General features: G+C 37.5%; 2 protein-coding genes across 7 annotated transcripts; one reads left to right on the forward strand and one right to left on the reverse strand.

Moving 5' to 3' along the window:
- Nucleotides 1-2,956: 2,956 nt before the first annotated feature.
- Nucleotides 2,957-53,883, reverse strand: LOC127444126 (calcium uptake protein 3, mitochondrial-like). 6 transcript variants are annotated; one of them, XM_051703338.1, is made up of 15 exons: nucleotides 53,608-53,883; nucleotides 50,788-50,935; nucleotides 48,462-48,493; nucleotides 48,226-48,304; nucleotides 37,539-37,586; nucleotides 34,519-34,601; nucleotides 34,368-34,439; nucleotides 24,367-24,462; nucleotides 21,751-21,765; nucleotides 14,789-14,883; nucleotides 13,466-13,637; nucleotides 6,090-6,198; nucleotides 4,919-5,076; nucleotides 4,033-4,097; nucleotides 2,957-3,098 (listed from the first exon to the last, which is right to left on the reverse strand). In XM_051703338.1, exons 1-15 carry the CDS (start codon nucleotides 53,872-53,874, stop codon nucleotides 3,092-3,094), a joined length of 1,446 nt encoding a protein of 481 aa, XP_051559298.1. In that variant the 5' UTR covers nucleotides 53,875-53,883; the 3' UTR covers nucleotides 2,957-3,091. The 6 variants fall into 6 exon arrangements, with proteins under 6 accessions (XP_051559298.1, XP_051559296.1, XP_051559299.1 ...); XM_051703336.1 differs by lacking the exon at nucleotides 21,751-21,765 and adding an exon at nucleotides 26,915-26,956; XM_051703335.1 differs by lacking the exon at nucleotides 2,957-3,098 and adding an exon at nucleotides 26,915-26,956 and having other exon boundaries at nucleotides 4,029-4,097.
- Nucleotides 53,884-55,538: 1,655 nt separating this feature from the next.
- LOC127444135 (fibroblast growth factor 20-like) lies at nucleotides 55,539-58,813 on the forward strand. Its single transcript, XM_051703349.1, has 3 exons — nucleotides 55,539-56,716; nucleotides 57,106-57,209; nucleotides 57,482-58,813. Exons 1-3 carry the CDS (start codon nucleotides 56,440-56,442, stop codon nucleotides 57,725-57,727), a joined length of 627 nt encoding a protein of 208 aa, XP_051559309.1. The 5' UTR covers nucleotides 55,539-56,439; the 3' UTR covers nucleotides 57,728-58,813.
- The last annotated feature ends 13,276 nt before the right edge of the window (nucleotides 58,814-72,089 follow it).

Below are 72,089 nucleotides of genomic sequence, written 5' to 3' on the forward strand. Positions count from 1 at the left end.
AACACTTACTTAGATTACTAACTTTAAACCATGACTTGTTCTACACATAAATAACTAATATTGGCATTATATTCATGCTTTTTAGCCAGAGGGAAACTGGCCCCCACAGTGTGCCTGGTTTCCCCAAAGCTATTTTTCTCCATTAACACACATCTTATGGAGTTTTGTGTTGCTTGCCACAGTCGCCTTTAGCTTGCTCACTGGGGGTCTAATTAAACATTATTTATTTATTTATTTATAGGCACAATTTATGATCACATTTTTATCAAACCGCAAAATGATAACTCTAAAGTCCCACACACATGTAGCAACCTTATCACTTGATGTCGCTAGTCTCTGTACTATGAAGTTGCCAGAGGGCGTTTCTACTGCTGTCACTCTAACGTTATTGGTGGACAGCACGTCTGGCCATGTCTTTTGAAAATATGATCACAGATGAGATGTACTGTCGGCAAAACTACAGTTTGTTTCTAATTTGACAATGAATTAGTTTTCTTGTCCCAAAAATGCACATTCTGCAGGGGAGAATGTTTTATATGAACTGAACCAGTGCTCACTGCATTGTATCATTAATACAAGATGAATGATCTATTAATGTACGAATCAAACTCACTCAGACTGCCAACAGTTTCTTTCCCATGCTTCATTTTTTATTATATCCATGTATGTTGTTACAAACAAATCATAGAACAGTAAAATCTCTCACAGAAACATCACAATGCTGCTCTGTCTAGTCTGCACTCAATGCCATTATTTCAAAGGAGATGTATGACATTACCTCCACTGAACTCCCTCTTCCCTCCTATTGGTTGTCGCTCATCATTGGCATAAAGTCGTCTGCTCTCACTGAAAATTAATGAGAGGAGGTCTCTTTGTCGTGTGTACGGGGCTTAAGACATTACAGATATTACAGCTTCATTTTCTATTAAAGCATAATTTTTTGTAAAGCTGCTTTGAAAAGATGTGTGTTGTGAAAAGCGCTATACGAATAAAATGACTTGACTATGACATCAATGAGCACAACATTTTTTCTACATTTCTCCCTTTGTGTTAAGAAAAATAAATAAAGTCATATGGGGTTATAACAACAGGTGTGGGTAAACAATGACTGAATTGACTGAACTGTCTTTTTTAAACCACTTAACTGCACAAATGTTTGATGGAGTTTCAAGTCTTTATTTTTCAAGACCTTAAGGTTAAGTTATAATGTTATTCTCTCAAGATTAAGTTATATAACACAGTGTGCCTAAACTGTGCTGATATATGCCATAGATTGCACAAATCTTGTTTGTTCATTTTTGCACAAAGACATCTCATAGGTGAACCAAAATAAATTATGTGTGAGATAAATAATACCATATTAAGATTAAAGTTAAAGAACATGATTACACTGAGCACTTTATTAGGAGCACCATACTAATACTGGGTATGGCCTCCCTTTGCTCTCAAATCAGTTCTTCATGGCATGGATTCCACAAGATGTTGGAAACATTCCTTTAAGATTCTGGTCCATGTTGACATGATTGCAACACACGATTTCTGCAGATTTGTCAGCTGCATATTCATGCTGCGAATCTCCCATTCTACCACATCCCAAAGGTGTTCTATTGGATTCAGAACCGGTGACTGGAAAGGCCACTGAAGAACAGTGAACTCATTGTCATGTTCATGAAACCAGTTTGAGATAATATTTGCTTTGTGACATGGTGCATTATCATGCAGAAAGTAGCCATTATAAGATGGATAAATTGTGGCCACGAAGGGATGCAAATGGTCAGCAAAAATACTCAATTTCCCACACCAGCATTCCCCACATCATAACACCACCGCCACCAACCTGGACTGTTGACACAAGGCAGGTAGGGTCCATGGATTCATGATGTTGGTGCCAAATTCTGACCCTACGATCTGTGTGCCTCAGCAGAAATTGAGATTCATCAGTCCAGGCTGCGTTTTTCCAGTCTTCAACTGTCCAGTTTTGGTGAGCCTGTGCCCACTGCAGCCTCAGCTTTCTGTTCTTGGCTGACAGAAGCAGAACCCAACATAGTCTTCTGCTGTTGTAGCCCATCCACCTCAAGGTTGGACGTGTTGTGTATTCTGAGATTCTATTGTGCTCACTACAATTGTACAGAATTACCATAGCCTTTCTGTCAGCTTGAATCAGTCTGGCCATTCTCCATTGACCTCTCTCATCAACAAGGTGTTTCCGTCCGCTCACTGGATGTTTTTTGTTTTTGGCACCATTCAAAGTAAACTTTACTGAGACTATTGTGCATGACAATCCCATTAGATCAGTAGTTACAGAAAAACACAAACCAGCCTGTCTGCCACCAACAATCATGCCACGGTCGAAATCACTAAGATAAAATTTTTTCCCTATTCTGATGGTTGCTGTGAACATTAACTGAAGCTCCGGACCCATATCTGCATGATTTTATGCATTGCATTGCTGCCAGACGATTAGCTGATTAGATAATCGCATGAATAAGTAGGTGTACAGGTGTTCCTAATAAAGTGATAAATGAGCTTATATTACACATAGCTCTCAAACAAACCCAAACACCATCAAGTATCTCCATTTATACACAGTATAATTCAGTACATTTAAATATTGGTAAGTAACAAAGTCAAAATTATGATTCTTTGTGTTTAGTAATGGAAATATAATGATTAAAAGAGTGTTAGTAATAAGTAACTTAACTTATATATTTATCTACAAAAATGCATGAACTCTACCCTTTCTGGGCATCTACAGTATGTGTGACTTTAAAACACAAAATGTATGAACTTGAACTAGATATTCCAATTCAGTTACAAGGCAGAGGTTACTCCAGGCACATGCAAACAAGATTATATGAGATTACAGAAGCACTACAGTTCAAAGAGTTCAACCAAGCAGGGCTATGCTGGTACAGAACATGCAATGCATAGCGCTGATTGCAGGGACACAGTTTCACCAGGTTTCAAGATCAGAAGAGGATGAGAAGAGGAAGAGGAAGAGGTAGATCAATGGAATCTCTAGCAAAATGCCTTCTCTCTACGTTTCCAGCAGACAAATCTGTTTCTTTGTGAGAAAATCCAGGTCCTTCATTCACCTGGTGCAAAGGGAAATAGAGTGGAGCTAATTATAACCTTCTTTCCAAGTATTATATTCACTCACTGAGTATTACATGAGTGGCGCCTGCAGCACGGCTGTACGCACTGTGCATTCCATGAGCGCTCCGACTAATCTGAGAAACCGTTAATTACGTGAGACCCATATTTCTGTTGGCTGTTTAAAAATCAGAACTAATGATGCCCGCTTTGTGAATGAATCATTCTTTTAACTCGGTTCTTTTCAATGAATTGGCTAAACGTGCTTGCAAAACGGTCTGCATCAATTCACGATTCAGTCCGATTCATTCGGACCGCTCTCTCACTGAACAATTTGGAGTGGCTGCTCACAGTAAAACAGCATCAGGATACTTAAGAACAGTTATGCAATGCTTCTCTCAGAGTCACCAGAATTGAGTGCTTTGCTGTTATTTTTGCAATAATAATAATAATAATAATAATAATTAAAAAACAAATTCTACCCCTTGAGAAAATATATTAAGGGAATACTTAATATAGGGTAAACCTAAGGTATATTTCTTAGTCAGATTTCCGTTGCGTACCCTCAGATGAAATCCTGCAGGCACCCATAAATAAAACCATTGAAAAATAAAACAGATATGATACAAAATATTTACAAGATTTTCCATTACAAACATAGACAGTGTCATATATTGGATTAAATTGTTGAAATTTTTAAATTTAAATCTCTCTCAATTACAAATGATTAAATTTAAGAAGTCTAAGTTCTATAATGCAAGTTCTATTTCAATCACTGATCAACTACAATTTATATCTTGTAAACTTGAAAAACAGTATATGTCCATGATTAGGGTTGCAGTAGGAGTTTATTATATGGAAGGTATGTGTAGCTATAGCACATTACTCCATTGGATCTAGAGGGAGAGACACAGAGAGAGGGAGCCCATGGTTACTTATCTGCCAGCCAGTTCCTTCTTCAGACATGACCTAAAGGAAGTAAAACGCTCTACAGCCTTGTAGCCCTGCATGTAGTGAGAAAGGGAGAGAGAAAGAGAGAGAATGGATTTGTGCACGAAAAGAACAATGAAAGGGTATACTGAGCAGTGTACTCATAACTATATAAAAAAAATAATAATTTCATGCTACAGAAGAAAATTCCTGCTTTGCAGTGCAACATCACAACTCTTCAAAGAGTATCTTACATACATTTAACAATGGATTTCATATTTGACCTGATTATGATGATGACAAACCTTCAGGGAGCTAATAGATTACTGAGACATACTCAGCACTAGGTGGCACTGGAGTTGCAGTGATATTGTCTTGACACTGCCCAGTACCTGTTGCACTCAATGAAATCATTTCATGAGCACAGTTTTTTTTTTTTTTTTTTTTTTTTAACTAAGTTGACCTATTTCATATTGAAATAGTCAAATTTAAGGGCTTGTGCCTTTTTTTAAAGGCCAATAGGCTTTACTTTACGTCACAGTCATGAACTTTGATTTGCTAACAGTACTTACTAGTCAGTTGCTTTTGATACTAGGGAGAGGGACATTCTCATTCTAGTGAGCCTTTAATTGGACAAAAACGGTATAGTGCAAGATTAGTAATCAATATTTTGGGTCTCTTTTCCTGGAAGATAAAAAGACTGTGAGTTCTAAATGTGTATATCTGCTAAAAGTGAAATTTGCCATCTTTTAGGAATACACTAGCATACATATTACCTAACAACAGAAAACTGCCTTTTTTTAATGGGGTCTTTAATAATTACAGTATGTAGCAGAGAACCTTCTTTGTGTATTTAAGAAATTAAGACCAAATATTGTCTCTGTTTTTTTCTCACCCTGCCTCCACGGTGAAGCCGGTCCTTCATGATACCGATGAACTCTTTGTAACTAAGCTGATCATCATGATCCACGTCAAAGATCTTAAAGATGGTGTTAACCAGGTGACGGGTCAGCTTTAGGCCTGTGGCGACATACACCGCCCGTGCAAACTCATCTGAAAAAGTGGGAAAAATAGACTGATATGTTCGGAGGATAATTAATTGTACTCATTATAAAATAATTTAAAGTTCAACAAAACCACAAATCAATGTGCTAAGGAAAATCTTAACCAAAGATCATATGGCTAATCTAATCTGATTAGCAAATCTTTAGTGTTATTTATAGTATATTTTGAGCATTTTATACATGTACACCGATGTGCCAAAACATTATGACCACTTACAGGTGAAGCGAATAATGTTGATCATCTCCTAACATGGCCACATGTCAAGGTTTGGGTAGATTAGATGGTGAGTAAACAATCTCATAGTCAATGTGTTGAATGCAGGAGAAATGGGCAGGATTAAAGATCTGAGCAACTTTGACAAGGGCCAAATTGTAATGGCCAGATGACTGGGTCAGAGCATCTCTGAAATGGCAAGGCTTCTGGGGTGCTCCCAGTCAGCAGTGATGAGCACCTATTCACAGTGGTCAGAGGATTGACAAACCACAAACCGGCTAAAGGGTGTTGGGTGCCCAAGGCTAATCGATGCACGATTCATGTGGATGTCAATTTGACACATGCCACCACCTAAACATCGTTGCAGACCAGGTACACCCCTTCATGGCAATGGTATTCCCTGATGGCAGTGGCCTCTTTCAGCAGGATAATGCGCCCTGCCATACTACACACATTGTTTGGGAATGGTTTGTGGAACATAATGAGGAGTTCAAGGTGTTGCCCTGGCCTCCAAATCTCAATCCAATTGAGCATCTGTGGGATGTGCTGGACCAACAAGTCCGATCCACGGCGGCTCCACCTAGCAACTTACAGGACTTGAAGGACCTGCTGCTAATGTCTTGGTGCCAGATACCACAGGGCACCTTCAGGGGTCTTGTAGAGCCCATGCTTCGGTGGGTCAGCATGAGTGGTGGCATGCAGAGGACCAACAGCATATTAGGCATAATGTTCATATAATGGTCATAATGTTTTGGCTCATCAGTGTATTAGAGTAATAAATATCTCACCTTGTCCAATGGAACGGCAAGCAAAGTTGTACATCTGCATGGCAATGGCAAAGTCTTCAAGGTTATTGAGAAATTGAAAGAAAGACCTAAACTCATCAAAGGTGATGCCCTGTTCATTGAAAGGAAACATAAGCAAAAAAACAGAAATTAATTTATCTGAGACATCCAGTCTAACAAACAGTGTTGCCATTAAATATTACTGGTAGTACATTGCATTCCATTTCTAAGAAGATCTGTGAAAAATGGTATAATAAAAAATAAACGGACGGAATTCCACAAACATAATACCCAATTTCCTTCTATTTAATTTCACACTCAAATATACTATATATTAAACAGGCAAATGCATAAAATAGTCAAATCAAAATGTTGATATATGCAAAATGAAAACAGTCAGACGCTGTGCAACTCATGCTCGTTAGCTGATGCACGTTTAGCTGTTCGTGCTCTGCCAAACAGATATGGTCACTTCATTGCATTCAATGACACATGCAATGATGAAAGGCATGAGTCACTGTAAAGCACAGTCTCATAAACTTGTAAGCCTGTCTGAATGTGGAGAGGTGAAAACAAACAGCATGAGATCATAGATAGAAATCAGAGACATAACAGCAGGAACTCATGGTTTAACTCACAAAAGAACTCCACCAACTTCTTAAGAACTATTAGAACTAGATATTTTCCCTTCTTATTACATACTTGATTATGATTGGTCAATTGCTGCACTGCAGTCAAACCAATTTCCTACATAGCTATGCAGTCTCTGTATCTTCTCACATTATACAATATTTCACATCCATTTATTAATTTATTTAGTAAGTGGTGGTGTAATCTGCTTGTGTCAGGGTTTATTTTGCAATAATGAAAGGCTGACTGTACATTATTCCTTACATTGTCTTCACAATACAACAATGAGTCCAATAAGTGCTGACATACCATAATTAGACTATGCTGTACAACTATTTTTAAAAGAAAATTGGTAGCATTTTACATGAATGTTCCTTTTGTAACAAAATTCATAAAAAGGGTGACTTTCATGCAATACCTGCCAAATAGGGAGTAATTTTACCAAATTTTACATGCCAAATGAACCCCTTTATAAACCCTTAACAAAGGGGACATCAGTGTAAAGTGTTACCCCAAAAAAATATGATTAGATCTCAAAACAAGATCATCTGGTCTCAGGTCAGATTTTAAACCCTTTTACTGAGTGGGATAGATGTATTAACATATGGATAATGAGGCAGAAAATACCTCAACCAAACACAGGAAAAGAGGTTGCTGCGATTGTAATAGCTATGGTTATCTCTGTAAACCATTAGATTATTGCAATATACATTTATATTTATTACAGAAAACATCTTGTTGCAAATATGTATCTTTAACTACATCTTGGCATAAGGAAAATTAGTCAGTCAGTTTGTGAGTCTTTTTGAACAAATGATTAAAAGAACCAGTTGGTAAGAGTCATTTATGACTACACTGGATGCGCTGTCTGTTTTGATTCACTAAAAAGAACCGGTTCATGAATCGGACTACACTGGGTGGACATACTCAATAGAAAGACGTGTTTCCTTGCCATTATTTTGTGGTACATGGTCTTATAATTTCACCAACATTCAATTCAGACTGCAAATGACATTCACAACTTGGGAAAATATGTTTTCTTTTGCCATGGGATTGTAGATTCTGCAAGGAACTGATGTCGAAAAGTAAGTGCAGCAGCTTCTGTTTCATGATGTTTACAAACCTGTGCTTGAGCATAAAATCATCCATCTGCAGCACTGGTGCACTTTGGTCAGAGTGGAAGAAATGAGATTAAAGCATTTACATGCCTGTATGAAGCGATTAAAATAGGAGTACTCCGCATATCTTACCCCGCACATATCATTACTCTGATTATTAGCTTAATCGCAATAAAATAATCTCAGTATTACGTTTACATGAGCTTGATTTTAATTGCAGTATTGCCTTAATCACATTATAATTCCATAATGAGGGTGCTTGTAAAAACATGGCCATTGTTCTAGTTACACATTAGGCTTAGCTGGGGGTTAGTTAGGGTTAGGTTTAAGTTTAGGATTGATGTGGTGTATGTTTAAGACTGGATTTTGTTTGATTGAGTTCAGGACTTGGCACTTAAGGTGGAAAACAATAAAACACCATAAATTAGAGTTTAGGGTCTATTCTGTGGGAATTCCAGAGGAGGGTAAAGTCATTCTAGCCAAATGTGCAAACTGTGTCTAAGGGGCCCAAAACCTGATACCTTCAACATAAACAGATCTTGGAAAGAAGACGGAGATAAAGGAGAGCAGTCAGGCATGGAGAAACCTACATCAGGTGACCCTCTAAGACTGCATGACAATCTGTATTCAAATACTAACTTGGCCCCAAGCATATACACATGCATATACACACTTATCCTAGATGCCCATAAACCCACACAAATGCATTAATACAAATAATTAAGCTACTTGAAAATGTATGAATATCATACTATAGATAACAAAATATCAAACCATCTGCAAACAAATGATGCAGATCTTTTATCAGAACTAAGTTCATTTTGCAATTATTGCCATTTTTTTTGCAATTATTTTTGCCCTATTCGTTCCGAGGTCATTTTAGTGGATGTTTGAAGTCGGTCCCCCACAAGTTCACAGAGGTTTCCTAGCAGCATAACCACATAGTTCATCACAATTAACTGGACATGTTCCACTAAGTTTGACAACCAGAATGTGTCAAAATCCAATTTGTCTTAATTTTTAACAGTATGGGTCTGTTCCAAAATCTAGTGAGCTGCCTTGCTATCTCCTGCCTAAATAGGCAGCTGCCTTCTATGGCATCATCCAAACTGAAATTAAGTCTCACAAGAGACCGAATTGGAATACCCCTCATAGGCAGCAACTCTGTGCGTCATTCAAATAGCGCTTCTCATGTGCAGCGCATGGAAGACTCGGCTCACAAGTGATTTAATTTCTTGGAAAGTGTTTTTGTAGCTTTCTTTTATATATTTATTGATATTCCACTTGATTTGTAATTTTGTTATCTAATGCAATGACATTCATACATTTTTAAGTGTGGCTTATGTGTTCAAACGCTTTTCGGGCCACTATATATATGTAATGAACTATATGAATGAAAACTCTACAGTTTATCACTGTAATCTGCTCTCACAACAAGGTAATCTTGGCAAGCTGAAAGTAAATGGGAATTTACTTTCTTAAGCATATGTAAAAAGAGAAGGAAAAGAAAAAAATTGGAAATAAAAAGAATGTCAGATCACTCTGGCAGGGACAAACCTCTGGTTTCTTCCAGTGTGTGATTAAAAAGGGATGACAGAGAGCACACAAGAGCTGTTTGAACACTGCAGTGGAACATGAACCTAAAGAACTTGCCCTGTATCTCATGTGCACTTAATGAACATTATCAATACCCCTGTTAAAATTTGAGGTAAAATCAACATTAACAAATAGCCAAGAAGTTGATGTATTTTATACCACAGTAAAATTATTGTTAAACTAACTACAGTAGTTTACATATTGAATAATGACTTACAGTATCTGCTGTACTGTAAAATTAATTATGGTTGTTGTTTGTATGCCATATTAAAATACAGTATATAAGCCATACAGTAAAATTAATTACAGTAGTTGTTTACATGCTGTATATTAATTTACAGTGTGCATGCAATACTGTAGACTAACCACAGTAAGCACAGTTGTTTGTCATCAAAATTACTGTTAGTAAAGATATTAATCTCTATTAGTAGCAATCATGCCATAATGCAGAACAATTCTGTTATTATATATAAGTGGAATGAGACATCTACATGAACAAACACAATAAACTTTATGTATAAGTTTTCATGCTTTTCCCTATGTTTTAGACTCCGTTTACACCTGGTATTAAGATGCATTTCGGGTGATCCGATCACAAGTGGTCAGCATGAAATACAGGTGTAAACTGGGTGCATAGCGTTTTGTGATCGTATAAAAAAACAACACATACGGAGGTAGTCAAAAACCACATTTGACCACATCGCATTTGAGGTGTAAATGTTAATCCTGAATGTGCCCTGGACAGCAGTGAAGCACCACTCTTTATCTGTCATTCAACTGCAGTGCTGAAATAAGAGTCCAAATTAGCCGGATACGAGCGGCTTTAAAAGAAAATAACCATCAGATCTAAAAATGTGAAAAAACGCATACATACACAAGCTTGAGAACTTCACGGATCTTCAGTCTGTCTGATATTAACATGCAGGGACACAGATGAAAAGCATACACATCTGAAGCTCGTGTTAATACAGGTACTCCACTAAAACAATGGATAATTCTGCTCGAAATGTTGCATTTGTGCTTAGATTGAATTTGAAGTGCATCTAGGAGAAACACTGTGCCCGTTTCATTCGCATTTTCTTAGTCTTTTATGACAGTAACACACTGACATAGTGATTAATGTATGTCGCCATGATTTTAGAGACCCTCCCCTCGAAATCCGAACACAAGTGGTAAAAGGAGGTGCATTTAAGTGACCAGGTGTAAACAGCGATGTGTCACATGTGACCACATGTGATCGGATCACCTGATACGCATCTTCATACCAGATGTAAATGGGGTCTTAGTCGTCAGATACTAGGTTACAACAAGCTAAACAATTAAAGACCAGACAAAATAGCAACAGGCAAAAAAGATCCACAAAATAACATAATATTTGCCCCCAGATAATAGAATCAACTCAGTGACAGCCTGGGAGCAGCAGTTCTTTACTATACAAAGTGTGACTTTGACACTTGCTTCTTATATAAACATGATACTATTAAGAAGGAAGGCTGTTTGCAGGATGTAAACATTTACTGGTATTAGTTTGGAAGAGGTGAGACCAGAGAGACTAAAAGATTAAACTGCAGTTTACATGCAAGTGTCACACACAGGGCCGGCCTGAATTTTGTGAAGCCCTATAGGCGAAATCATGAAAATGGGACCCACCGGTTTGAAATTCATCATAACTTTAAAGCATCCATAGAACCATAGAACAGTAGAACATAGAACAGTAATAAAAAAAAAAAAAAAAAAAAAAAAGAGAAAGCACTAAAAAAATAAGCACTCTATAGAAGAAAAATAATGTGTCCAAGAACTTTTGTCCCAACATAAAGATGTTAGGGTAAAATGTATATGAATGTATAAGGGAAAGTGTGTATTTAAGGTGCTGTGATAGGTCAGCAAGCAACTTTACCCCGTTATGGCACAAGTGGCGCAAAGCACCTTTCAGCTGGTCTGCCCTTCACCCATCTCGAATGAGAAGAAGAACTTGACAAGTTCAATAGTAAACAACCATGAAATAACAATACGAATGACAAGCAAGAGAGGTCAATAGTGAGCAGATCAATAAAATAAAATGCGTCTCTCTACAAGCTGCAGCAGTGATGACAAGTGTGTTGTTGATTTGCTGAATGAGAAAATAAATATTCAAGATACTTTTACAAACTATTGCAATTCATCCGCTTGTATCTGATTGTATCAATTATCATACTCACCGTAAAAAAACGGTCTTTGTCAGTGCATGTATATTCCGTCCAGGTGTGAATTGGCTTCATAGGAATCCATTGTTTCTATTAAAAATGTTAATCGCGCTGAAAATTCACGTTTGGTGTAAAAAGCCTTAACACTTTACAAAAAAAGTTGTATTTGTTAACATAAGCAAATCCATTAGGTATCACAAACTAACAATAAACAATATAATTTTACAGCATTTATTAATCTTGGTTATTGTTAGGCCTAATTATAAAAATACAATTGTTTATTGTTTGTTCATTTTGGTTCATATTGCATTAACTAATGTTAACATATACAACTTTTTATAATAAAAATGTATTAGTATGTGTAGGAATTAACATTAACCAAGATTAATAAGTGCTGTAAAAGTACTGTTCATTGTTAGTTCATGTTGACTAACATAATGATCTAATGTTGACAAATACAACCGTATTGTACATTATACAAATTAAGAAAATGCTATTTAAAATAGTTTTAGATAAATAAAGTATGTCACAAAACTGCTGATAATGGTTGAAATCAATAAAAACAAAAGGTTGGCTAGAATATGCATGTGAAAAAGTTAAAATCGTCAATGTGGAAAAAAAATATTGTATAAATAAAATTACATATTTTAAATAGGGCCTACAAACACAACACTTAATAATAAATAAATAAAAAAAAAAAAAAAAAAAAAATAAAAATATATATATATATATATATATATATATATATATATATATATATATATATATATATATATATATATATATATAAACAAATAGAAATATATGTAAAGTATAAACATACCTCTTAGAGGGCAGATTTTGCAGATAGGATAGTTTGGATATTTTGCAGATGAATTGCTCATTTTTTTACTCAGTGTGAGTTTTTTGCGTCTTTATGTCGGCAGTGTCTGAATTCCTTTTCTAGTTTATTCTTGACAAAATGTGACAAGTTTCTGCCAACCTTTAACCTACGTAAGCCTCAAAGACTCAAATACCTGTAGCCACAATGAAATATTTTTCATGACTTATTTTCTGCATTTCTGTCAGATGTGAGCATTATTCAGCAAAGGATGCCATCTGTGTCTAATAATAGTGTGATAAGAAGTGCTTCCAGGCATTGCATTGCTGTATGAATAAATTATGCAAATGACTGTGTACTGCTTATAGCTTTAGTGTTAGCCGATTTTATATACCCTGCTGTTATTGTAATTGTTGTAACTTTCAGTTATTTTTCATTTGGTGATTATTCAGAGCTCATCTTATTCTTAACATGTTGTTTTTGGTTATTACTGTCATTGTGATTTGTTTGTTAAATGATAAGGTCTACACACGGTGATTATGCTGGAGTGTATAAATATGGAATTTCAAAATAATAAATGTGCACTTTTTTGACATCAGGGCCCTGGGTGGTCCCCTTTTTTTGCCTATAGGACAGGCCAGCCCTGGCCACACTCTATATAATTACAGTCTGCTGATGGGTTAGAGGAGCAATCAAGGGTGAATGACCACTCAAGGAGTGGGAATTTGTGTGTTCTCGAATTTTAGATAGAAGGGGTACATGTGTTAGGGAACAGAAGTTGTCTTTTTAACTGAATAACCCACATCAACTTTTAAACGCTTTGAGAGCTTTCTCATGGGCACAAAAGAAATGTCCCCTGAGCTTTGAACAAATAACCTTCTAAAGCTGATGGGAGGATGGCCAGATTGAGGGATGAAGTAAACGTGGGTAAGTTAGAGGAGTGAAACTGTAAGTGGGGGGAGGTGGTCATCACAGTAGTCCTACACCTACCCTTTCAAATAAGTTTTGCGGCTAGATGGGGTTACTCTTTACCTTTTCATCAGGTATGCACTGACGCACATTCTCCAGATAGCTGCGGATATCCTCTACATTAGTGTATCGCAACAAGATTCGGGCGAAGTCCTCCTCACTGATGGTGGTCATGCCTTTAGAATAGGTCAGGAACTCAATCTCCAACATCTCAGTCTGCAGATTATCCATGAATCTGAAAAAGGGCAACAATAACTGTGTGCATGCCCATTAATATGCTGTTATTAATCAGAAATTGGTCATATTCCAATTATGTATGCGTCATGGAAACATATTAACCTTATTACCAAAACCTGATTAATCCTATATTACGGTTTCTAGAAATGTATACAAAACAGTAGGCATGTGCCATGTATCAATCTGAATTTTTGTTCATATAAATACTTTATCCAGAATATCCACCATAACAGAACATTCATTTATACCTGCACATGTCCAAACAAAGGTAATCTTAATGATATTAGAGACAGACAGTTGCGGAAAGTCAAGCTTTTGAAGAAACACATTTTGGAAGTGAGGAAGAGACTCTGTCTCTCTCTCTCTCTCTCTCTCTTTCTCTCTTTAACTTACATTAATAAATCATAACCTACATTTTGCTTGTAAGTTACTGACCAAAATTAATTCAGCTTTAATTGGCAAGAGCAAGAATCTACAGTAGTTTCAGAGGAGAATAGCATGAAAAAACGTACATGGCAAGTTCTTTCAAAGTATGCTGATTACATGTGGTATATTCCAAAAGCTGTATTATTAAAAGCTATATTACTATATTACTAAAAGCTGTAAAAATTATAATCAGATTACAGTTACTGACTTTTAATAAAAGTAATTACTTTTAAGTACATTACTCTGATTACAAATATTTCTATAAAATATTATTTATGTGTAATACAATTAAAATGTGAATTCATATGTTCATACGTATGTCTGTATGTGTTTCTGTGACAGCTGATGGGTGTGCGAACAAGGAGAAAATATACATTATTTTGAATCTGATGAGCGAATAAAAACAAAAACAATTTGTGACAAGTGTTTTAGAAAGTAACTTAAAATTAAAGTAATCAGTAATGTGATTACTTTTCCAATGACGTAATCAGTAGTAAACTAATTAGTCTTTTTTTGGTTATTTGAGTGGCCCGTCCAGCCCAACACAGCTACATTGACACGACAAATGGTGTGAGTTCAGGGCAGGTGTATCTGTTTGTACAACAATGGAAAATAGGGAAGTTTTCTGGAGCCTGTTTGAAAACAGTGATTATTTTTGCAAAAAAAAAAAAACAAACAAAAAAAACAATTACACACTTCAACTTTAAATCCAAGCCTTCATACCTGTAAAAGTCATCAAATGTTAGCTCCGCCTTTCCCTTCTTGCCAAAGAAGTGCACAAGCAGAGTGGTGTCAATCATCATGTTTTCATCGGCACGCTGCCATTGGTGATGAGTGGCAGTAAAGAGGGCAAGACAAGAAAAGAAAACAATATTAAAAATCCTGCAGATCTTAGAATAAGAAAGCAGTCTGTCATAGGCGAGATATTTAGGGTAGCAGTCATCCAGCACCTGAAAAAGTGCATACATCTTGCTTTTTTCCTCAGAGTTCACAGTTCTGAGCAGACGTGCAGATCTTTATACCATCAGTGTGCAAGAACAGCACAAGTTAACTATTTTTATAAGGTTCATCAGGTATAAAGATCGTCTCGGTAATGTGAAGCGTAACCCTGGTTCCCTAAGTGGGAACGAGATGCTGCGTAATCACATTGGGACACACCTTAAGTGTCATGTGGTCTGAAGCCCTTATATAATCACGGCAATTTATTGGATGATGGCGCTTAAGCGATGCCCCTAGGGAGCTACGTCACAGGCTCCATAGAGGCGCTCGCTTCGTGCCATCGAGTCAGATTTCTGCATGAAGGCACAAGCCTAAGCAGCTGCTAAACAGTATTGCCAGCTTATGCAGCATCTCGTTTCCACTCAGGGAACCAGGGTTATGCTTCATGTAACCGAGACGTTCCCTTTCGTAGAAACTCAAGCTGCGTAATCACATTGGGATCGATATACATTCACACCATGCAAACAGTAGCAAACTGTCTATGCCTGTGCGGCAAGCATATAGCAGCGCACAAGCAAGCTAAAGCATCTGAATGAAACAGAAGGAATTATGAGTTTATTCCTGTTCCAACAGAGAGAACCTGCTAAGCAGGAGTCAAACCCTCGTCCAGATTATAAAATCTAACAAATGTATGTGGAGAGGACCATCTTGCCGCCACACAAATGTCCTCCAAGGACACACCTCTAGTCAAAGCCCATGAGGATGCCATGCTCCTCGTAGAATGAGCTCGAATACCCGAAGGCAAGGTAAACCGCGTGCTTCATAAGCACTTGAAATTGCATCAACTAGCCAATGAGAATTTTTCTTTGCTTGGACACCGAAATGCTCCTGTTGCGGCCATCAAAGCACAAAAACAACTGCTCTGACTTACGCCACTGGCTAGTACGGTCAACATAAACTAGCAGCGCTTGAACTGGGCAAAGCATATGCAATCTTTCATGCTCCTCCGACTCAAACGGGGGAGGATAGAAAGCCTAAAAATTAATAGTCTGCAAGCAAAATGATGTAGAAACGACCTTGGGCAAATAGCCCAAGCGAGGTCTTAACACCACCCTTGAATACCCTGGTGCAAAATCCATACATAAGAGATTAATCGACAGGGCATGCAAATCACTAACCCTTTAAAACGATGCCAATACCACCAGCAGGGCCTTTTAAGAGTCAGAAACTTATCAGCGACTGTTGCCATGGGCTTAAATGAGAGTGCCTCTAAAACAGATAAATTCCATAAAGGAACGGAGACGGAATGAAAATGTCTAAGCCTGTGTACCCCGTGCATAAAATGGAAAACAAGAGAATGTCTACCGACAGAGACTTAATTGATCAGCGCATGCTCAGCCACTATAGTGGCAACATAGACTTTAAGCATTGCTGGGGCAACCCCGGCCCCAAAACGCTCTTGCAAAGAATCCAGCAATGCACCAACAGGGCAGTGAATTGGATCTTCACCTCGCGCTGTACACCAAGAAGCAAAAATATGCCACTTGAACGTATAAAGCTCCCTAGTTGATGGAGCTCTAGCATTCAGAATGGTATCAACCACGGCAGGGGATAACCCATCATTCAAAAGAGAACCCCTTGATGGGCCATACCCATAACTTCCACAAGTCTGGCTGGGGGTGCCAAATACTGCCCCGAGCCTGAGACAACATGTCTGTTCTGACAGGAATCTCCCAAGGGACTTTCTCCAGGAGAGAGACCAGAGTCGAAAACCATACTTGCCACTAACAGAAGCCGAACCCGATCTTCCCGAACTCTCTGCAGAACTGCGTGTAGGAGACTGATAAGTGGAAATGCATAAAGATGCATTGTCAGCCACTGATGCACCAACGCATCAATGCCCAGAGGTCACTTGAAGCGAACAGATCCAGTTCCACTCTGCCGAACCTTCTCCAGATTTGTTCCATAATCTGAGGATGTAGTGTCCACTCTCCGGGTATCAAGCCCCATCTGGACAGGAGATCTGTCCCCAAATTCAACCAGCCCGGAACATGCATGGCTCGTAGAGACCGCAGTTTGACCCGTGCCCACAGAAGAATGCAATATGCCAGCCTCAGCATGGCATGAGAACACACTCCTCCCTGGCGATTGAAGTAGGACACCACTGTTCTGTTGTCCGACCAGATAAGGACATGGCTGCCCTGAATCTCCAGGTGGAAAAATTTTAATGGCAGCAGCACCTTGAACATCTCCAGACAGTTTATGTGCCAATATTGCCGCTGGCCTGTCCAAACCCCGTAGGCTAGACGATCCTCATATACAGTAGCCCAACCCGTGGAAGAGGCGTATGTCATTATAACTTTGCGGCAACACACCTGTCCCAACGGATTGCCTGACAACAGAAGGCGGGTCCGTTTCCATATTAACAGAATTCGGTAGCACCCACGCATCACTTTGAAGAGACAGAATGCATGCGTCAGTGGTTGAAGTCCCTTTGTGGAGTTCATCCAGCACTGACAAGGTCTCGCATGCAACATGCCCAGGGGAATGACTGTGAAATGTTGTCGCAGGGAGAACACGTCCCTAACTGAACATTGCTAGACACTCTTGTCTAGGTTTACACACAGCCCTAGATTGCTCATATGGCTGAGAATGACATCTCAATGCTGGGCAGCCAAAGTCTCTGAGTGAGCTAGCACCAATCAATCATCAAGATAATTCAAAATGCAGATGCCCTGAAGCCTCAAGCGTGTCAAAGTCACATCTATGCATTTTGTGAAAGTGCATGGTACCAGAGCAAGTCCGAATGGAAGGATGCAAAATTGATACGCTATTCTCCCGAAAGCGAATCTGAGAAAGCACCTGTGCTTCGGTGCAATCTGAATATGGAAATAAGCATCCTTCAAATCTATTGTCAAAAACCAGTCCCCCGGCTACACTTGTTACATTATTTGCTTCTTCGTCAGCATTCTGAATTGACATTTCATTAGTTTGGAATTCAAACATCTCAAATCCAGAATGGATGGTAAGCTGCCTTCTTTTTTCGGGACCATAAAATAACGGCTGTAAAAGCTGTACTCTCTCTGAGAAGGGGGAATCTCCTCTATTGCCCATTTTTCTAAGAGAGAATACATTTCCAGAATCAAAAAGCAGCTCACGAACAGAAACGTCTGTAGGAACAACCCAGTTGAACACCGATGGTGTTGAATTGAATTGAACTACATAACCATGCTTTATCGTTCGAAGTACCCAGTTTGAAATGCCCTTTAGCTGCTGCCAAGCCGACAGACGGGCAGAGAGAGGGATTAATGCATGGCTTTTGCCTACAACCACTAGATGGCATGCTTGACTTACTTTTGGCGACTGCCCCCTGAACTAGTGGCACAGTGAAGGGAAGCCTTCATTCCTCTACTACTGAGGCTGGTTGAAGGAAATTTGATTAAGGTTTATGCCTTTATTGTATTCAGGCATAAAATATGAGTGGCCTGAGATGCCTTTGCAGCAGGGACGCTGACAGAATAAACCTTTTCCCTGGTATTTTGAATGGGGAAAACTTTAATGGCCCCAGCATTCTTTATGGGGGACAATGTGCGGTGCTTATGTTTACTGTGTGTTTTGTGTACACTTGTGTTTGATGAACATTGAATTCCGTTATGCATGTCTCCAGACCCTTGGTCATGGAGACAGAGGCTGAATTCGGAATGTGAGTTTTTAATGTTTGCTCCCAGCGCAAGCTGTGGGGGGGGACTGAACTATATTCTGCCTATCGGGTGTTCGAAGCGTGAACAACGGCGAACTCAACCCGATACCCGATAACGACACGGATACATTTGTACGGTCTGGATTCGTTCACCGAATTGGGGCTTACCCTTCGTTTCACTGCAAGTCCGTCAGGCTCGCTTCTGGTGTCCTGCCAGCCATTTAAAAGGGGCTGGTCCAACATCCAAATGCCTACAAGGACATACCTGTGATAGCGGGAATGAATGAGGATCCCAATCCTTCTGACGGGGTGCAAAACTCGTGTCTGGTGCCTTATGCAGCTCTCTGGTGGGACGTTGCGAAGATACCAAACGTGAAAGCACCAGTGCTGCGGTGGACTTTTCTCTCTCTCTGTGAGGAAGCATCTGCTGGAATGCAGCAGTGTGCTGTTTCACAGCATGGAATATTTCCACCACCGATTGGACTGCATCACTGAACAGTCCGGATTGTGACACAGGGGTGTTCATTAGAAATGCCTTGTCCTTGTCACGAATATCTTTGAGCGTAAGCCACAGATTGCATTCCACTGCCACAAGGCCCGCCATGTTCTGACCAACAGCACGAGCAATATGGTAGCTCTTAGCACCAAATAAGAAGCTTGGCGCAGTTCCTTGATGGCCTCAGCATTCAGTCCAGCTCCATCGTCTAAATCCCTCATAAAATGGGCCTGGTAGGCTTGCAAAACTGCCAGCATGTGCAAAGCCGAAACTGCCTGGCCGAAGCCTGATAGGCCTTGCTCAACAAGGACAATGTAACTTTGAGGGAAGCTTAGGCCTCGATTTCCATGTGGTCACCGAAACAGGAGAGAAATGGGCAGCCAGTGTCTCTTCCATCGCCAGGACCGGAGTATATCCATGGTCGGAAGCTCGACACACATTAGAAAACTCTGAGGCCGATTGATTCATAATCCTGGCCGAATAAGGTTGATCCCCGGACTTTGAAAAATTGCGATGGAGGTCCAGGGAAAAAAGGAGCAGCCTACAAGGCATAGCTGCATGCTGTCCCACTAAAAACAGTCCAAATCGATTTCTGATCCTCAGACTGCGCTTAATCTGGCCAATCCAGGTGCAATTTTTCCACTGTACGTGTAATAAACTCCAGAAATTCCATGTAAGTTGCCAAAGGTCTGGAAATCCGACCGCTAGGAGGCAAGGCTTCAGCCTGGCTGCTGGTGAGATCCTCGGAATCCGATGATGCCATAGATATGGCGTCCTCATCCTCAGAACTGAAGGAAACTGCAGTACGGGCCTCAGGGCTAGGATGCAAATGCCCACGTGTAAACTCCACGGGAGAACGTTTAGCCGAATCCGGGGAGAGTGACAGAGAGAACCGTAGGTCAGCCTGCTGCTCAACTCCCATCTCCTCACCGTCTGTGCCAGCCTCCTATGAGTCAAACGGCTGCATGGCGCTGGCAGACACGCGGTCTGCACCAGCACGTGGCTTGACCGAATTTCCAAAGGAGACGAGCCTTTCACGGAGTGTCCTGACGTTCATTAAATCACACTATGGGCAATAGAACCCTCCACTGTGGCTCAACCCAGACAGGCAATACACATGTCGTGGGAATCTTCAACAATGATGAACCACATGCACAGAGGTAAGCACTTCCTAAATTCCATCCTGTGTTGCCACTCAAAAGAGAGAATAATAATGATCCTAGCTTCGATGTGAGTCATTGGTACAACAAGGGCCAGACGAGATCGTACACTGAAGAACAGAATATCTGACTCGATGGCACAGAGCGAGCGCCTTTATGGAGCCCTTGACGCAGCTCCCTAGGGGCGTCGCTTAAGTGCCATCAGCCAATAAATTGGTGTGATTATATAAGGGCTTCAGACCACGTGACACTCAGGGCATGTCCCAATGTGATTACGCAGCTTGAGTTCCTACGAAAGGGAACATCTATTAGACTTAAACTGAAACACAAACAATCAAAGAGCAATGATACACAGAAATACACACACACATGCCAGTTGTGTACACATACAAAAACAAGACAAAACAAAAGCAAAGACACACAAAGCATCCACATTGCATGCATTTCTGTAGCAAACTTCCAAACATAGTATCTGCAGCGTGTAACGTGAATAAAATGCACAGATGTGAGCAGATTCCACCTTTTTTTTTTTTTTTTTTTGAGGACAGAATCTTTTGCATGTTTATAACTCTTAAGATTAATTTGAGCAATTATGAGCCACGAAAGTGTTAAAATAAAAATAAAACAGCCTTCCCTTTTCAATAGAGCTTAGAAAAAGGTGTTCATGTTGTTCATTCAACAATAAAAAAGCTTTTGCCAGTGGCATGGCATCCAAGAAACTGAAAGAAGGGAACTGAAATGTGACAAGCCAGGTTAGGTTGTTTTTTCTGTATCCATGCTTCACTCCCCATCTGCAACAGGATCCTATCATGCTGAAACTTGGTGACAGTGTTGGGGAGTAACTAACCAATAGTTTTCAGTAGCATGATAGTTGCTCTGCTTTTTTCAAAAAAGATTTTCCAGTAACACGCAACTGCTTCTAACGAGTTGTGGTGTGTAGCTTGACAAAATGTTAAATCACTAGTTTTGTCACATTTAATTACATCGGAAGCAAGCTAAGGCAATAATCCAACATGTTCTTTTAAATGTCCACTGTCTTTGTCTGACAAGTAGCATTGGGAAGGCAGAATCATTTTAGTGAGTCGGTTAGTTTGGGTTAAAATAAATCAATTTAAAAAAAAAATAAAAAAAATTCACGATTCATTCGAGCTTGATAAACAAGATAAAATCACAATATTTCTTACAATAATATTACAATTTTACAATGCTTTTTGCCTCAGTTATTTTAAATTCTTTAAAATAGTTAGCTTAACTGTAGTCATAGTAGTTTTTCAAAGTAGCTTCCCCAACACTGCTTCATGATAACAGGCATAAACTCCAAACATATTTTGTTCCTGGTTATTGGCATCAATCAAGCGAACCAGAATGCAAGTCCATGCCACTGCTGTACCTCTAGCTTAAAATCCTATCGATGGTGATACAATCAGAGGAACGTTATAGAGAGAGAAAGAATGGTTCTATTTCACAAGTCAGATCCTCAACTCATACACATATTGCAGATGTTTGCTGTGTTATCCACAGAGAAAAGTGTCAAAAATTACATAAAAAAGGAGAAAAGTGAATGTCTATGAAACCCATTTAACGCTAAGGTTAGGTTATATAACTGCTCTAAGATCTGCCTGTTGAAATGCTGTTGAGTACCTCAGTCAATAATTTTGACATGAACATAAACCGTCTTTACAGTAATGCACTTACAATGGACGTCTATGGTGAAAGGCATTCCAGTGGGATAAAGGAATATTCCGTGTTGAATTCAGGTTAGATAACAGCACAGAATTTGTGGCATAATATTGATTACCACAAAAATTAACTTAGACTTGTCCATCCTTTTCTTAAAAAAAAAAGAAAAAGAAAATCTGGGTTACGGTGAGGCACTTGCAATGGAAGTGAATGTTGCCAATCCATAAACGTTAAAATACTCACTGTTTCAAAAGTAAAGCCATAACACATAAACAATATGCATGTTAACATGATGGTAATGTGACAAAATCACTTACTAACTTTTTCTGTGTAAAGTTATATCCAATTTTACAACTATGTTTCCATGATGAACGCCATAAACCATAAAACGACGGTAAAATTTACAGCACACACTATACAAGTTTTAACAGAGTAATTCATCTGTGCTTTTATAAAATTATGACTTTGAACCGTCCACATTCACTTCCATTGTAAGAGCCTCACTGTAACCTCGATTTTTGTTTTTTATTTTTTAAAGAAAAGGAGGGACGAGTATAAAATATTTTTTTCTTGCTTAAAATGGGCAGCATTGTTAAAGCACTTATATTAATTCTTCCACATCATTATTTGTTTAAGCTGTAAAGTCATCATCCTTTTAGCCTTATGGGTTTTTCTCTTGGTAAAATAGTCTCTTTCTGGTATCATTGCGTTTGTGGCGGTTACCAATTTGTAAATGACTAGATATAACTTTAACAGACAAGGTTAATAAGCAATTTCATTAAACTAGTCTCATGTTAACACATATAATGTTTAAGCCTTGCAGCTATAAATTCAATAAAATGTGAATTTTAATATCTATCTCAGTAAAATGCCTTGCCCCCTAGATTTCTTTTGTAAGAGCATTACTATACACACAGTTTTTGCTTGTTCTTCATTGAAAGACCAGCTCAGTTTATTTCTGTTGTAAGTCATGTCTTCCTTCCTATAGATATACAGTATGCTTATTTTTTCTTCTTCTGAAACATATATAGCTGTTTTCCCACTTCATTGCATCATCAGTCTCCTGGAAGTGTGACATCACAACACCATGGTTACAGGAAACCATTAATGTGAGGTCATCATTACATCATCATTACACCACAGCCATACCCACTTGACTTAGACATCCCTTGAGGCATTTTACTCTTTGATCAAAAAACAGATGTAAAAACAGTGATTACTGCTGTAGAATTCTAAGATGAGTTACCCGAATCACACTTACACACATGCTAGCATGCATGCGCTACACACAAACATCCTTTACCCATCAAAGTCTGGGACCGTGCAGTTGTCAACTCAGACAAACAGCCCTGTCTAACTGCTGTGTCATCTGAGGAAGCCGAACTGAAATTACCCTCTCATTGTGAATAACAGACAAAGTAAATACAGGGCATCTGCACACAATCATTAAACTACTGCTTCCTAAACGCCCTCTATTAGCCATCAGAACGCAAACACACTGGCAGGTTGAATAGACGTATTCCGAACTGGTGGACAAACAAAGGTCTAATGTGCCTTTCTAAGTGTGGGTTTGGTTTAGAGATCAATAACAAGCAGTTGTGAGCAGTTTAAATTATATGCTGTTATTAGTCACAGCTGAACCAATTCAAATATAGCACAAAAAGTACAAACAAATAAAAAATAAACATTAAAATATATAGATTAACATTACCGAAACGATTAAAAGAATAATTCACTCTGTTCTGTTATGTTTAAATCACCCTCATGTCATTTAAAACCCCTGTGACTTTTCTTAAAAAAGGAGATATTTTGCAGAATGTTAATGCTGCTCTTTTCCATAAAATGAAATCAGACAGTGACAAGGAGCTGTAAAGACAAAAAGTACAGGAAAAAATAACATACAGTAAAAGCATTCTATACAACTTGGATGCTACTATTCCGAATCTTCTTAAGCCCTACATTAGCTTTGTGTGAGGAGAAGACTAAAATTTCAGTCATTATATTTAAAAAAATCGCTTCATGCTATTATCTGGAAGCATCTGGAAGCATCAGCAATCAATTTTCTAACAGTTCAACAGTTAATGTCCAATAGATGGATAAAAAGAGGAATGAAACTGATTTTAAAGACAATAACAAAAGGATTTATCTAGGTCCTTAAATTACAATGACCATGAGATGATGTTAAGAGGGATGCAGGGTTGAGAATCTAAAATCTATTTTGTTCTATTTTTTTTTTTCCAGGTCAGATAAGCATTGTGTTAGGGATGGATAGGGGTGAATAAATAAAATGGGATGAGGACAGGAGGACAGAGGACTATGGCTGTACCTCTGCCAGGTCAGAAAAGAGGGCTTGGCTCGCGCCACGTCTCAGCATGTCCCAGTAGCTCCTGGGCACAAACTCCTGACTGTCTTTTTTTAGCACCTGCAGAGGGGTTAGCATGAGATGGAAAGCTGTTATCATGTAAGCCTCTATAGTGTCTTGTAGCTTCTTAGTCCTCTCAGTCCATGAAGAAAATATTGCAACTATATAAACTAAAACCAATCAAATATATGAAGATTGGGGGACTGTAATCTTTCTCTCATATGTAGCATTGGGAAACCAAAATCATTTAAGTTAATTGGTCCTTTTGGACAGTTTATGTAAATGAACCAGTTAAAAGAAACAATTCACTTATATTTAGCATTGGGCACTCCAATTCAGTCAGTTCAATTGAGTGGTTCATGTAAACACATGATTCACTAATTCACAAAGTCTCTGTGCAGCATTATAGGGACTTTGTCAGAAGTCACTTTCTTAATTTTTTAAGCAAAGTGTTTAGTTAATTGCTGCATGTTAACAATGCAGTATATTTTGAATCAGTTACATAAAATACAACCTAGTCTCATAGAATGAACGTTACTATAACTTTTTACTGTTTACGTTTTACTTATTAAAACCTCCATCTAATATTCACCTTAAAAAACGTGTCTTATTACGACACCATTTCACTTTTGGTGCCCCCCGCTGGACATTTCACTGGGAAACTGCAGCCAAACGTCTAATAAGGCACATTATTTCGTTTGGCAAAAATGTTGCCACAGTCAAGTAATTTTCATGAGACCAGGCTGATAAAATAGGGTGTTTTCTACAGTTTTATTAGTTTAGATTAATCATGTATAGAAGTAAAAAAAAAGTCTCACCCTAATTAAATATATATATCCAATGTAATAGACATGTGATTGTTATATAAAACTATTTTTTTTTTAATTTTTTTTTTTATATAGCTTCAATGTATTTAGCTACTTTTTGTCAGTAACTTGTAGTATAGCTAACTGCTTTTTTAAAAGAGCAGGTTGTAGGTTGGGAAGCAACAATTTCAAAGCTTTCCCAACATGGATAGTTCAGATGTGTTCACTATTGCAGAATCAAATAAAAATGTAAAACAATTTATACCACAGCATTGTTGAATCTTTGATTCTGATTGGTTGACACATGTCCAAGGATCTACAGTATTACTGTATGGCTATGCAGTAGTTCTAGGGTAGTGTAATGACAGGTATGGCTATTTAAAAATTAAGGAATTAATACATCCTTGGATATGTAACTTGATTAACCATACATACACACACACACATATAAAATATATATGAAATGTATTTTTCTCATCAGTCTTCATCAGCTGTGAGGAATCAGTCAAATGGACACAGGCACTTCTTTCTACTTTCTAGGACACAAATTTCTCTCTGTAACACTCCCTGTCTGAGACACAGCTATACAGATTTGTCCAAACATCACAGAACCACCAGCTCAGGAATATGAGTGAATGTGTGTATGTGTGGGCAGGTTCGGGTGGTTTACGAGGACATTTTTTTAGGTTACAAACTGGTAATTACAAGGGTATTATGCTATAAATGTGGTTTATGAGGACATTTCTAGTGTCTCCATAATTAAAATCGCTTAAAAAACATACTAAAATATGTTTTTTTGAAAATATAAAAATGCAGAAAGTTTTTTTTTGTGAGGGTTAGGTTTAGGTGCAGGGTTAGGGTTAGGGGTTAGAATCAATAGATCATACAGTATAAAAATTATTATGTCTATGGAGTGTCCTCATATGGATAGCTGCACCAACGTGTGTGTGTGTGTGTGTGTGTGTGTGTGTGTGTGTGTGCGCGCACATGTGCAGGTGAATCGCAAGAAAATACTGTATGTCAAGGTCGTATTTTAAATAAATAAATAAATAAAATGTTGCACTGAAAGTACTACCATGTACTACCTTGATGTAAAATGCTTTTAAATAAAATTTAAGTAACATATTATTTTTTTGCAATACAATAGAGTAAGGTTTATAGTAATGACAGTAGGATGAATGTTCTTAATTTTTGTGAAAACAATGCCAAAAATAAATAAAAAAATACATCTTAATGGTCATAAAAATATGCTTATTTTTCATTACAGTTCTAAGTTCTTATTCCTTTATATTACTTAATATTTTGTAGTGAAATATGACCAAGACATGTTCTTGACAGGTTCATGAGATTCAGAGAGAGTGATGGAGGAAATATCCATTTAATGTAAGTACATTTTCAGTGCCAGCTCAATAGAAAACACATTTGCACCAACAACTCCACCCACTCTTAACCAGACCTAAACCATGCCTGCTCTTTATAGTCCACTGATGATGTTTTAACTGATATGGTGTGTTTAAAGAACAAATCAATAAGAATCAAATCACACTGATTGTGGCGAAACTCCCACATGCTCTCTGACCTCTGAGGTCCACTCCAGCACCCTCAACATTTCATTCAGTCATCTGTAGATCTCTCTCATTCTCCCATCATTGCAAAATTCACACAGAGGTTATAGTTCAGGTCAGAGGCCCAGAGGCGATACATACGCTGTTCACTGGGGCAACCTGATATCCATAGAGCTGCATACTCTACACAGAGACAAGAGGAGAGGTCACAGCATGTGGAAGAGGGGATAAGAAGGACAGGAAGGAGAAAGTGAGATAAGAAGTGATGGACAAGACAGGTTAAACATGCAAAGAGAAGAAAGTGGTTTAAAGGGATTGTTCACCCAATATTCTGTCCTGTTTACTCACCCTCTCTTAAACACAAAAGGAGATGTTTATCAGAATACAGTATCAGTCACCATTCAGTTTTCGATCTTTTGTCCATTCGCTGAAAGTGAATGGTGGCTGAGACTGAACATTCTGCATTTTGTGTTCCAGAAAGTAAGGTATATGGGTTTGGAACAACATGAGGGTGAGTTAATGATGACATATTTTCTATTTTTGGGTGAACTATCCCTTTAATAAATATGACAGCAGGCACACTTTCACAAGGTTTCAAGAGGGGTAGCAAGATTGGTTTCCTCTCAGACAGCCCTTGATAAACTGGACAAATGAATGAGATAAGAAGATTTATGCATTGAAGAAAACAAATCCAGACATAAGTCTAGAGAAGGTGCACAGTGGTTGGCCAATTAAATTAACTGTTTTTATGATATATATGGGACTTTAAATATTGAATATATAACTATTTTTACATTTTCTAAAGAAAATGTCAGTGGTGCTTGCCTGTGCAAAGCTTTCTGCCTCAATGCTAGGGTGTTTTGGTGGTTGCCAGTGACTGCTTTTTGGCCCAAGTCGAAAGCCTCTATTATATTCTAATTCCTATTTTGCATCCCTCCTTCAATGTAAATTTATGGGATTTTTTTTTTTTTTACTCATTTTATTTTCTGCCTGGCAAATGTTCAATTACTTAGAAAAATAATAGTATCATTCATGTCTGTAGCACAAATAGTGCAGGACTGATGTAAACACAGAAGTTTGTGCTTAGAGTTAGGTGCAGGGTTGGGAAGGTGACTTTTAAAAAGTATTCCTCCACAGATTACAGAATACATGCTGTAAAATGTAATTTGTAACATTCCGTTCGATTACTCAAGGTCAGTAACGTAATCTAAATACTTTGGATTATTTTTTCAGTACTGGCACATTTTTTTCACTTGTTTTGACTATAAACAAGTAAATAAAGTAAGAAAATACACTTCACTGTAAAAATACATTCTCAGAAAAAAAAAGCCTAAATATCTTATGCAGTTTTGCTCCCCAAATGTATATCTTATTTTAAGTTTTTTAAAAAATATATTTTTACAGGAAAAATAATATTTAAATTCTCATTAAGAACAAAATTTTTGCAGTTCATCTTTGCCCTTATATCAAAGGTCTTACTAGAGAAAATAAGAAAATTATGCTCTAACATGAATTTTATTCATAGAATTCATTATAAAATATAATCGTGCCTGGTAACAGATGTACATAAAGGCAAGAAATAGAATTTTAGCTTAGCATAAAGCTAAATGTTTACATGACAATTTACACATATTTTTGCTGCTCAGTAGTTCAAAACCCCACACAAAGTATACACAACGACACCCTTTTCTAATCGGATGTGAATTCTGTTCATAGAATGAGGCAAACAATATATTATTTGTAGATTTCTATTCGATGTTAAAGGCTAGATTGGTTAGCATTTATTGTAAAAATACCCATAAAAAACATTGACAAGGCAAGTAATCGCGTATTTATTGGATTTATGTTTCATCTGTCAAAGCGTTTCTAACTGTTTGTTAGGCTGTAGAAACACGATGTAGCTACTCTATTAAGCTCCCAAGGGAAAGTTCCTCAATGACGTCATATCCACCTTTTCACTTACAACAGTTTGAAAGCACTCGTATTACTGAAGCAAATAATAAGAAAGTGTTTCACCGCTGTTTAAAAGCATATCGCATCATTTACACTGGTAGCCAAATGTTTGGAATAATGTACAGATTTTGCTCTTATGGAAAGAAATTGGTACATTTATTCAACAAAGTGGCATTCAACTGATCACTATAGTTACTGTATAGGACATTCACGTGAAAAGTTACTATTACAATTTGATTTTTTTTTTTCAGAACTTCTTAAACTACTTCAGAGTTCTCATCAAAAAATCCTCCATTTGCAGCAATGATAGCTTTGCAGATCCTTGGCATTCTAGCTGTCAGTTTGTCCAGATACTCAGGTGACATTTCACCCCACGCTTCCTGTAGCACTTGCCATAGATGTGGCTGTCTTGTCGGGCACTTCTCATGCACCTTACAGTCTAGCTGATCCCACAAAAGCTCAACGGGGTTAAGATCCATAACACTCTTTTCCAATTATCTGTTGTCCAATGTCTGAGTTTCTTTGTCCACTCTAACCTTTTCTTTTTGATTTCTGTTTCAAAAGTGGCTTTTTCTTTGCAATTCTTCCCATAAGGCCTGCACCCCTGAGTCTTCTCTTTACTGTTGTACATGAAACTGGTGTTGAGGGGGTAGAATTCAATAAAGCTGTCAGCTGAGGACATGTGAGGTGTCTATTTCTCAAACTAGAGACTCTGATGTACTTATCCTCTTTGTTTAGTTGTACATCTGGGCCTTCCACATCTCTTTCTGTCCTTGTTAGAGCCAGTTGTCCTTTGTCTTTGAAGACTGTAGTGTACACCTTTGTATGAAATCTTCAGTTTTTTGGCAATTTCAAGCATTGTATAGCTCAAAACTCACCTCAAAACAGTTACTGACTGATGAGTTTCTAGAGAAAGCTGTTTCTTTTTTGCCATTTTTGACCTAATATTGACCTTAAGACATGCCAGTCTATTGCATACTGTGGCAACTCAACAACAAACACAAAGACAATGTTAAGCTTCATTTAACGAACCAAATAGCTTTCAGCTGTGTTTGATATAATGGCAAGTGATTATCTAGTACCAAATTAGCAATTTAGCATGATTGCTTAAATGTTGGAGTGATGGCTGCTGGAAATGGTTCCTGTCTAGATTATATAAAAAATGACTTTTTTCAAATAGAGATGGTGCTGGTTTTTTAACATCAGTAATGTCCTGACTAAACTTTGTGATCAGTTGAATACCACTTTGGTGAATTAAAGTACCAATTTCCTTCTGAAACAACAAAATCTGTAGATTATTCCAAACTTTTGGCTGCCAGTGTATATGGATAAATATTTTCCAACTGAATAGACTATGTATTAAATGAAACAAATTTCAATAAAAGGCAAAGTAATCTCTTTAGTAATCAAAATACTTTTTGAATGTATCTGTTTTCTGATTACCAATTATTTAAATTGTAACTGTGGTGGAATACAGTTACTAATATTTAGTATCTTAAATACATAATCCGTTACTCCTCAACCCTGGTTAGGAGACTGTTCAGATCACTAACTCTAAGTGTGAGCAATTGGAATACTTGGTAAACGAGCCTTAGCAAGCACCACTATACAGGTTATCACCAACTTACATCAAGTGCTTTCATGGAGCTTTGAATTCACTGAGTGTGAATGGATGTCACTATGTCACTCCTTCCTTTCAGAATAGTAGCCCAGATTTTTTAATATCTCTCAAGAACACCGTAAATGGCTACAAAATAATTATCCATGCTGTTAATTACATTTATGCATATAGACAAAATTACTTGTGCTCCCTGGGAATGTGCTACCTGGGAATCAAACCCATGACCTTATGGGTTCAATAGGGAGATATAATAATCAGAGAATTATTTAGGATGGCTCCTCATAGTGAAGTAGATACTGGAAGTGACACCACTTCCGTGACATCATTTTGAGTGAGATGGTGTTATAAAACGTATACAAAGGTGCAAGACAAATGTAATTTGAGTGCAATACCTTTTAAAGCTAGTTGTGAAGGAGACATTTCATTTACAGCTTTATAATTCAGTAATTAATTCTTGAAAGATTTTTACACAATCTATGACCCTTTTACAATATCCCTAAATCTATTTTTATAACCTGGCACAATTTGCGGAGAATACAGAGTTACTTGTATCCTGTGGTCATTTGACAAACAATCACCATAATTAGATTAGATTTATTTGCAACAAAACACATTGCTTATAATCTAAATAGCAGTTCTCCTAATTAGTAAATTATACCTCCAACACTGAATCTGACATTTGTAACAATTTACAATGTAATTGTCTACACAACAAGTAAATTTGTCATGTTAATATTCTCTTCCTAGAAAGAAGTTCTTCTTAGAAATGGCTGCTTGCACAACTCTACCTCAGGTCAGACACACTAATCAATGACTTTAAACTCCTTAATAAGATAAAAAAAAACAAAAAAAAAACACTTGTGGCATTCTGGAAAAAGCATGTCCACAGGCTTGATTAATACATCTAGTGTGTATGTTGGCTGTGTTCAAAAATATTCTGCACCATGTAAAATTATGTTTGCATTGATACTGGTTACCATGGGACAAAAACATAAGCAGTATTATCATGTCATGGTAAAATATCTGTCTATGTTTATATGGAAGAATAACAAAACAGATATTTTACATAAGAATCTGCAGTGACATATCCCTCAGAAAGAGAGACAGATAAAGTAAGTAGTGAAAGACAGAGCCTGCATACGCAAGGGGTAGATTTGGGGGGGGGGGGGGGTTGTACTTGTAAATGCAGCATGAAGCATTTACACGTTTCCATTGATCATGGTATAAATATTGGGGGGTGTTGTACTTGCTTGTTCTGATTATTTGAGGGTTACCCCCCCCCCCCCCAGATTCTACACCCCTGTGCATACGGATACAGTAATGCCATAGATAACTTTTAAAGCTCATTTTGCCCTCTGCAGCAATAGCTTGGGAGATGTGGAAGATGTTATCAATCCCAAACTCACTACAAGTGTTTGGTTTTGAATCACAGCCTTCCCTAATCCTCACCTTGTATCAGCTTCAAATACAGTAAAAAAAACTATTTTGATAATACTGGCCATAACTGATTTTCCATAACAAACTAAAAGCTTTACAAAGCCATATACAGAAAAAGAAATCAATATCCATATACACCAATAATGGAACTGCATACATCTCACAGCTTAAAAGAACCTAAAGCTGTTGTTTAAAGAATAGTTCACCCAAAATAAAAAAATTCTGTCATTGTGTGCATTTAAACTCAAGATGCGTTGTGCCAAATTGTGAAAGCACGTATAAGATTTGAGAGCTTCGGCAGAGGGGAAGATCAGTGAAAAATGAGCTATCGTATGGCTTCAGAAGACTTGTAATACAGTGCACAAATCATATGAACTACTTTTGTAGTATCTTTAGAGTGCTTTTTTGGTTCTTTTTGGAGCATGACAGCCCCTGGTTACTGCACTGTATGCTTTCAATGAATGGAAAAGAGCAGAATTAACCTTTTTATGAGTAGGGTCTAAATTTCCCTGTAGTGCCCCCTTGAGTGAGTTATTTTTGCACGTGACACCGCACAGAGTGTAGACGAGTATTTATTTATATTTTTTTTTATTTCTTGTCATAAAAAAAAAAAATGCTGTATATAATATAGTAAACGTGAACAAATGGATTATGTCTGCTGTACTGTATTTGTTTTATTTATTTCATTTTTATAGCTGTAAAAAACAAATGAACAAATAATATCAGCAGTCCAGTTTGCCTATATGCACTGTTTGACTTCTCAGGCATTTTGTGTGTGTGTGTGTGTGTGTGTGAGACAAGCGCTAATGTAAACAGACTTTACGTGCATCGGATAATCATGCTCGATCAGCATGTTTTCACTGTGAGTATATGAGTTTTAAACTTGGTGCTTTTGTGATAGTTTGGCTGTCTGTTTCAGAAAACAAATGTATTATATGCCTGAAAAGACTGTTTGAGTTGCTGTTAATGTGAATGAAAACCGCATCTGTGCCTAATAAGTAGATGTGGCTGCGTGCATGGGAAGATCGCGTTTAGATATAATGGCTGTGCATATACAAGCTGTGAACATTTATCGTGGTACTTTGGTGACAATTAGGCTATTTTTTTACATAAAATAAACATATTATGTGCTTGAAAAGACTCTTTGAGTAGCTGTTTGTTTGACAAATGACTGCTACTAATGTAAACAAATGGCAGCACTCATTAGAGGAAGATCAAGTTTGATGTATTGACTGTGCATATATGAGCTGTAAACTTTTTTATTGTGGAACTTTGGTGATGAGTTGGATGTATGTATATAAAATAAACTTATTCTGTGGTTTAAAAGACTGTATGAGTAACCGCTTGAGCAAATATAAACTACAGACCCTTGACCAGCGCAGCCTGTGTCGATCTGAATCTGGCAGCTTGTAACGTAATTGGCTGTTGCAGAAACATATATGTGTGATGCTACTCTGCGTCTACATGTAATGGGATAATTGTGTGTATTTTTTAAAAAAAATATATATAAATAACTGTATTCCACTACAGTTACAATTTAAATCATTGGTAATTAGAATACAGTTACATTCTAAATGTATTTTGATTACTGAAGAGATTACTTTGCATTTTATTGTCATTTGTTTCATTTAATATTTAGTCCTTTCAGATGGAAAACATTTATACATATAAATGATGCGATCCAAAGTGCATTTGAACAGCGGTGAAACACTTTCTTATGATGTGTTACGAGCAGACAGAAAAGTAATTTTGAAGTAAGTTTGGAGCAGAAGAAATAAACCTTGTGTAAATTGTCAGCTTTACGTTAAGCTAAAACGCTATTTCTAGCCATTTTACATGCACATGTTACCAGGCATGATCATATTTTTTTATCAAGAAAATTCACGTTGGATCATAAGTTTTTCTTTTCTAGTAAGACCTTTGATATTAGGGCAAAAATCGTATTCTTGAAAATAATTTTTGTATTGTTTTCCTGTAAAAATATCTGAAAATCCTTAAAACAAGATCAATTTGATTTATCTTGTTTTAGAAACAACACTGCATAAGATATTTAGGTTTTTCAGAGAATGTATTTTTAACGTGTATTTTGTCTTACTGTACAGGAAGAATTTTTATAGTCAAAACAAGTGAAAAAAATCTACCAGTGCTGAAGAAGTAATCTAAAGTATTTATAATACGTTACTGACCTTGAGTAATCTAACAGAATACATTACAAATGACATTTTAAAGCATGTATTCTGTAATCTGTAGTGGAATACATTTCAAAAGTAAGCCTCCCAACCCTGTCTGCAGGGCCCAGTAATTAACCGTCACATATGTATGATGGTACATATGAAAGGGTTAACACTGTTTAAAATTTCTCTTTTTGTATTCCAAAAAGGAAAGAAGTCATGCATAATTTTTGGGTGAACTATTTCTTTAAAAGTCATTATGAGTGCTTCACCTACATCACGTAGCAAGTTCATGACATAATTAACTATCAAAAAACATCTGTAGTTAACTCTTAGTCACCAGTTGTTTAAAAAATCTGATTATAAAACAATGACACCAATTTCAATTTTTCAAACAGTGCTTCTTTCTTACCAGTTGAGCGGTTTTCTCTGCATCCCCTTTCCTTCCTTTCTTCTCATTTTTCTTGCGGAAGATTTCCTGAAGCTGTGTGAAGAATAAGTGAATAAATAATCCAAAACAAATAATGGCAAGTAATTAACACTTTAAATTATTTTCCACTCACCACAAGAAACTCCCGTTTATCCACCATCTGGTTACCGTCAGCATCGAACATGTTAAAGGCAATCTTAAATCCTGCATGAGGTTCTGAAGGAAGAATGTAAAAAGAAGGTATTTGTTGTCCTTTCTTATTATTATACGTTATATAATGCATATCAATTAATAAAAGAACAGGGATTTGCTTACAGAGCACTTCAAATTCTGTAGTCTAATCTTGTAAACTGTCATTATGCTTTCTACAACTAGGTGGCTAAATCAGAGATCAGATCAGAGGTCAGGCCCACATTTGTAAGAACCTGCTATCACCCCAAGCACTTTCAATGCACTTTTTCCTTTCACCACTTTGCCTTTCATCACACTCTTCAGGTGTGTTTTTGAATCTGTCAGGAGCCACATGTATCCACTCTGTTGTGTTTCCTAAGCAACAATAGAGGAATGCATGCATGCCAGACAGTACATCTCTTTTTGTACTCTTTGTAACAGCCTAAAGACTGTAATGCAGTTGGAGCTCAGTCAGATGACTGCATAAACAACGCCGTAGGAAAGAAAAATAATAAAAAACGAATTAGATCTCTTTCAAATCTCAATTGTTTCTCCTAGACACAATTAATTTAATGGAGAGACATATTAAATGGAAAACAGACTTTGGCTGAAGTCTCCTGCACTCTAAGGCAGTCTAACATGTGTCTCTTTTAGATTTTCAGAAGAGATCTCAACAATGTCACAAATTGTGCTCATTTGTCAAAATACCATCTACAATCAAAAGTCAGAGATTTCAATGCAAACTCAAAGATTTCTCATAAAATTCTTCCAAGGCTAAATTATCTGAGCTATGCTATTTAATAGCTCTATACTCCTGTATATCAAGAATTGTCTCAAATTGTATCTGTTTTTATTTTTAGCAGAAATATCTGAGACAAAGTTGATACTCAGTCTCCTCAGCTATGGAAAAGCAACCTCTCAAATTTTCTTTTTGGAGGATATCTGGAAGTTTAAAAATCTTTGGCTTTGGTGAAACTTTTTCATAGAAAAAGTTTTTCCAGCTCTCCTGCTTTTTTTGTACCCACTATATACCCACTATAAATGTAAAACTTCCATGGACAGGGTCGTAATCACAATATACATTGAGGGGGACAAGTAACCCCCAGTAATCAGATATGGCCAGATTGTCCCCCCAATAATTGATATCCTTGCTGCTGTTCTGCTGCAGTCCATTATGCACTACTGTCTAATTGTCATTAAGTTTTTGCAGGAATAACGTAATGGTTTAAAAAAAGTTTACAAAATTTTACATTTTTACTTTTTAGCTAACACCACACCGCATTTGAGCCAATCAAATCGATGAAGGCGGGACTCAAATTTAAGAAGCTGAGTGAGAACCTCGTGGATTATTCCAACGCCACACAGCACACATGCATCAGTGAAAGCAGTTCAGGTTAAGATGATTAAGGTGTTAGTGTCATGTAAGATGTCATTATATAACTAAACATGCAATATTTTGATATTTAAAATATGTCACGTACAGTACATGATGCGTATGTCATTCACAATTTTGAATGTGAAAACATTAACAGAGCCGTTTTCAGCATATTAGGTTTAAGACAAAGAGCGAATGTGTATATATTTTAAAGGAATGGAATGAATGTGGTTATCTGGCAAGCTTCTGAAGTAGCTTTTTAGAAAATTCACTTGATATTGACTTAGAAAATGATCTATAACACAAAGTAGAGCATTATCACCCTCAGATTAGAACTAGAACATGCAAGACTTGTGGCTTCCATTGAGTTTTTAGGTTGTGGCAAGGACACTGTCATATATTTTTAATGCAAATATTATTAGGCAATAATTAAAAATCAATTTAAGATTTTCTAAATAATTTATGTCTTCAATTAATTCTGAATTTTGTACAGCATCTCCTAAGAGTCTACTTTTAAAAGAGAGGATGAGGATTGAGGATTTGGAGGATGAGCCACCAGTTAAAGGAGTAGTTCACCTAAAAATGGAAAATGTACTCATTTGCTCACCCTTAAGTTATTCAAAACCCATATGCTTTTACGTTTTCTTGGAACATAAAAATAGATATTTTAAGCAGCTCTATTCCATAGAATAACAGTTTATAATGAGCAGGAGCTGTCAAGCTTCATAAAGGACAAATACTATAAAGCACTATTAAAGGTTCAGCATAAAGACCTCATAACAGTAGTTCATATGACTCGTGCACTATATTCCAAGCTTTCTGGGGCCACACAACAGCTTTGTGTTGTATGGACAACTTTTATGGTATATGAATAATGTTTTTTTTTTTTCTTTGGACCTTTACAGTAATGCTCAATATGAACTGTTTTTGTATGGAAAATAGCAGTGTTCGGGTTCTTGAAGAAAAGATTGTGTTACGATTCTACTGGGGGGAAAAAAAAACACGAGGGAAAATTTGAGGGCAGTAGATAATTGTGTGTATTTTCTTTTTGCTAGCCAGCTGACACAGTCATGACATTTTACAGATACATCAGTGATGAAAAGAAATTCAAATTAAATTCGTCTTTTCTTTGAAACAGCACAAAAAAGAAAGAAAAGATGACTAAAACAGGCAAATTGCTAGCAATACAGACACAGTGGTAGTCTTGTACTCTGTGATCTAAAAAACAAATGTATCTTTTAAAACAAAAACATTTAAAATGTTATGCCTTTATTGCATTTAAAGCCTTTATTCAGAAAATTATTGCATTCAGAGCCTTTAACATTTTAAAGGACCAAAGAGGACAATTATATTTGTGACCTCAACATCCGCAAGCCCCCCACCCCCAATATGATTTGGTCTCCCCCAATGTTCAAGACATGGTTACGGGCTTGTCCATGGACCAGGGCAATGTTTGTGATTTGTGTTTAAAATAAGATATATACACAGTGGGAAGATTTCAAAAGAGAGGGCCAAGGAAGAATTAAGCATGGCATAAGAATGAAAGGTTAGGAAGTCAAGAGAGAGAAAGACAGGAGAAAAGATGGAAAGATAGAGGTCATACTCACTTGTCAGAATGCAGAGCAGAAAGAGATATTCCGTGTAAGCGATGATGCCTGAAAAAGGATATCAAATGGTCACATTCATTCTCTTAATTTACAGTAACACACTAACAACCAACAAATGGCATTGTCTTTTGGCATTTATAATCTCTCCTTTTGCTTTTTACTCTTTGTCTAAACTGAAAAATCAGGAGGATCCTCTGAAGGTCGGATTAAAATGTTTACTGATTTTCAAAGCTAGGGGTCTCATGAGATAGATGGAGTCACAGAACCTTTTCCCTTCTTCTTCTACTAAGAAAAAAAGAGGTCAAGTAATAACCCCTTTCATGACGATAACATCTACAAAGGTGCATCTAGGCTGAAGCACATTTAGCCAATCTACATTAAGCCAATATTTGCCCCATGTTTAGCCTACACACTGAAGCCGAAAAATTTGACACAGTGAGTGACCGCCATGGAGACAGAGGCAGCATTCAAAAGCTTCTGTTTGGATAAGAGTGCTCCTGAAGCATTTGTCAGGTCTGGGAGATGTGCCCCATTTAGACAGGGAACTATCCCTGATTTGTTCGACTCGTGAGAAAGATTCAGAGCAGAGAACGAGAAAGAGAGAGTGAGAGTCAAAAGAAAGTGAGAAAGAGAGACAAAGAGAGGTAGGCTGATGGAAAGATGGAAGTTCTGTTATGTCAAGGAAATGGGGGAGGGCAGAGAGAAAGGATAGGTTTTCCTACACCTCCATTGAAAGTGTTCCTCTCCACAGCTTCTGTGTGAAGCGGGACATGGAGACAGTAGCAGGCATGGAGATAGTTCAGGTTGACTGGACTGAGTGTTACGGGACACTGCCTGTGTGCCTTCGAGAGGAGAACCTGACACTGAAAATTCAACCCAGCACACAGTTTCACACACTCACTCAATCAAAACTGAGCCATTCAAAGTCCGCTAAGCAAGACCACAATTGTACTCTAAAATGGTGGTTTTCAACTGGTTTAAACTTCAGGACCCAGATTTTACACTATACATAAAGGGGCAATAGGGGCGGATCTACCAGGGTGGCATGGGGTTGCAACTGCCACCCTGAGAAAAAGAACTGGCACCCCAGAATTTGGTATCCCAATGTATACAATATAAATGTAATTATATTACAGTTGACGCTGAAGTTATGTAAGAGTCTCTATCATGTGATTGATTACAGCAGTGGTCAATCACATGTTTGGAAACTGCAGCACGTCCACACTGATTCTGCATCTGACAGGCAAATTTGCTTATTACTAGTGACTTTAGGCTTGTTTTTTTCTTAAAGTTGCTTATAAATATAGGCACTCATAGGTTGCTTTTTTAAAGCTAATTTTCAGAATACAATCAAGTTTTTTTGGGCTTCCAAAACACCCGCCCCATACAGCCTTCGGCACTCACGGTCTTGCGTATACTGCATGCGCTGACTCATGTATTTCATTGGAAAATAGATGTGAATGACAGTGTAACAAGGGAACCCCACTTATTTTTACTCAACCATGATAATAATGAAAACATGAACAGATACATGGAAAAATAAAGGTAAATGTGAATTTGTGTCTTTATTGAATGATTATTACAGTAGATATGATGCATTAATAAAGATACAGTACAATGTTGAAGATGACCTGTAATTACAATTATCTGTGCAGTGTATTTTTATTTTGGTCTTACTTTGTGTTATGTTTGCTTTCAAATGGCTTATTAGCCTACAAAGGAGATGCAGGAGTGACAAAACACATTTAAGCAGGCTTGAGTAACCCCACTGCTAAAAACACCCAACACATAACCCCACTGTAGTCGATAACTACAGACCGGTCCCTCTCTTACCTTTCCTGGCAAAAACTCTTGAGATGGTTGTATCCAACTAGTTGTCTGTTTTCTTTCACAGAACAACCTACTTGTCAAACATAAGTCTGGCTTAAAAAAAGGACACTCAACGGAGACAATCCTCTTGTCGGTAGCTAAAACCATTTGACTAGCGAGAGCTAATTCCAGCTCATCTGTCCTCATTTTCTTTGACCTGTCTGCTACTTTTGACACAGTGAACCACCAGATCCTCCAGTCCATTCTCTCTGGGCATCACAGAAACTGTGCTTGGATGAGCCATACCTCATAGGCAGATCCTTCAAGGTCTTCTGGAGAGTACAGGTAACCACTGGTGTTCCTCAGGTATCAGTGCTTGGACCAATTTGGCCATATCTGATCATACAGTATAAATAGTAAAGATGAATCGTTTCCTTCTGAGGTATGTTGGCTTTATCGATGAAATTGACAATAAACTCCTCTCTCTTTGTGCTTAAACATTAGTTGGCATGAGAAGAAAGGCCTGGTTACCAATGTGGATGCATATTACTGGTAATGGAAAATATTTGCAGCATTCTTTAAAAAAAAATCTGTTTAAGTCAACCCATTACTAACTAACCATTACTAAGCCAAACCAGTGTGATCTCATTAGTATTCATAGGTATTAATGTGTGTGGTTCTAAGACACATACATTTTCGTACACTTGGATTGACACTGGAACCTTCATTATCATCATATTGACAGCATCTGAAACATGGACTCTTTTATAGTATATATAAACTTAAGAAATGTACAAATGTTTCCAAAAATGGGATTTATGTCATTCATAGATTGATTTTATTGCATTAATACTAATTTATTAAATTGTTTAAACATTATCAAATTTATTTAAATCAGTAGACATTTTTATCTTATTTGACATTATAAGGGTTTTATTTTGTTAAATAACTTATAGACATATGTAAATGTTACATTGACAGTGTTTTTCTTCAATTTCATGCTTATTGAAAATAATTACATTTGGCTATTCAAAGAATACAAATGACTTCACTTCCCACCTAGATTTCATTTATAAACAATTTTGTCTTTAAAAAGATCCTTTGAAAGGTGGCGGTACCTTCGCAAAAGGCTATTTCAGTTCCAACAAGTTTAGATGTGGTCAATATGATATTGTATGTTTCAGTGGCTAACCAAAGTCAATTTCTCAAAGTCATTGCAACATTCTAGGACATAAAAAAAACCAACAAACTTTTAAACTACCCTTACCTCCTTCAAGTTCTTTACTATGACACTTTGTTCTCTCCCTCTTAGAAACCACTCCATAGAGACCAAAGCACATTCAAGTATCTCGTTAGTATAGCTTCCACAATTAACATCTGCATACTATCATTACCACAGCTTGAGATCAGACGCTGTGTCAGGCTGATACTCCGTACGCACAGGCATCTTCTGGATGCATGGCTCCACATCAGTCAAACCAACAAGATAATGTACCGCCTCCAATTTAAATGTGATCATTTCAAAAACTGTAATTACTATGAGGAAGATCAGAATTCAGAGAGTTTATTTTTAGAATCCTACTGGAGTGTAAGAGGGTGGAGGAGTGTGTGTGTGTATAATTATCACCGCTGGGAATTAGCTTGTGGTGTGAGCAAGGCTGTTACGTGTTCCAAGAGCAAATGCTTTAATTGCAGCTGTGCCGTTGAAGATCTGTCTTACTCTTGAAGTTATATAAAATGTATTAGTGGTGTTTGCTATACGGCAACATAAAAAAACTCCATAGACTGACAGTGATGTAGTGACCCAAGCCTCTAGGGACTAGAATATCATAGAGACTTGGAAGTGGACACACTTGACTTGGGCCAATAAGCAACCACCTACAGTAGCAACCACCCAGAACACCCTACCAACCACCCAGAAATGCTATAGCAACCACCCAGAACACAACAGCAACAGCATAACAACACCCTGGCAACCACTAACAACACCCTAGTGCTGTGGTGGCAAGCTATTCACTGGTAAACACTACTTACTTACATTTTCTTCAGAAAATGTAAAAATATAGTTAAATTATTAGTGTCATTTGGCACTCTGTTTTAAGGTCTTCATTTTGGTTAGCAGGACAGTATTCTGCCTGGGGAATGTTCGTAATACTGGTCCCAGTGAGAGAATGAGAAAGAGATGAAGTGGAAACAGTGAGAGAGAAAGAGAAAGAGAGAGAGGGAGGAAGAATTAAAAAGTGAACAGAGCTATTCTTAGGAGTGATCACATGAAGTGAAAGCCTCAGGCCCTGGCTTAACTGGTGCTTGACTGGTGCCCACTGTGAGAGAGAGAAGAAGAGATAACTCAGGAGGACAGGGGTGATGAGGAGAATTTAGAATCACACAAAAAGTGAGGTTCTGTAATAAAACAGTTGCATTACAATTTTTATGTCAGAAAGAATGAAAAATATAGGTGTTCTCCAACAGTTTTATTTTTGACTGCCAACTTTTAAAATACTGATATTTTTGCACCTTTGTCCTTTAGAGCTTTCTGTTCAGTATGCATTCATTAAACTGCTTTAATTTGAATGGATGTTTTCTCTGTTAAAAAAAACAAAAAAAAAAAACAAACAAATCTAAATTAAGTAACTGTCACATCACTTATCTATGATAAACACTACATGTATTTGCTTGCAAAAAAATAACAGGGATTTTCAATTTCACTGATCACCATTTTAAATCGCAATGTATGAAAAAACATTAAAATGCGTAGGGTCTAAATACCCTTAATGCCCACAGTTATTTTTGCAAATTAAAGCTTATTTTCAAAACAAGCAAAGAATGCAAACACTTTTAGAAAGAGCAGAAAAAGACTTTCACATGGCATGTCAGATCCAACACACTAGATTATAGACTAGGTTATAGAGTATAAGAGAGTAGTTTAAAATTGAAAACATAGCCCATCCAATCTGGATCAAGGGGCATGCAAATTTTATATGGACAATGCAACTGACCAGTATATGATGTCATGGGGGAGGGCTTCTGGTGTAAATAAATAATCCATCACAAATAACAAATAATATTATATTCAAAGTGTTAAAATATACTGTCTGCTCAATTTCCTGCAATAATAAAATATACAGCTTTAAAATATGTATTCTTTGAATTGAGTCAAGAGGTCATAATGTGACGTTTCGATCTTCTATGATATGATATGTGAAGTGCCCTCTTGTCATACGGATTCGCTGGTCAGAGTTCACCAAACTTGAACCTTCACTACGCAGCGTAGTATGAAATTTCATCACATGAGTTTGCATTTCTGGTCTCCTGCATTCGGATGCACTTAAATGGGAGTGAATGGAGTGCAAAGTGTATTGTGACTAGAGGTAGACCGATATATTGGTTTTACCGATTAAACAGTGCTGATAGTTGCTTTTTTGGAACTATTGGTTATCGCAAAATCTATGCTGATAGTTTTTTATTCCTCATAAATAAACCTTATCTGGTGAAATTCTATACATATATATATCAGCCGCGGCCTGCGCATTTTAAGTCTAGGCCGTCAGTGCGATTCATGCTATTAAGAAAACACAGTTCATGTCCGAAAGCCAGAACCAAGGAGGTCTAATACCAAGAAAAAGCTCTCTAATAATATTTGTGATTTAAATTTTGCTTGCAATAAATTTTGTTTCGTCAGGGTACACGGTTACTTTTGAAATCTTGATCCGACACTGAATGCTCAAGCAGCCTAATTTACACAAAACTCCTGATGTTGCTATAACAATGCAAAAAGCACTTACCAATTTGCTTGAAGTGAAAATCATTCCTCCTTTCCTGTTTAATTAATCAATCACATGATCATGTAGAACATCTCAGGTTTTTAAATCCATAAGGATCTCTTTCTCAATGGCAATACCAGCAGTGATGACAGCTGATTTGTCAGCAAGATCTTGCGTAATTTCAATAAAAGTGTCAGAAAGCGTGAAACAGAGACCCAATAGCAGAGGAACAGTTCAAAGGATTTATTTACAACAATAAACATCAATTTAAACTTGTGCTGGTAAAAACAGGTGAGCCCAACACCAGCTGCAGCTACAAGGAATGCTCCACTGACGATTCGTGGGCGGCGAGGACAGGTGAACAGCAAGCTGGAAGGTGGAAGGTAACCACACTCCCGACACGTGGGCAGAGACAGGCAACCAACAGATACACGAGTCAGCACCAACTAGTCACAGAGCGCAAGGTTAGTTGCTTGACAACACACACATTAGCATAAGCTAGACTACATTCAACACTGAACTACATAAACCACACTGAAAGATCCAGCACCAGACATGACACACGAGGGGATTTAAATAAGCAGGAAACAAACAAGGGGCAGGTGCCACTCACAGTTGAAAATTGTCATGATATGCATTCCCATGGAAACAATCAGGGTTCCTAAATTAATTGTCTTTGTCAGACAAAACCCAACCTGACAAGGTGACAGGACCGTGACATCACCGGAGGGCATACAGTGGTAACTCGCGCATGGCAGTAACCAACAACCGGACCCGTGCGCCCACACAAAGCATGTACACGAAACACATGATAGACAGGGGACGATGATGCCATGGTCCTTGTCAGACAAAACCCAACCTGACAAGGTGACAGGACCGTGACATCACCGGAGAGCTAACAACCAGACCCGTGCACTCACACAAAGAAGGTACACAAAACATGAGACTATAATGCCACAGTCCCATCAGACAGAAACCCAACCTGACAAGGTGACAGGAATGTGACATCAAACTAAAGAAACTGGGACTGGGAACATCAAACTAAAGGAAAAAAAAACCAAGACAAACAGATGAACACTTAAAGAACAGGAAACACAACAAAAATGGAGGGTAGGGAGGGAAACCAGGGAGGGAGTTTAAGGAAAGCAGCGGGGCCTGATGGCCTGGGAGGAGGCCTCAGGACAGAGGCGTCACCGGACAGGGGGCAGCAAACCGGCAGCAGCCGCTAGACAGGGTTCAGTGGGGAGCGGCTCAGGGGGCAGAGCCGTGGACAACTTAGGCGTGGGTGCTGATCAAGACTGCGGAACGGCCTCCGCAGCTGTGAGTAGTGGCAGCTGCAACTGAGGAGCGGCCTCCATGGCTGTGGGCACCGACAGAGGCTGGTGAACGGCCTCCGTGGCTGGGAAGTCCGACATGGACTGGGTAACAGCCTCCATGGCTGTGAGGTCAGGCAGTGGCAGGGGAACAGCCTTTGTGGCTGGGAGCGTTGGCAGCGACTGGGGAACGGCCTCCGTGGCTGGGAGCGCTGGCAGCGACTGGGGAACGGCCTCTGTGGCTGGGAGCCATGGCAGCGACTGGGGAATGGCCTCTGTGGCTGGGAGTGCTGGCAGCATCTGGGGAACAGCCTTCATGGCCGGAAGCGCTGGCAGTGACTGGGGAATGGCCTCTGTGGCCGGGAACGCTACTAGGGAGCAGGATCCCTTCTCCTCCTCCTCTTCCGGACGGCCAGGAGCACTGTATAGAGGCAATCATTGTCCTACATGGCGGTTCCCCAATCAGCAGCCCTTCCGGTGAGGCACAGGATGATGTAAGCCACCTTCATTCTCTCTGACGGGAAAGCAGAGGGCTGTGAAGTCAAGAACAGTGCACATTGTGAACAGAAAGGCGCTATAGGATCCCACCTCACCGGAGTAAACAGCTGGGGGAAGGATGTGAGCCTCTGACTATGACATCACTGGAGGGCACACGGCGGTCACTAACAACCGGACCTGTGCGCTCACACAAAGAAGGTACACAAAACACGAGACAGGACAATAATGCCACGGTCCCGTCAGACAGAAACCCAACCTGGCAAGGTGACAGGACCGTGACAAAAAGTCCCCAGTGTATTTCAGGCTTGTTTTTAGTTAAACATCCCATGTTACGCACAGAGCATTAATTTTCTGGTTATTATTAAAATGTTGGTTGCACAATAAACTGCTTTTGGGATTTTATTCATTTTGGACTATTGTAGCCTTAATGTATGTGCCTATCATAGTAAGGAAAGACTAAGAACTCTGTGATCATTCTATAAATCTTTAAAAACTTTCGGCCGATTAATCGGTTATCGGTCTTTTCCACCACCTTAGTTATCGGCATCGGCAAAATCCACTATCGGTCAACCTCTGATTGAGACCGCCCCTTCAGTCAGAATGAAAACTGGATTGAACATAACAATCAGGAAGTAGTCAATGGTCCAAATCCAAGAGTGGACTGTCTAGTATAAATGCATAATATCTTTGAAGTGAGTTTGAAGTGAGTCAAACACTTAATGAGAACATAAGAGCATCAATATTGTTTATTCACCATTGAAATGGTAAAGATAAACATCAGTGTGTGTGTGTACACTATTATCATTATATTTCTGTAATGTCTGTAATGTAAAATAAGCAAAACATGTGGTTGAAAAGGATGCTTGAGCAGCTGTTTCTGTGAAAGGCATAGTGAGTCAATCTATCTCTGTGTCGGCAGCTCGGCACGAAAGAAGATTTAAAATCCGGGAGCTTGTGATTTCACTGTAAATTCCAAAGACACAAATATGTGACGCTCCACTGCTGGGCACTTAATTAACTGTCACAAATGAATATGTGATGCTTCGTATGAAGCAGTTAACCTCACCTAATACGTTGATATAGTCAGAGATAGCGAGCTACGCTAATTACAATGCACTTTCATAAAATAGATTCCTAGCATTATCTTTCTCACTCAGCAGCCTGATATTACCAGTGATAGTTTATTTACAGTCTATAGATACACACACATTCTAGAAAGCACAATTTTACCTTGATATGTTTCTTCAAATCAGAGGTAGAGTTCTTGAATGCCGATATCTTGACTGGCTTAGAAAAGCAGAGCTGACTTGACACGATCACACAACTGACCTTCTTTGTCTTCACTGCAAAAAGCCCTTTTATGTGCGGCCATTCAGGTGCTGTACTGCTGCATGAGGCATCCTACACATTACATTCCACCTCCATTATTAATAGCAGTTGGCGCCAGGTCTATTACTGCCATTTATGTTTCCTTTGCACGATTTGATTTAACGGGAGTCTCATGAGACTGATTATTCTTTCCCTAGCCAATCACGTTGATGTATTAAAAAAATCAGGACAGGGGTGTAGGAGGTTAAATAGCGGAGTAAAAGTACAGTTAAAATTTACTCAAGTAAAAGTATACAATTTTTAAACTACTTAATAAAGTACAATAAAAATACTTAATTACAGAAACAAGAGTATTTGTAATTCGTTACTTTACACCCTGTCATTATTGTATATATAATAAAACCCCACACTGCCTTGATATGATCCCCAAAATTAAAGATCTAACCCACCTGTTGTTTGAGTAATTTTTGACCTATTTAAGGTTTAAAAAGAGTAAAAAATATAAACTTAATCTTGAATTTGGTTAAAATGCCTTTGGATTCTCCAATTAATATATTAATAAATAAAACAATATATATATATATATATATATATATATATATATATATATATATATATATATATATATATATATATATATATGACATTTTTCTGATACATTTTTATATTTTTGCAATGTTGATTTGGGTGATTACTAAGGCATTGCTTGGTGCTTGCTAGGACATTATTAAATGGTTGCAAGATGGTTGCTTACTGGCCCAAGTGAAAAGAGACCATCCCCAAGTCTCAATGACATCCTGATCCCTAGATATATGTGGGGACCTTTTCAGTGGAAGACTATTTGAGAATTTTTGCAATTTTTTTGTCTGCCAGGCAGATGTTTATATTCTGAAATAAATATTTTTGAATAAAAAACATAATTCTGTATTTGTTTCAAACATATATAATTTTAATGTATTGTAATTATCATCTGTTTCACTCAAAATGAAGGGTTTACTGTATATTTACTATAAAAGAATACTACCACCATTTATGTATAGGTGGCACTCTTTCCAGATAAAATGCTATTTTAAACAGAAGGGTAAGATATTAAAGGGATAGTTCACCCAAAAATGAAAATTCTCTCATCATTTACTCACCCTCATGCCATCCTAGTTGTATATGATTTTCTTCTGCAGAACACAAATGAGGATTTTTAGAAGAATATCATCTCAGCTCTGTAGGTGCATACAATGCAAGTGAATGGTGATCAGGCCTTGGAAGCTCCAAAAAGAAGATCAAGTCAGCATAAATCCATACGACTCAAATGGTTTAATCGATGTCTACTGAAGCAATCCAGTTGTTTTTTTGAGGATAACAGACCAAAATATAATTCATTTTTCTCTGTACATCTTGACATTGCAGTCTCTAGGCACGATCATGATTTCAAGCTCGATTACACTTCCTAGTGCTAGACGCATACGCAAAGCGCTAGATGGCGGTATAGGAAGTGTAATCAAGCTTGAAATCATGACCGCCAAGGAGACTGCTGTCAAGATGTACAGTGAAAAAGGAGTTATATTTTTGTCTCTGCTCATCCAAAACCAATTGGATCACTTCAGCATACATTGATTAAACCACTGGAGTCGCTTAATCACTTGCATTGTATGGACCTACAGAGCTGAGATATTCTTCTAAAAATCTTTGTTTGTGTTCTGCAGAAGAAAGTCATACACATCTTAGATGGCATGAGTAAATGATGAGAGAATTTTAATTTTTGGGTAAGCTAACCCTTTAAGCTTTTTTACATGCTTAAGCTTAACCCTGGTTTAATATATTTTCAATTGTCAAGTATGAAACATTTCCAAAGGTGGGGTTGCTAAGTTGAACAGTGCAAAACTAACCCACATAAAAATTAACCTGGGTTAACAACGTCAAGTGTGAAAAGCTGATATTAACCTTACTAGTTGGGATGATAAGCTAAAATGAAAAATTCACCTCTTTCCCGAAGGTTCCGGAACAACTTGGATGTTCCTTTCCACACTGGTGGAGTGTCGGACAAGATCTTCTCCAGCTCCTACAAAAATTGTAAAAACATGCATGGGAAAAATGACTGATTCTCAGTACAGTATGCTGAAATACAGTCCTATGGATTGTCAATAAATAAATAATTTATCAAATATTGGAACCATCAAATCTACATGACATGCATTATCAATAGATTTACATCAGACCTGTTTGGTGAGGGATCTCCACGGTTTCTTGTCTAAAAAAAGGGAAAAGTCAGCGACACCAACAGAGAGACACACGGAAAGAGAAAAAAATAGAAACAGAAAGTGGGTGGCCAATAAGATAAGATCAGGATGGGGGTCTTCCCATACCCATATGCTCTATGGCACAAGAACACAGCATCTCTGCAGTAAAAATTGTGTTCTTCCTTTATGCCAGTAGGCCCATTTTAGGAGTAACATTACATAATATTTAACAATCAGTCAAAACAAATCTACCTGCATTTTTGCAGTCTTCAAAAACCTGCAGTAAATGTTGCAAACTGCCCACTAAACATCTAAATGTACCTGTGTTTCTCTGAGCACAGCAAGAGAGGAAGTTCTCTGTCAGAGTACTCATGGCAACTAGCCCTATAGAGCTCTGCAGAGATGCTCAGGGTCAGGTTGCCCCACAGGCTTTTCTTCATGCCTCAAGATGACCATAATCAGAAATAATGCAACTTTTTTCCCTCACTTTATCTCTGTTCAGCAGATGCCATATTTCTTTCATGTGTTAAGATATTTTAGACTGATTACATATTCACTGATTACATATCCCACAACAGTAGTACATTAAAATTTCATCATCATCAATACTACAAAATTACTCATAACATACAGCAAGTACAAACATGCAGAATTGCATAAATGGATGTCACATTCCTTTCTTTTCCAAGTTTCATGCCAATTGTATCTACTGTGGAACATTAAGATGTTTATTTTGTCCAGTCATAAGATATTTCCACTTCAAAGCATAATAGAGAATCCATAATAACAATTAAGCTCTTTTGTGGGACTCTGGTATAGCTTTGTTCTGCAAAGACCCATTATGCACTTTTGTTTTTATCCTTTAATAATTAGCTTAGCCATCCATTTATTAGATCAAGGCTTACATGTCATCCAGCATCCAAGATTCCATTTCATCCAAGAGCCTGCTATTTCCAGTCCAAATCAATCTTTTTAGAAGCTTTAACTGAGCTGAGTCTGAAAACAGGAGTCTATACAGAGAATATGCAAGCATCTTTAAAGTCAACATGAAACAGCATTTGCAACCCATTTTATGTCTGTAATGTAACTTATTTCTGAGTTAAACAGGATATTCAACAAGAACAGCAAAAAGTAGGACAGGCCTTTAGTTTATCTACTGAGAATTTATTGGATTGGAGGTGGCTGGAGGGGAGGGGTGTAGAAATATCATTTTAGTGGCAGAGATAGTAATTACATTTTAACCTTGTGCGACCCCGTATCCACATGCATGGACGTTGTATTTTGGCTTTGCTATATGCAACGCAAAATGTAAATTAATTTTAACTGACTGAATACTGTTCACAAGACTCTAGACTGTCATTTAAGGGTTAAACTTCTGGTGCACCGAGTCATGTGACACAACAGAATGGCGTCGATTTCCTTGAAGAGCTTTTACAGACACAAAGCCAACAAAGTGCCTCTGGTAAGAAACCTCTTCAAGTTTTTTCACTGAAACCTGTTTGGGTGTAAAGAATAGCATCTCTAGTTTCGTTTGATATGCCACTTTAAAAAATGTATTCATTTTTCGTATGCCAACGCGCTGATAAACATGATGTCCACACGTGGAAATTGTGACATGAAAAACATGTTAGTTATTTTGAATAACTTTCAACATTAACGCATCTGTGGGTTATTTAGCTTCATTTTTGTTATATTTTATTTTGTTATCACTGTACAATACAGTTCTATTCATTAACAATAAATGCATTCCTATATCTACTGAGCATTTTCACATAGAGAATCAATGGGTTCATCCAAAAGCTGAAACATGTTTCTTTCAGAGGCTTTATATGGAGTTAGAATGAAAATAAGTTGCATTTCGAACTGTTCTGAGACCAGTGCAGACAGACAGCACACTGGAGGTTAAGTCATTCACTATACAGGGAGCAAGGAAGCAAGGGAGCATCCTATAGCTCTCTATGCAGCAAGTGCATTCATGCCTAAAATCTGAACAAAAGTTAAATTAGGCTTCAGATGATGTTTGGACCACTCAACATGTTTGGCAGATATAGGACAATGGTAATAATTTATGATGTTTAATATTATTTTAACATGGTTGGAAGTGATTTGATGATGCTGGCCATTATTTTGAATAAGAATGAATTATACTAATTTCTGATGTAATATCTGTAAAATGAATAACCAACATTCCAGGAAACATAATAAACAATTTGACAAAAAAAAAAAAAAAAAATGTATAGGGTCAATTTTGATTCCATGTTGACTTTAAAGATGACCGATGTAAAATAACACTACGAGCACTCACTGCGGGGCTCACTCATGGTGACTGACTCGATGAAGTTCTGAGGAGTCATGTACAGCTGCCCCTCGTACTCCACCGAGCTGAAGAGACGGAAGCGATGCTCATGAGATGACATGTGCACGTCACTTTCGTCAAAATCAAATGTTTGTGCCTGCAAGAATCAATCACAAACAATGCACAAATGTGTTCAACATACTGTACAAGAATGTATTGCCTTACTTGTGGATTTCAAACCCAGTGCTTCTTTGTCTCTTTAAATCCTATATCTGCATAATACAAGGATTAGCTATGCAGCATATATTTCATCAGTTTTGAATGACTAATGTCACAAATAATAAAGTGAAGCTGTACAATCAGTCATGATGAACAGATAACATCTCTGTGGGACATCAAAGGTAAAGACCCTGTTTTGTCTTTTGAATTGGTGTGACACAATTCACACAAATTCACAATAACTTTTACATTTTTGTCAGTAAAAGCATTGTGGCACAATTGGGTCTAACATAATATGGTGTCATTAAATCACATGGTGAGATACAAAAAAGAATTCACACAAAAATATATAGACTGAATTTAATATATATATATATATATACACTGAAAACAATATTTACAATACTTTAATAACTTTTATTCTGCCAGCCCTGCCAGCCCTGAAAGAGGAAAATATGTCTTCACTGAAATGAGGTAATAGTTCAACAAAGCAGAAAATACCAAAATAGTATGGTTACTTGAAAATAAACTGATGCTTTATATACATTTGGATCATCATGTGCTGTTTTTTTTTTCTGTTTACAAATTGTTATTAATAACTTTGTTTGGATGTTTTATTTATGTTATGAAACAGTATAAGCTTGTAAATCATTATATATATATATATATATATATATATATATATATATATATATATATATATATATATATATATATTAGAATTGTCTCTTTCTGTAATCATTGTCCTATTGAGGGACATAATTTTATTTGATCTAACATTCAAAATAACATAATATATAATTTATTTAAAAGAATAAAAATCTATTATCTATCTATCTATCTATCTATATATATATATATATATATATATATATATATATATATATATAAACATTTAAACCTCCATGGGACAAGTTGTAACTATATGTCACCTTAAGACATCAAAAGAGTCTTGCTTTCCTTTGTAGTTATGTCAACATTAACTGAAAATAATAAAAGAGATGAAAGATTTTGATTTGTTCTGTGTTGTAAAAAACATAAAAACATAGAGTCATAAATGCACCTTAAATATCAAAGGCTTGACATCAGTACTAATGACTGTACATGATCTGTTTTAGTTCAAACATGATGTTGAAGTTGAAAAATTGCTCCTGTAGAAATCTAACTTTTATAGTTGTTTTTTTTTTTTACTTTTTAACTTGTCTGAACGTTTGCATTACTTTAATACTTTAAACTACAAAACAATCAGCAAATAAATAAATTTCTGTGTAGTCATTTGTACAACACAACAGTGTTTTGTCTTTAATATTTTTTTTGCTCAAGATTTTTTTAAATGTAGCCTGCATATTTGAATTTCCTTCACTTGAAAACAAGACATTTAAAAAAAATAAAAATATTATTATTTGTACTGTTTTATCTCAGTGTGCTAAAATAAGTTAAAAATAATTACAGAATTCTTTTTATTTTTTTATTTTATTTTTTTGTGGTAAAACACACGCAACGGATAAAAGAGCTTTTTTTGAACTGTAAAGTTTCTACCCAGTCAAGAAAACATTTAGTTACTAAGAGGAAAAGTCTGACTAAAAAGTCTGGAAGCTCATGGAAACCACACTTGACCATCTACCAAACGAAAAAAAAAAAAAAAAAACATTTAAATGCTCGGGCCAAAAAATTCTGCTCTTTGATATGACAGCTAAACGCTGATATGGTATATAGGTTACTGTTTGACAGGCCGCTATGATGCAGTACAGATAACTGCATAGCTGTTGTAACTAAGCGTAACGCCAGGATATGTGATCTGATACAGTGAGCGTCATTTCAGCACCGTCACTGAGGAGAGCGCCACTCTTCCCTGCAGCATCACCACAGGCTTTAGATGCAAGAAATGCGCACTGTCATAGATGTATGTGTGATCAGCATTTTAATTAGAGAGAGAAATATATATAAATATATATGACTAAATTCTGTTAAATAAATGTTTAAGCACAGAAGATCACAATCCCTCCTCCACGTGAAGTAAAGGCGGCAGTTACACACCCAGAGCCCTTGCCAGGAAAAATCAAGTAGCAAGCAGTGTTAGGGACAGTTCACATTGAACTCGTTTTTACATCTATCCGCGCTGTTTTGAAATGGTTTTCCTTTGTAAACATGCGCTAGACGGACATTTTTGACCGCTGCGCCACGTCTCCCTTTTTCCAGTGTCTCGCGCAGGAGCCTCGCGTTTTTAGACGCAGTGTAAAGTTAGTGGCCGTTCAAAAAAAAAAAAAAAAAAAAAAAAAAAGACGCAGCGCCAGAAATACAGCAGTAGCCTACACGTGTCTTGAGACGCGTTTTTAAAAGTTGAAGTTCTTTTTAACTTGACACGGCGTCTAAAAAACGCAGCGCTCCAGCGCAAGATGCTTAAAAAAAAAAAAAAACAGCAAGAGTTGGCGTCCGTGCAGCCTATGATTACATTTTGAAACAATACCATTCGGTATGAACGGCCAATTAAGAAACGCGTTTCGAGACGCCTGCGCTCGTGGCGCTGTCTATAGCTTTTCTTTAGCGCTAGGACGCGTTCCGTGTGAACACCCTCTTACGTAGTACAGAGAACAATGCAACCAGTCATACCTTCTCCTTGGCGGCTACAGCGGGCAGTGAAGGCAGCAGAGCCCGACAGTCTGTTCGGTTAATATGGGCTATCCTCCCTCTGGATCCGTCCATTTGTGAATAGTAATAATATACAACCGCTCCTCCAGCCACGACGCCTACGGCAACCGCTATTCCTCTGCGCGCGGAATGTTGATCCTTCACCGGACATCGCAAAAGAACATTTCGTTGAGCGTAAGACAACGACAAACTCCTAAATATGACTCCAAGTGTTCGCATAGCGGCCATTATTGTCGGTATGACCGAATTTATGCAAGAACCGAATTCTCATTCATTCCTCGCGAGATGTGCGGGTCTCTCACTGGGATTGACAGGACCGAGCAGCACCCTTTCAAAATTTCACCATAGTAACCATAGTTTGCATACGGTAACTTGATATAGGCTAGCTAATATCACGTTGCCAGTTTATCGTGATAACAATTACTGTGGTAGTATTTATGCGGAAACCATGGCATTCTGGAGAGGTCCATAAGTAACTCTGATATATTAGCAATAACCTATGGAAAATGATCATTCTTTTTACGCATTAATATTCGAAAAATATCTGTATCTGTATATCCACTAAACATTATTATTATTTTTTTTCATTGTTTCCTCAACTTCATTCCTTTTAAATTGTCCTTTAACAATATGTTGTTATCTATACTCACACATAGTTCAAAACTGATGGTGAGATTGCGCAAATCACAGTTTAGCCACATGCTTTGTACAGTCATTGAAGTCCAATAAAAACTGCACATCTGCTTTGTAGTGCACCTCCAAAGTCTGATCAGAGCTTTTATGATGCTTTTATGACACAAGCAATTATTCCAAACTCTGACTTGCTTTAGGTTTACCCAGCAAACTGTCAATGTCACCTCGAAATCTGGCACATAACTGACATCTCTTTTGTAAGTGATCGATCCAGTGCGCCTGTGGATTGATCCTGCTCGAGCTGGCAACATTGATTTTGGTTTAAGTTATTTATTTTTTTTGGAGATCATAAATACTAATGAGCTAAGGGGAACTATGTGGGAGAACGTGTCCCTTGAGAAAGCCGTTGATAAATCACCTAGCTAGTGACCATATCCTCCTGAGACATAGCAATTCTTATAATATATAGCTATTCTTATAATATTCTTGGAAACATAGAAAGTAATAAAAATGAATTGAGTTCTCAATTTACGCACACAGCCAGATGGGTGCGTTTCCTATTTTAAACTGATACCAGATCAAATACTTTCATGTAGACTACTTCGAGGCAAGTTCTTAGCTGTTGGGCTGGGAAATTTCTATATTAATCACTCGTAGTATCAACGATTTGGCATCAAACAGGTCTAGCTTCCTTTGTGTTAATGGCCCTTTCTTTTGTGCGTAATGAAGAAACGCTAACTCTACATTTAGCATCTTTGATCTCTGATATCTTTGATACTATATTTCAAGCCCTGTTATGCTGGATGTGTTCAAAGGCACATTGACATCAATCAGAGTTGACAGTGCACTGATGGCGTTTGCAAAAAATGTGCAGGTTGTTTGGACTTTACTGTCTTTTTTCTTTTAAAGAATTCATTGAACGGTCATATAAATATACACCTGCGTGGAACGTTATGCAGTCAAGGGAAAGTTTAAAACCAAGGTAAAAAAATGGATGGGTGACATAAAATACTTTTCTGAGATGTGACATGGTATAATACATCAAAAACTATTTTAAACAGCATTTTGCTAATTATTTTATAATATTACGCATTCCGCTTTAATGACTATAACTGAGAGATACCAAGAACCACAGGACCATTCTCAAAAAAAAAAAAAAAAAAAAACATGATTAAAGACGGTAAAAATCTTATATCATCTAAAATATACACTTTACCTTATACATTCACATATATTCAAATACAGTCCTGACATTGATTTAAAAGGCACCAACTACCCAAATCATGAACATGCCTCTTACGTTTTGGCACCAACTACAGAGAATAATGCACACACACATATATGCAAATACACCTTGAAGACTTCTACCTCTTCCACTCTTTCTCCCGTTCTCTATCGAGCACCGCCCCCTCTCTTTTCCTTTTTTCCCTCCTTGGCTTCCACCTGCTTCACACTAGAGATTCGCCAGAGCGTCAGTACGCGTAAACCCTCGGGAACTGAACGAATCGGTATAAAGTGCGCATCCCTCTTCTCTATTCAACTGCACTTTCTTTCTACGCGTTTATAAGATCATCGTCTCCACACTGATCTCGTGTCTTTCCCACAATGTTTCTTTCTGAACTTTAATCATAATTCATCGATGGAATAAACGCGGGGATGAAGATGAAACCGAACCTCAGAGAAGACAGAAGAAGAGGATCAAACGATCAAGGAGTTACGTTTCAAACAGTCATCTATAAAGGTCTTCATTAGCATTTGTCAAGAGGGCATTTACATAAGGGGCATATTTAGGCTGGTGTCTCAGAGCAGAGCCAGTCACATCCAGCACGCTGAGAGCACCCCAGAGGAGCCGCAAATACGCTTGTGTGTGTTTTGGAGTGCGTAAGACAGAGTGTCTTGGATACAGAGGGGACCGGAGCAGAGGGGAGTAGCCTGGAAGGTCGAGAGAGCATGTGCTAAACCGATAGATAGATTGAGAGAGAGAGAGAGAGAGAGAGAGAGAGAGAGAGCGAGAGAGAGAGAGAGAGAGATAATCGGATGTAAACACGAACTGACTGGAAAGCTGCAACCAGTTACTGCGCAAAACAGTAGGGAAAGCGAAACCACAGGGATTCTCCACACGGTAACTTTTGTTTCAGCGGGTGTTTTTGAGTGGCAGTAATGGGTGCAGTCGGTGAGGTGGTTGGCAGCTTCTCTCACGGCTTGGAGAGCTTTGCGCATGGGTCTCATTTCGTCCTCACTCCCCCAGGGGACTCCGGCGCTCTGATGAACGAGCACCTCGTCTCCGCCGAGCGCCTGTCACGCAGCACTTCACCGGACCTGACGCATCTCAAAGGGATACTACGCCGACGGCAGCTCTACTGCAGAACCGGCTACCACCTTGAAATATTACCGGACGGTGTGGTGCAAGGCACGAGAAAAGACCACAGCCGATTTGGTAAGTATTATTTATTGTTGTTTTATTATTATAGGCAACACTTTACAGTGCCCATATTATTCATATGAATGACCATGGTTGTAATAATAGTAACAATACATAACTGCAAGCACATGTATTTCATTAGTACCTACTATGTAGTACTTGTGTAATTACACTGTAATATAAAATTACAAATTATTAATATGGTATTATTATATTAGTATTGTCCTACAGTAGCTGTCACACTTTTATATTCTAACATTATAATAGAAGACACAGTGATTAACTGTGCAAGATGTCATGAATTAAGTATAGATGTCACTTTTGCAGGTGCATGTGTGTGATATATCACATTGCTTGTCCCTCTCTCTCTCAACTGGGAACTAACAGCTGTGCTTTTCTCACAGGTATATTGGAATTCATTAGCCTCGCTGTGGGGATGGTGAGCATCCGTGGAGTGGATAGCGGATTATATCTGGGAATGAACAGCAAGGGCGAACTGTATGGATCTGTAAGTATTCATATGTACAGTAGCAATGCACAAATGCATCTAAATCATAAGACTATAGTAGGTCTCTGTTACAAAGGGCCAAATGCATATTCTGATGTTGTGATTGTGATTAATGCTATAATTATTTTCATTCATAGCCTGCCTTTGTTAAATTGAGAGTGTGATTTATGGAACAGTTCAAATGTAATTTCAAATAGCCTTTGGACACAGTTTATCCTTTTGTTTGAACGTATTATGCAGTGTGGTTAACTCCTACCTCCCTTCTCCTATAGGAAAAACTGACAGCAGAGTGTGTGTTTAGGGAGCAGTTTGAGGAAAACTGGTACAACACCTACTCCTCTAACCTCTATCGGCACGGCGAGCGAGGATCTCACTATTATGTAGCCCTCAACAAAGACGGAACATCTCGTGATGGAGCTCGATCTCGGAGGCACCAGCGCTTCACACATTTCTTGCCACGGCCTGTGGACCCGGAACGTGTTCCTGAGCTTTACAAGGAGATACTGGGTCACAGCTGAAACCACTGGACCTCAAACTCGAAACCGATAAAAAGCACCTGCATGCTCTTATTCCCCCGGAGTCTGCTGAGATATTTGCAGCCAGCAGGGCTGACCTGTCTCAGCGAGACAGCAGAGAAGCCGGGGGAAGAGGTCCTCTGCTGCAGCCAAGGTTGGAGCACTTGCAGGAGATGGAAAGCCGTTGAACAGAGCGTTTGAGGCATCGGGAACAAACTGTCTGGACACTGGATTGTTCCTGAAGAGTTTGACACTGTATTGGATCCAGTTACCTTCTGTACGGGCACAGGGGATTTGGGATTAGGAGAGAGTGAGATTTCCACTGGCGGGCTGCTTGCCAGAGAATGATGGACAACTACTCTACTACTTAAAATTCTAGAAGGCTTCTGAAGGAATTCTGCGTTATGCTTTTGAGATTTCATACTCTACCAAACACTGGCATGAACAAACAGGAGACATAAACCTCCTACAAAACATTTCTCTTTTGGTCCTTTAATTTATGTTTTTTAAAGATAATTTATTTTATATATTTATTTATTTTCAAAGTATATTTTTTACAAGAATATATGCAAGATGTAACAGGATGCCACGAGAGCTATATTTTCTACCACTATAGACTGACAGTGATTTCTAAAAATAGAACTACTGAAGAAAGTATTTTCTTATGAGTTGTTAATTTTCTGTTGTATCCGATTTTTTTTAATGTGGTAAGACATGCTTGTCTCCCCATGTTTGTTTATCTCTCATGTCATTAAACCAGATCCTTAAGAGCCCGAGAATGTTCCAGAATTCACTGAGGAATTAAACAGTTCAATGATTTCACTTTGTTGTATATGTCCTTTCAGTAGACCATAACCTGTCAAAGGTGAATAGTTATTAATTTCTATTTAGAGAAGGGGGAAACAGATTGACTTTTAAGGAAATGTAAGCAGGAAGTGTAGGTGTCAATAGTTGGTTGATTCTCATTGATCCTATTGTGGTAGAATGAAATGATGTTTTGTTCCTAATTTGAATGGTGTTTTAATGACTTGAAAGCCTAAATAGTTATCCTAATCCACCTGTTCTCTTAAGGTCCTTTTCCTAGCTCAAATAAATACAAACCATTTAAGTCTCCGGTTGAAACTTCATTATTTTTCCCTAATCTTATGAGAATTGATTATAAAATAATTTCAGCTTGATAATTTAAATATAAAACATGGTTAAATGCTACAAATTTTCACATGCTAACATTTTCTGATTTGTGTATAAACTGTACAGACTAATAGTACTGTGAATTTGGCACAGGTCTAAAGTTCTGCAGCTAAAATTGGTCTTTACTTACTGATATTTGAAGTACTGCCCCCAGTGGCCAAAACTGGTTCATCCAGGTTCCGGATTAAATGTCCACAGAGTGACACCAAAAGCGAGTTGTATTTTTAATTGTAAATGATGTAATACAGTCAAAAAGAATGCATATTTTATAAACACTACCCCCTAACCCAAACCCCAACCCTAACCATCAGTGGAGTGAAAATATAATTTTAGAACGAAAATGCAGCCTCAGAATTGCACTCACTATTATTTATGTGAACGTGATTACTTCCTGGTTTCCATGGGACCAGAACTAATATCTTAGAGGTTGCTTGTGCAACGCACCAACAGTAGCACTAGAAGAAAATGTGATCATGTATGATTGATGCAAAAATTTTTGATGGTGAATGATGCTTTTCAGTAATTCGGCAGAATGGGGTTGATTTCAGGGTACATTAACTTTCAGAAGCAACATGTCAATTTCCTGTTTGATTATGTTGCACTATATACTCATGCCGTTGTCTATTTGGATTTGTTTTATTGTATTTTTCTACAGTGTGTTCGGGGTCAAATTGACCTTAAAACAGCAGCAGCAGCATTATTATGTTGGATAACAGCCACATTTCTGAAAAACTGCATACTTACTTTCTGATAAAACATATGGATTTTTTCTTAAAAAATATCAGTCTACTGGGATTTGACAAGGTCAGAGGAACATATAAAAACCTACAGAATTTAAAAAGACAATAAGATTCAAAATTACTATTATTATTTGTACACATACAGCATTGGGATCTCTAGGACATCAAACATAAATAATTTAAAGTGTATGAGGGTTAAACAGGGATAAATTTGCATTTCATTCTTCAAGATCTTTCCATTTCTCTCTCTCATCCAGTTCCGAGCTCTCTCAAACACCCTGCTGTTAAAAAGGCTGCACAATGTGAACATTAAAACACAATGACCTAAAAACTATTTCCCCTCCATTTCTCTCCCTACAGCAACCTTCTCAAGTGACACCTTGGCCTACAACTCTGGCCTGCGGGAAGCCCTCCACAAAGTGACCTTTTATTTTGCTAAGTGGCTTTTGGAAACCATGTACCAGGATTCCTAAAAGCGCTCAATGGGTAGAGAAACTCATTCTGGGATGGTGGCCCTGCTATGGTATATACATCTACTGAACCAGTGCAGGTCAAAGTGTTCTATGGAAGTATGAGGTCATTTCAAGACAGACATTTGCTCTCCAAATTCACTATATTTTAGTATATTATAGTATGAATTTGATGAACTTCTTGACCATTGATGAATAGTGTTCTGTAGGCAGTTTTACAGTTTACATACATTCCCGACATACATCCGCCATGTTGGCATTGTCCTTTGACCCTTGTGTTCTTTCACCTATCACGCAACAACTGTGAAAGCAATTTACTTGGACGTTCTTAAACAAGTACAATTGAACCATTTAAATTCACAAGGAACAACATTCTTGGTTGTTCCATCACTTACGCTTGATCACTTGAAAAGAGCCCACAGTTCTCTGGCATTTTATTTGCAAAATTTCAAAACTGACAGCTGGGATATGGGATAACAAAGTGTCCACTGGTTGCACACAGAATCTCAGCAGACGCAGTACATCATATGAGTATTGTTTGCCAGCTACAGTTGTGCTCAAAAATTTGCATACCCTGGCAGAAATTGTGAAATTTTGGTATTGATTTTGAAAATATGGCTGAGCATGCAAAAAAAAAAAGAAGAAAACTCTTTTATTTAAGGATAGTGATCATATGAAGCCATTTATTATCACATAGTTGTTTGGCTCCTTTTTAAATCATAATGATAACAGAAATCACCCAAATGGCCCTGATCAAAAGTTTACATACCCTTGAATGTTTGGCCTTGTTACAGACACACAAGGTGACACACATAGGTTTAAATGGCAATTAAAGGTTAATTTCCCACACCTGTGGCTTTTTAAATTGCAGTTAGTGTCTGTGTATAAATAGTCAGTGAGTTTGTTAGCTCTCACGTGGATGCCCTGAGCAGGCTAGATACTGAGCCATGGGGAGCAAAGGAGCCAAACAACTATGTGATAATAAATGGCTTCATATGATCACTATCCTTAAATAAAAGACAGTTTTTTTTGCATGATCAGTCATATTTTCAAAATCAATGCCAAAATTTCACAATTTCTGCCAGGGTATGCAAACATTTGAGCACAACTGTTTATCATGAATACTGAGCATTCAGTAGCCTACTCATCTGACACACTGCTTTTACATAATGTGTAGCAGGGAAGTAGGCATATATGGTCCAAACACCACAATTACACCACAATTAGAAAATGCTTTGTGTTTTTTCTCCTTTTCTCTTTTGATGGGTTTTGCTTCTCTTTCCCCTCATACGGTTGCGTGATTCATTTGATGAAATGACACTGAACTGGCTGCTTTTCTATCTGGCTGTCTGCGAGCACAAAGTGAGTGTATGTATGTTTAAGGAAGGAAATGATACTTTTTAAGTAGTGTAAGGCGAGAAGTGGCTCTGGGCCACACATGCGTTTCCAAAATAATACTGATATGAGGGTACTACGTCACACAAAAGAGAAATACAAAGCAGGGCTTTTGAGCAGCAGCTAGGGTTATTTTAGTTTTAAAAGGTTTTAGGAATATTCTGGGTTCAATACAAGTTAAGCTCAATTGATGGCATTTTTAGGTATAATGTTGATTACCACAAGAATGAATTTCGACTCATCCCTCCTTTAAAAAAAAAAAAAAAGAAGCTAAAATCTGGGTTACAGTGAGGCCCTTACAATGGAAGTGAATGGAGCCAAATTTTGGAGGATTTTAATACAGAAATGTGAAGCTTATAATTTTTTTTAAAGTACTCTTCTGTTAAAAATCATGTATTATTTGAGCTGTAAAGTTTTTACAGTCGTTTTAGCGTTTGTTGACATTACATCATCATTTACACAGAAAGTTAATAAGCAATTTTATCACTAAAATCATGTTAACACGCATATTATTTATTGTTATGGCTTTAATTTTGAAACAGTGAGTATTTGAACATTTATGAATTGGCCCCATTCACTACCATTGTAAGTGTCTCAATGTAACCCAGATTTATTTATTTTAAAGAAAAGGAAGGGCAAGTCAAACTTAATTTTTGTGGTAATCAATATTATGCCACAAATGCTGCTGATTGAGCTTAATGTTTATTGAACCCAGCATATTCCTTTAAGTATGTTTTTATTTCTATATTATTTTCAACATGTTCAACATAGTCTCATGTGTAATCATTTTTACGGGATGGCGAAATTGTAAGATATTGTACGAATTGGCATGTACGAAAAAGTATGACTTTTACACCTTCTCAGCTGATCAACCAAACAACAAACAGAATTTCAAATCCATCCATAGAGGCCTTTTATCCAACACTTTATTTTAAGAAAGGAAACTTCTGTGAACAAATTTGGCTACTAATTCCATATTTATTTATGCAATACAAATGACTGATGTGTGTCAATAGACGATTCCCTTATCTCGTCCCAAACCCAGATCTTTTCTTTCTTCCGTAGTACAAAAAAGTTAGATTATAAAATTCTCTCATAATTTACTCATGCCATCTGATATCAGCAAACGCTGTATGTTGTGTGATCTTAGAATCTCTGTGATGACGAGCCAAGGGTTCTACTGAGAGTCAGGCTGACTGCACGCACGCACACACACAAACACACACACACACACACACACACACACACACAAATATGTGTGTCATCAGGGGTTTTCCCCCGAGCAGAAACACTGATGAAGCTATAAAGGATGTGGTAAGGCTGCTGTGGCCAGATCGACAGATCTACTTTTCATTATTTCCACCACAGTCTACAGAAAGTGAGAGACTCACATCTATGTATCTGAGTGTTTGTGTGTGTGTGTGTGTTTGGACAGGAGAGAGCTACAACATGTGTTGTTCTAGGACAGGTGTTGAAGTGACTGATCTTTCACCTGCATGTCTTTGTGGCTCAGGTAAAAATTGCACAGGTGTTCACGCGGCACGTCAAAGGCACAAATACACACACACACACACACGCACACACACACACACACACACACACACACCACTGATGATAAGAATGAGAGAAGAAGTGTCAGATTTTTGGGTGCTGGGGGAATTATTGATCTGCTAAGTAATTTTTACACTTGTAAACACAGAGAACTGGAAACTGCTAAGAATTTTTTGTTAAGACATTTTCTGTGTTACTAAACTACTCTGGTTATCGTGTTGCCACTTGCAGTGAGGGAGAATCAAGCTTTTCATTTCTCCTTGCAGATGACTGATTTTACATTTAGAGTGAGTTAAAAATAATAATAATAATGATTCTGTTTGAACTTCAGAAATTCTTATTAATAAATCCAAGCTTTGGTTCTTGAAATTTAGGCATACAGACTAACTCAAAATGCCTTTGTTTCTGTACTATGTAGGGCAAGTTAAATGAGTCAGTAAAATAATTTACATAATCATTTTAGTGGACTAAACTAATAATATTTTGCTGCACAATTTCAAAGTACAGAAAAACTTTAAAAAAATAAAAAATAAAATAATAATAAAATAATAATAATAATATACTCATAAAAACAGCAGATCCCATAGGAAAGAAGAATCACAAATAAGACCTCTTTACTATTTCAGTTATTTTTCCAAGAGAGTAATGAGAGTCAATGGGGATCAAATAGAGACTACTGAATAAACATTGTAGACACAGTTGATACCTCAGTGAAACATAACTGAGACCTCCAATAAGTCTCCCGAGCTTTAAAAGAACAACCTCTGAGCAATGAAATTGTCCTCTGAGTTTGAGGATTACAAAGTGAAAAAAATAAAAAAAAAATAAAAAAAAAATAAAAATAAAAAATCCTGTTTCTCTCACAATTTTTGGAGATATTTGAGGTTAACATGCTCATTATAAGTAAAGTAATGTTCAGTGTTAACATAATCACTGTTTGTGCCTTTATATCACCAAGATGGTATTAGCTAAACCACTAATTCGCCTGCTACATACACATTCCTCACACATCGCAAAGCTATGGTTTAAAAAACAAATGAGATCTAAACATTTACTCATAAGCAATGTTCATTAAAACATCACCTGTTACTTTCTGCATAAAAAAATTAAGTCATATGGGTTTGGAACTACATGAAGTTGAGTAAATTATGACAGAAATTTCTTTTTTGAGTGAACCATTCCTGTAATGACTAGTAATTTCTTCACAGAAAAAAATTAAGCAGTGATTCCTTGAGGTATTTTTGGAAGATACATTTAAGTCATTAAAATATTTACACATACACTGATAAATATGCCTCATTTATTCACAGAGAGGAAGTTGGCTGTGACTGCACTGGTTTTATCATGATGGATGAGGGAGACTAAGACTGTGCTCCCCATCCTGAACTCCTCTTTAAACTTTGGGAGGAAAGAGAGACTGAGTATTGCCTCAGGGCTTGGCATGATTGGCAGCCAGTTCCCAAAAGACGATCCTTTAATTTGCATGACTTATTGAGAACATGCTGTGTGTCAGTGCTGCAGAGGTCACACTTACATTCTTAATGGGGAAAACATTTCAGGTGAGAAGGAGAAATGTAAAGTAGATGCCTTATTTTATGTTTGTTTAAAGGAACAGTTTGTCCAAAACTGAAAATTCTGTCAGCATTTACTCACCTTCATGTTGTTCCAAACCCATATGACATTTTTTAATTTTTTTATATCTTCCATGGAACACAAACAAGATATTTTGTAGAATGTCTAAGCTGCTCTTTTCCACATAACAATAGTGAATGGAGACTGAGGCTGTCAAGCTCTTCATAATGACAAAAAAAGCACCATAAAGTGCTTTTGAATATACCGTTTGCAAATAAAAATATGGCACACCAAGACATATCATGTCAGGTTTAAAGTCAATGACATCAAACGCCATTGGCTCTGTGACCGATCGCCATTGATACATGATATTTGAATGAACATGAACAAGAATGTTATGTGAGAACTATGGTGGAGGAAAATATTTTCAGTTCTTAATACAAAGATATTGTATGGCTTCAGATGACATTGTATAGAGTGCACAAGACATGTCGACAACTTTTATGATACTTCTATACTTTTACGGTGCTTTTTTTTTTAATCGTTTTTTGGAGGTTGCCAGTTTCAGTTCTCATTCACTTTCATTATATGCAAAACTTTTCCATTTGCATTCCACAGAAAAATGAAAATTCATATGGGTTTGGAACGGGAGTACATTATAAAAGAAAATTTCCCTTTTTGTGTGAACTATACCTTTTTTACACTTTAACAGTTTTGTTTTTTGTTGTGTGTGTGTGTGTGTGTGTGTGTGTTGTGTTGTGTTTCATTCTCCTCTCCTCTCCTGATCACAGCCTGAAATATTGAGGCTCTCACAAAGCAGAATAAACTCATCAGAAGTGTCCTGAGGCACCTGACTCACACACACACACACACACACACACATACACACACACACACACACACACACACACACATGCAGTGTAAAAGTAATTAGTTAGAGTGGAGGGGGACTGAAGAATATTGAACTCATCTCTCTCTCTCTCTCTCTCTCTCTCTCTCTCTCTCACACACACACACACACACACACACACACACACACACACACACAGACTGATGGCTCTTAAGGATATATTGATCACAGAGAGTACTGCTGCACTATCTCAGAACTGCTGCAGTGTGTCTACATGAGAAAGAGTGTGTCTGTGTGTGAACAACATCTGTATGATGTCTATATGTGTGTTTGAGCATATGTTTCCCCTTGGGGTTCAATTATTTCTATGTAAGCATGTTTGTATGAATGTATCTAAACTCAGGACTATGTTTGTACAATTTACTTTTTACAACGTGTATGCAAATGTTTCAATTTGTGTGTTTGTGCATTTGTAAGTATATGCAAGCCTATCAAGGTCTCAACATCCTTCAAATGACCAACCTGTTGTGTATCTGTAACACACAGCTCTGACAATCTAATACACAACAACACAGTAGTATGTTACTATCTCTGTACTCTGAGTTTTAAATAAATGAGAAACTTGTCTTCTGTCCCCTTAGAATTACCAGATCAATGTTCCTCAATAGTTTTTGCACCTGTAAAAACACAAGCATGCATTTACACATTGGAAAAAAAAACACATATTAGATCTTTTTAATATCTCGATTGTTTCTCCTTCTTCTCTTCTTTTCACATTTGCCAAGGTTCCAAAATCTGCTATCAGTTTCGTCGTAGTCCATATTATCTGAGCTATGATATTCACATTTGTTACACCGCTCTCTGGAATACTGGCCTTATGCAGTCATTATGTTTGTATAGAGATTACTAAATTGTTTAATTTTATTGCTGTTGCACATGATAAAAAAAAAACAAAAAACAACAACATTTCTACAAAGAAGTTAACGGTACAGGCTAACTCCACAAGTTACATATTACTGTAGAAAGTGGTTAATTTTATTTTCAGGATGTTATTATGATAAAGCTTTCAACTTGCAGAATTCACAAAACTAAAGCTTCAACAAAAGAAATGTGGGGAAATAGTGCAGCAAAAATCAAGGGATTTCAAAGGGAAATCAAAGACTGTGCTATGTCTGCAATTATAATTCTAAGCATACAGTATATATATATATATATTGGAATAATGTCCAGATATTTATGTTTTGGAAGGAAATTGGTACTTTAATTCATCAAAGTGGCATTCAGCTGATCACAAAGTATAGACAGGACAATACTGATGTAAAAAACAGCACCATCACTATTTGAAAAATGTCATTTTTGATCAAATCAAGACAGGCCCCATTTCCAGCATCCATCACGCCAACGCCTTATCCTTGAGTAATCATGCTAAATTACTAATTTGGTACTAGAAAATCACTTGCCATTATATCAAACACAGCTGAAAGCTATTTGGTTCATTAAATGAAGCTTAACATTGTCTTTGTGTTTGAGTTGCCACAGTATGCAATAGACTGGCATGTCTTAAGGTCAATAATAGGTCAAAAATGGCAAAAAAGAAACAGCTTTCTACTAGAAACTCCACTAGAAACTCGTCAGTCAATCAATGTTTTGAGGAATGAAGGCTATACGATGCTTGAAATTGCCATAAAACGGAAGATTTCATACAAAGGTGTACATCACAGTCTTCAAAGACAAAGGACAACTGTCTCTAACAAGGACAGAAAGAGATGTGGAAGGCCCAGATGTACAACTAAATAAGAGGATAAGTACATCAGAGTCTCCAGCTTGAGAAATAGATGCCTCACATGTTCTCAGCTGACAGCTTTATTGAATTCTACCTGCTCAACACCAGTTTCATGTACAACAGTAAAGAGAAGACTCAGGGGTGCAGGACTTATGGGAAGAATTGCAAAGAAAAAGCCACTTTTGAAACAGAAAAACAAAAAGAAAAGGTTAGAGTGGGCAAAGAAACATAGACATTGGACAACAGATAATTGGAAAAGAGTGTTATGGATCTTAACCCCGTTGAGCTTTTGTGGGATCAGTTAGACTGACAGCCACATCTATGGCAAGTGCTACAGGAAGCGTGGGGTGAAATGTCACCTGAGTATCTGGACAAACTGACAGCTAGAATGCCAAGGATCTGCAAAGCTGTCATTGCTGCACGTGGAGGATTTTTTGATGAGAACTCTTTGAAGTAGTTCTGAACATTTTTTTCAAATTGTAATAGTAATTCTTCCCCCTATTAATGTCCTGACTATACATTGTGATCAGTTGAATGCCACTTTGGTAATAAAAGTACCAATTTCTTTCCATAGGAGCAAAATCTGTCCATTATTCCAAACCTTTGGCCACCAGTGTATATATTGTCTAAAATAATACATAATACACATTATTGACCATCATATATTTTTACTAAAACATTTCTTTGTGATTGAACAAGGTGTACAAAAACGACATATTTTTTGGAACCCAGTTGAATACTGCATAAAACGAAATTATTACTGTGAGACCAGTCAAGTTTATTATTATAATATAAAACTGAATTATCAATATTATTTTGATGATTAGATTTGTTTTATAAAATAAGTAATATATTGCTTTCCTATTTACTTCACCTTCACCTGGAACTTTTATTTTGACACTGAAAGTGCTATGTGTGTTTGACAGTTTACAATAGCCGCTTTTCCACCATCGGTGCCGAACAGTTCTGAACACGTCACAGGATGGTTACAGCAGCATTTCCACATAAGCACGTTTCGGCATGGCACAATAATAAACCATTCTCAGACCGGAACTCTCGGCATGGTTAACTAACTGTACTCAAGCGTGCTCAACGTGCTGGTTGAATGGCTTTAGTACATGGCGATTCACAATTGTCAATTTGCAAACGCCAAGGTAACTTATAGCACTTTTGTTGTTTCTAGATTGCCAAGTTAGCTAATATATAAATATTTAAGAGGAGTTAATAAAAGTTCATAAAAATAGTGTGTTTTGTGTATCTTCATGATTTTATTATGATGGTTTAACTAGAATTGTAGCCTACATTTATTTTTCTATACACCTTTTTCATCAGGGAAGCTAATTAACTCATGAAAATATATCTAATATATTCTCATATAATATTTTTTATATAATAATTAATATAGAAAATAAATCAATAAATATCCTTTTTTTAGCTAGTCTGGGAACTTTTTCCTTTCTGCATACGTTCGTGTCCAGAGGCATACACAAGCCCTCAGCAAATAATGATAAAGCTCTCGCCTTTTTCTCTTTGAGGATTGGCACGGAACGGTATGGTTTTGCGATAAGAACTGTTCAGACCGATGGTTGAAAAGCGGCTAATGTTCCAAATCTGGTGATGGCTCTCCGGCTCTGCAAATGGATGTTATTGCCTTTTTCTGTTAACAGTGCCATTTGTAGATTTGAATAATAACTTGTAGCAATTTCTTATGTTCAGAATTGCGCGAATGCTTGAACCTGCTGTTTTTTTCTTTCACAAAGCATGTGAACTTCTCTAAAAACGCTAAAAACATGAGCCCATTAGCATTCTGAAGTGCATACAGAGCATGATCTGTCTTTTATCAGCCTTTTGCAGTTTAATTAGAACCACATATGACCATATCACCATTTTTATGTTATTTTGATTAATTGTGCAGCCCTAAAGGATCATGAAATTAGTCTACTGATGTGCTCTTTATGAAACTTATGAAAAGTTTATGAAAAGTCCCCATGAAGTGCCTTGACTCAGTGTTTTAACATATTTCCTACTGAAGCTGGAAGTGGGAGCGGAAATGTCGTTAAACTCAATAGCCAATAGGCTTTAGTTTACAGCCATAAACACACATACCCTGTTCCACCTTGCTGTTCATGTCAGAGCAGCTTACCAGGGAAACTTGAGAAGCAATCTCACTACCGGCCAGCTTTTCTAAAGACTTGAGAACCGAACGATGATCTAACTGACAACAATAATCCATAATCAGCCCACAAACGCACACAGCACATCACGGTCTTCTGCTTGCAAAGAGGCTGGAGCCATTGTGCAAGTCCAATACAAATGAATGAGAAACAACAGAGTAAAAGATCCTATTATATCCATGTTTTGAATTACAATACACTAAGCATAAAGAATAAAGAACACTTATTCGAGTTGTACATCCCAAGAAACCTCCGGCTGCACAAAAAATTAATTTCAGCAACTTCTCTTGCATCCCGCTCCCATGCTGGTGCGTCCCATTCAGATGAGATCATCCATATGCCCTATTCCCTTCTAAGACAATTACCCTCCACTGTGAGAGCTTCAGACGGCTGAAAGATGATAATGGCCAGTCAGAACTCATCTTTTAAGCCATTCTCATTGGAAATTCTGTTTGGAACGACCCTACAGCATGGGTTGTCATCCCTACAAAGTGCCCTGTGAAGGCAAGATCAGCACCAGTTAGAACACAGCCAGACATGCTGAACAGCTGTAGTGGGAGGGAGCATTCTCGTTCTAGAAAGCATTTGATTTGACAACGTTTCTCAACCTCTATATGACATCATGGATGTTCCTGAGTCTTTTTAGTCGGAAGAGAGAGACTGCAGATTTTAAATGCTTCTATTTTCTGAAAACAAATTTTGTCAATGTTTAGAAGTACACTAGCATATAGATGACCTTAAAGCTAATAGATATGGACTAAAAGCTAATTTTGATTTCAAGGGGTCTTTAATGGCCAAATAAAAAGCACATTAAAATCATCGCGATATTCACAATATTACTTTTTTATATCGTCATCAAAGTTATTGCGATTATATCATAAATATTGGATATATCATTCAGCCCTACAGTTTATATATATACTGTATATAAGCCAAAACATTATGACCATTTACAGGTGAAGCGAATAACGCTAATCATCTCCTTACAATGTTCTGCTGGGAAACTCTGGGTCTGGCCATTCATGTAGATGTCAATTTGACACGTGCCACTTACCTAAACATTGTTGCTGACTAGGTACACCCCTTCATGGCAATGGTATTCCCTGATGACAGTGGCCTCTTTCAGCAGAATAATGCACCTTGCCACACTGCACACACTGATCAGGAATGGTTTGAGGAACTTGATGAAGAGTTCAAGGTGTTGCCCTGGCTTTCAAATTCCCCAGGTCTCAATCAAACTGTCTCAATCCAAAAGTCCGATCCATGGACGTACAATGAAAGTGAAAGGGGAATGAGGCTTACATTCTGCCAAACATCTCCTTTTGTGTTCCACAGAGAATATAAAGTCACACAGGTTTGAAACAACATGAGGGTAAGTGATGACAATTTTTTCATTTTTGCATGAACTATCCCTTTACTCTCTCATGTCATGTACTGTATCATAAACTAGGTCTGGAATAACTTCTGCTTCCCGTATTACCCTTCTCTACTTCCCTTGTCTCTTTCATTACACTTCTGCTGGCTAGCAGTTATCATTTCAGTGAGATCACAAAGGCAGATCTCAAGCGGCAAGGACAGCCTGTACACGCGTACACACGGATATGGCAGATGCTGCAAGAGTAAGTCAGCACTGAAAGCTCGTGCAGACAGCAGTGAGATCAATCAGACAATCAGAGAGCAAGTGAGCAAGCAAGAGACAAGACGAGAGCAAGGAGGGGGTGGAGGGCGAGTCCCAGCAAGCCTGTAGAAAGAGAACTGTACCTGTGTAAAGACGCAGGTAACTGCTTTTTAGGGGTTGATTTCTCTCTCTCTCAAGCTTTATAAGGAACAATAATAATTCCCACATCCACACACACCTGGTTTTAGTAATTATAGATAAAATGCGTGGTACAATGTATGGGGAAGCATTTGGATAACATTTAAACTTATTCATTTGGTAGGTGCTTTCATCCAAAAGTGTAACGTTGGCTTGCAAAGACAGGCAGACGAAGACGATGATGATGTGAAGGACCCAAGTGCAGTTTATTCATAAATGTGAAAACCAAAAACCATGAACATAAACATGGACTGGACTGGACTGGACTAGACTAGACTAGACTAGACAACGATACATTAACAATACCCGACAAAGGACCATGGCAAACATGAGGGTATAAATACATGGACAAGTGTAACAAGACAACCAATGAACAGAACTATAAACAAGATAACAAGACTAATAAACTAAAACCAATGAAAAGACAAGACTGATAATGAGTAACTCAAACAATGAACCAATGAAAAAAAGACACATGAACATGGAGGGAAACAGGATATCACATGACCAGGAAACACATGACTATAAAACAGAAAATCACATGACATGAAACACATGACTATAGAACAGGAAATCACATGACATGAAACACAAAACATAAACAAAAACACATTAAATGTGACAAAAAATTACTTAAAGCTAAATTAGACTTGGTGAACAGGCTTCTTTTAGTTCCCCTAAAAATTATAACAAAATGCAGTCATGTTTTTAGTCCGCTAAGGTGATTGTTTGGTGATATTTCTCCCGTTCGTGCACGTTCCTGAAATTCTTGACCAAGGAGAACTCGGCTAGTCAGAGAGTGTTGATAATTGGTTAAAACTAG

Source organism: Myxocyprinus asiaticus, chromosome 7 (assembly GCF_019703515.2).
Source record: "Myxocyprinus asiaticus isolate MX2 ecotype Aquarium Trade chromosome 7, UBuf_Myxa_2, whole genome shotgun sequence".
Lineage (NCBI taxonomy): Eukaryota > Metazoa > Chordata > Actinopteri > Cypriniformes > Catostomidae > Myxocyprinus > Myxocyprinus asiaticus.

Excerpts from the sequence above, each read along its gene's own strand:
- LOC127444126 (XM_051703335.1), bottom strand. The coding sequence starts at position 53,874 with ATGGCCGCTATGCGAACACTTGGAGTCATATTTAGGAGTTTGTCGTTG. Across the intron at positions 37,587-48,225 it reads CCGGAACCTTCGGGAAAGAG|GCATCATCGCTTACACGGAA; the intron begins GTGAATTTTTCA and ends ATCCTTTTTCAG. Across the intron at positions 34,602-37,538 it reads TCTGCTCTGCATTCTGACAA|AACCTCATGCAGGATTTAAG; the intron begins GTGAGTATGACC and ends TTCTTCCTTCAG.
- LOC127444135 (XM_051703349.1), top strand. The coding sequence starts at position 56,440 with ATGGGTGCAGTCGGTGAGGTGGTTGGCAGCTTCTCTCACGGCTTGGAG. Across the intron at positions 56,717-57,105 it reads AAAAGACCACAGCCGATTTG|GTATATTGGAATTCATTAGC; the intron begins GTAAGTATTATT and ends CTTTTCTCACAG. Across the intron at positions 57,210-57,481 it reads AGGGCGAACTGTATGGATCT|GAAAAACTGACAGCAGAGTG; the intron begins GTAAGTATTCAT and ends CTTCTCCTATAG.